Raw genomic sequence first — 72,089 nt, 5'->3', positions numbered from 1 at the left:
AGGTCTGGGTTAGGTCCGGGGTTCTGTGGTGGCGCTGGGGGCCCCTGTGGCTGTGATGAGAAGATTGTGGTGGCGCTGAGGGTTCCGGGATAGTTCCGGTGTTAGGTCCGGGGTCAAGATTTGGTTAAGTCTACGTTTGGTCTGGGTTAGGTCTAGGTTAGGTCCGGGGTCATGTGGCGCCGCTGAGGGGTCAGGTGGCGTGGCTGAGGGGTCCGGGTGAGTTCTGGGGTTCGGTCGGGGTCAGGACTGAGTTACGTCTGACTTAGATCTGCGTGAGGTCTGGGTTAGTTCTGGGTTAGGTCTGGGTTAGGTCTGGGTTTGGTCAGGGTTGTGTCTGGGTTAGGTCTGGGGTTCTGAGTTAGGACCGTGGCCCTGTGGCGGCACTGAGGGGTCCGGTGGCGTGGTTGAGGGGTCCGGGTGTGTTCCGGGGTTCGGTCGGTGTCAGGACTGGGTTACGTCTGAGTTAGATCTGCGTTATGTCTGGGTTAGTTCTGGGTTAGTTCTGGGTTAGGTCTGGGTTAGGTCTGAGGTAGGTCTGGGATAGATCTGGGTTTGGTCTGGGTTAGGTCTGAGTTAGGTCTGGGGTTCTGGGTTAGGACCGAGACCCTGTGGCGGCGCTGAGGGGTCCGGTGTTGTCGCTGAGGTCTCCGGGATACTTCCGGGGTTCGGTCAGCGGTCAGGACTGGGTTACGTCTGAGTTAGATCTGCGTTAGGTCTAGGTTAGTTCTTGGTTAGGTCTGGGTTAGGTCTGAGTTAGGTCAGGGTTAGGTCTGGGTTAGGTCCGGGGTTCTGTGGTGGCGCTGGGGGCCCCTGTGGCGGTGATGAGTGGTTTGTGGTGGCGCTGAGGGTTCAGGGTTAGCTCCGGTGTTAGGTCCGGGGTCAGGACTGGGTTAACTCTACGTATGGTCTGGGTTAGGTCTAGGTTAGGTCCGGGGACATGTGGCGCCGCTGAGGGGTCCGGTGGCGGGGCTGAGGAGTGCGGGTGAGTTCCGGGGTTCTGTCTGGGTCAGGACTGAGTTACGTCTAAGTTAGATCTGCGTTAGGTCTGGGTTAGTTCTGGGTTAGGTCTGGGTTAGGTCTGAGTTAGGTCTGGGTTAGATCTGGGTTAGGTCTGTGTTTGGTCAGGGTTAGGTCTGGGTTAGATCTGAGGTTCTGTGTTAGGACCGAGACCCTGTGGCGGCGCTGAGGGGTCCGGTGGTGTCGCTGATGTCTCCGGGATACTTCCGGGGTCCGGTCCGCGGTCAGGACTGGGTTACGTCTGAGTTAGATCTGCGTTAGGTCTGGGTTAGTTCTGGGTTAGGTCTGGGTTAGGTCTGGGTTAGGTCTGGGGTTCTGGTTTAGGACCGTGGCCCTGTGGAGGCGTTGAGGGGTCCGGTGGTGTCGCTGAGGCCTCCGGTTTACTTCCGGGGTTCGGTCCGGGGTCAGGACTGGGTTACGTCTAAGTTAGATCTGCGTTAGGTCTGGGTTAGGTCTGGGTTAGGTCTCGGTTAGGTCTGGGTTAGGTCTGGGTTAGTTCTGGTTTAGCAATGGGTTAGGTCCGGGATTCTGTGGCGGTGCTGGGGGCCCCTGTGGCGGTGATGAGGAGTTTGTGGTGGCGCTGAGGTTTCCGTGTTAGTTCCGGTGTTAGGCCCGGGGTCAGGACTGGGTTAAGCCTACGTTTGGTCTGGGTTAGGTCTAGGTTAGGTCCGAGGTCATGTGGCGCCGCTGAGGGGTCCGGTGGCGTGGCTGAGGGCTCCGGGTGATTTCCGAGTTTCGGTCGGGGTCAGGACTGGGCTACGTCTGAGTTAGATCTGCGTTAGGTCTGGGTTAGTTCTGGGTTAGGTCTGGGTTAGGTCTGAGTTAGATCTGGGTTAGATCTGGGTTAGGTCTGGGTTAGGTCTGGGTTAGGTCTGGGGTTCTGGGTTAGGACCGAGGCCCTGTGGCGGCGCTAAGGGGTCCGGTGGTGTCGCTTAGGTCTCCGGGTTACTTCCGGGGTTCGGTCCGCGGTCAGGACTAGGTTACGTCTGAGTTAGATCTGCGTTAGTTCTGGGTTAGTTCTGGGTTAGGTCTGGGTTAGGTCCGGGATTCTGTGGTGGTGCTGGGGGCCCCTGTGGCGGTGATGAGGAGTTTGTGGTGGCGCTGAGGGTTCCGTGTTAATTCCGGTATTAGGTCCGGGGTCAGGACTGGGTTAAGTCTACGTTTGGTCTGGGTTAGGTCTGGGTTAGGTCTGGGTTAGGTCTGGGTTAGGTCTGGGTTAGATCTGGGTTAGGTCTAGGTTTGGTCAGGGTTAGGTCTGGGTTAGGTCTGCGGTCTTGTGGCGGGGTTGAGGGGTCCTGTGGTGGCTCTGAGAGTCCCTGTGGCGGCGCTGAGGTGTCCTGTCGCGGCTCTGAGGGGTCCTGTGGCGATTCTGAGGGGTTAAGTCTAGGTTAGGCCCGGGGTCCTGTGGCGGCAATGAAGGCTCGTGTGGCGGCGTTGAGGAGTTTGTGGTGGCGCTGAGGGTTCCGGGTTATATCCGGTGTTAGGTCCGGGGTCAGGACTGGGTTAAGTCTACGTTTGGTCTGGGTTAGGTCTAGGTTAGGTCCGGGGTCGTGTGGCGCCGCTGAGGAGTTCGGCGGCGTCGCTGTGGGTTCCGGGGTCAGGACTGGGTTACGTCTCAGTTAGATCTGCGTTAGGTCTGGGTTAGTTCTGGGTTAGGTCTGGGTTAGTTCTGGGTTAGGTCTGGGTTAGGTCTGAGTTAGGTCTGGGTTAGTTCTGGGTTAGGTCTGGGTTCGGTCTGGGTCAGGTCTGGGGTTCTGGGTTAGGACCGAGGCCCTGTGGCGGCGCTGAGGGGTCCGGAGGTGTCACTGATGTCTCCGGGTTATTACCGGGGTTCGGTCCGCGGTAAGGGCTGGGTTACGCCTGAGTTAGATCTGCGTTAGGTCTGGGTTAGTTCTGGGTTAGTTCTGGGTTAGGTCTGGGTTAGGTCTGGGTTAGGTCCGTGGTTCTGTGGTGGCGCTGGGGGCCCCTGTGGCGGTGATGAGTGGTTTGTGGTGGCGCTGAGGGTTCAGGGTTAGCTCCGGTGTTAGGTCCGGGGTCAGGACTGGGTTAACTCTACGTATGGTTTGGGTTAGGTCTAGGTTAGGTCCGGGGACATGTGGCGCCGCTGAGGGGTCAGGTGGCGCGGCTGAGGGGACCGGGTGAGTTCTGGAGTTCGGTCGGGGTCAGGACTGAGTTACGTCTGACTTAGATCTGCGTGAGGTCTGGGTTAGTTCTGGGTTAGGTCTGGGTTAGGTCCGGAATTCTGTGGTGGTGCTGGTGGCCCCTGTGGCGTTGATGAGGAGTTTGTGGTGGCGCTGAGGTTTCCGGGTTAGTTCCGGTGTTAGGCTCGGGGTCAGGACTGGATTAAGTCTACGTTTGGTCTGGGTTAGGTCTAGGTTAGGTCCGGGGTCATGTGGCGCCGCTGAGGGTTCCGGTGGCGTGGCTGAGGTGTCCGGGTGCGTTCCGGGGTTCGGTCGGGTTCAGGACTGGGTTACGTCTGAATTAGATATGCGTTAGGTCTGGGTTAGTTCTGGGTTAGGTCTGGGTTAGGTCTGAGTTAGGTCTGGGTTAGATCTGGGTTAGGTCTGGGTTAGGTCTGGGGTTCTGGGTTAGGACCGTGGCCCTGTAGCGGCGCTGAGGGGTCTGGTGGTGTCGCTGAGGTCTCCGGGTTACTTCCGGGGTTCGGTCCGCGGTCAGGACTAGGTTACGTCTGAGTTAGATCTGCGTTAGTTCTGAGATAGTTCTGGGTTAGGTCTGGGTTAGGTCCGGGATTCTGTGGTGGTATTGGGGGCCCCTGTGGCGGTGATGAGGGGTTTGTGGCGTCGCTGAGGGGTCCGGGTTAGTTCCGGGGTCAGGACTGGGTTACGTCTGAGTTAGATCTGCGTTAGGTCTGGGTTAGTTCTGGGTTAGGTCTGGGTTAGGTCTGAGTTAGATCTGGGTTAGGTCTGAGTTAGATCTGGGTTAGTTCTGGGTTAGGTCTGGGTTTGGTCAGGGTTACGTCTGGGTTAGGTCTGCGGTCTTGTGGCGGAGATTAGGGGTCCTGTGGTGGCTCTGGGAGTCCCTGTGGCGGCGCTGAGGTGTCCTGTGGCGGTTCTGAGGGGTTAGGTCTGGGTTAGGCCCGGGGTCCTGTGGCGGCGATGAGGGCTCCTGTGGCGGCGCTGTGGGGTCCGTGTTATTTCTGGGGTTAGTTCCGGGGTCAGGACTTGTTTACGTCTGGGTTAGGTCTGGAGTCATGTGGTGGCGCGGGGGGTCCTGTGTTGGCTTTGAGAGGTCCTGTGGAGTCGCTGAAGGATTAGGGTTATTTTCGAGTTTAGAACCTAGGTCAGGACTGTGTTACGTCTGTGTTAGGTCTGGGTTAGTTCTGGGTTAGGTCTGAAGTCATTTGGCGTCGCTGAGAGTTCCTGTGGTGGTTCTGAGAGGTCCGGTGGCGGCGCTGACGCGTCCGGGGGCGGTGCTGATAGGCCCGGTGGCGGCGCTGATGGGTCCGGTGGCGGCGCTGAATCAGAAATTAATAGATAATGCGTGTTGTTCTTAGTATTATAGAAAAATTTTAATATTATTATTTACATCCAATACATAGGCGAACATCTCCTGTCTCGACATCTAGTGCGTCGCTGACGAATCATTTCCTGATAAACTTGAAGTTTTTGCCGTAGATGGGTCCACACATGCATTTCTTTTTAGTTAAATTTTCACCCCATTAAATTATATTTGAATTTTGCTTCTGCACAGAATTGGGTATCAGAAATTAATAGATGATGCGAATTGTTCTCAGTTTTATAGAAAAATTTTAATTTTATTATCTAAATCCAATACATGGGCGAACATCTCGTGTCTCGACATCTAGCGTTTCGCTGACAAATTATTTCCCGATAAACTTGAAGATTTTGCCGTAGATGGGGCAACCCATGCTTTTCTTTTTAGTTAAATTTTCGCCCAATTAAATTATATTTGAATTTTGCTTCTGCACAGAGTTGGGTATCGGAAATTAATAGATGATGCGTATTGTTCTCAGTTTTATAGAAAAATTGTAATTTTATAATCTACATCCAATACATGGGCGAACATCTCCTCTCTCGCTATCTAGCCCATCGCTAACGTATTATTTCCCGATAAACTTGAAGATTTTGCCGTAGATGGTGCCACTCATGCTTTTCTTTTTAGTTAAATTTTTACCCCATTATGTTATATTTGAATTTTGCTTCTGCACAGAGTTGGGTATCCGAAATTAATAGATGATGTGTATTGTTCTCAGTTTTATAGAAAAATTTTAATTTTATTATCTACATCCAATACATTGGCGAACATCTCCTCTCTCGCCATCTAGCACTGCGCTAACGTATTATTTCCCGATAAACTTGAAGATTTTGACGTAGATGGTGCCACCCACGCTTTTCTTTTTAATTATATTTTCACCCCATTAAATTACATTTGAATTTTGCTTCTGCACAGAGTTGGAAATCAGAAGTTCATAGAGAATGCGTATTGATCTTAGTTTTCTAGAAAAACTTTAATTTTATTATCTACATCCAATACATGGGCTAACATCTCCCGTCTCCAAATCTAACACATCGCTGACGAATCATTTCCCGATAAACTTGAAGATTTTGCCATAGATGGTGCCAACCATGCTTTTCTTTTTAATTAAACTTTTACCCCATTACATTATATTTGAATCTTGCTTCTGCACAAGTTGGAAATCAGAAGTTAATAGATAATTCTTATTGTTCTTAGTTTCATTGAAAAATTTTAGTTTTATTATCTACATCCAATACATAGACGAACATCTCCTCTCTCGACATCTAACACATCGCTGACGAATTATTTCCCGATAAACTTGAAGTCTTTGCCGTAGATGGGTCCACACATGCATTTCTTTTTAGTTAAATTTTCACCCCATTAAATTATATTTGAATTTTGCTTCTGCACAGAATTGGGTATCAGAAATTAATAGATGATGCGAATTGTTCTCAGTTTTATAGAAAAATTTTAATTTTATTATCTAAATCCAATACATGGGCGAACATCTCCTGTCTCTACATCTAGCGCTTCGCTAACGTATTATTTCCCGATAAACTTGAAGATTTTGCCGTAGATGATGCAACCCATGCTTTTCTTTTTAGTTAAATTTTCACCCCATTAAATTATATTTGAATTTTGCTTCTGCACAGAGTTGGAAGTCAGAAGTTAATAGATAATTCTTATTGTTCTTAGTTTCATTGAAAAATTTTAATTTTATTATCTACATCCAATACATGGGCGAACATCTCCTGTCTCGGCATCTAGAGTTTCGCTGACGAATTATTTCCCGATAAACTTGAAGATTTTGCCGTAAATGGTGCCACCCGTGCTTTTCTTTTTAATTAAATTTACACCCCATTAAGTTATATTTCAATTTTGCTTCTGCACAGAGTTGGGTATCACAAATTAATAGATGATGCGTATTGTTGTCAGTTTTATAGAAAAATTTTAATTTTATTATCTAAATCCAATACATGGGCGAACATCTCCTGTCTCGACATCTAACACATCGCTGACGAATCATTTCCCGATAAACTTGAAGATTTTGCCATAGATGGTGCCACCCATGCTTTTCTTTTTAATTAAACTTTTACCCCATTACATTATATTTGAATCTTGCGTCTGCACAGAGTCGGATCTCAGAAGTTTATAGATAATGCGTATTGTTCTTAGTTTTATAGAAAAATTTTAATTTTATTATCTACATCCAATACATGGGCGAATATCTCCCGTCTCGACATCTAACACATCGCTGACGAATCATTTCCCGATAAACTTGAATATTTTGGCGCAGATGGTGCCACCCATGCTATTCTTTTTAATTAAATTTTCGCCCAATTAAATTATATTTGAATTTTGCTTCTGCACAAGTTGGAAATCAGAAGTTAATAGATAATTCTTATTGTTCTTAGTTTCATTGAAAAATTTTAATTTTATTATCTACATCCAGTACATGGACGAACATCTCCCGTCTCGACATCTAACACATCGCTGACGAATCATTTCCCGATAAACTTGAAGATTTTGCCATAGATGGTGCCACCCATGCTTTTCTTTTTAATTAAACTTTTACCCCATTACATTATATTTGAATCTTGCTTCTGCACAAGTTGGAAATCAGAAGTTAATAGATAATTCTTATTGTTCTTAGTTTCATTGAAAAATTTTAGTTTTATTATCTACATCCAATACATGGACGAACATCTCCTATCTCGACATCTAGCACATCGCTGACGAATTATTTCCCGATAAACTTGAAGTTTTAGCCGTAGATGGGTCCACACATGCATTCCTTTTTAGTTAAATTTTCACCCCATTAAATTATATTTGAATTTTGCTTCTGCACAGAATTGGGTATCAGAAATTAATAGATGATGCGAATTGTTCTCAGTTTTATAGAAAAATTTTAATTTTATTATCTAAATCCAATACATGGGCGAACATCTCCTGTCTCTACATCTAGCGCTTCGCTGACGTATTATTTCCCGATAAACTTGAAGATTTTGCCGTAGATGATGCAACCCATGCTTTTCTTTTTAGTTAAATTTTCACCCCATTAAATTATATTTGAATTTTGCTTCTGCACAGAGTTGGAAGTCAGAAGTTAATAGATAATTCTTATTGTTCTTAGTTTCATTGAAAAATTTTAATTTTATTATCTACATCCAATACATGGGCGAACATCTCCTGTCTCGGCATCTAGAGTTTCGCTGACGAATTATTTCCCGATAAACTTGAAGATTTTGCCGTAAATGGTGCCACCCGTGCTTTTCTTTTTAATTAAATTTACACCCGATTAAGTTATATTTCAATTTTGCTTCTGCACAGAGTTGGGTATCACAAAATAATAGATGATGCGTATTGTTGTCAGTTTTATAGAAAAATTTTAATTTTATTATCTAAATCCAATACATGAGCGAACATCTCCTGTCTTGACATCTAGCGCTTCGCTAACGTATTATTTCCCGATAAACTTGAAGATTTTGCCGTAGATGAGGCAACCCATGCTTTTCTTTTTAATTAAAATTTTCGCCCAATTAAATTATATTTGAATCTTGCTTCTGCACAGAGTCGGAAATCAAAAGTTAATAGATAATTCTTATTGTTCTTATTTTCATAGAAAAATTTTAATTTTATTATCTACATCCAATAGATGGGCGAACATCTCCTGTCTCGGCATCTAGCGTTTCGCTGACGAATTATTTCCCGATAAACTTGAAGATTTTGCCGTAAATGGTGCCACCCGTGCTTTTCTTTTTAATTAAATTTACACCCCATTAAGTTATATTTCAATTTTGCTTCTGCACAGAGTTGGGTATCACAAATTAATAGATGATGCGTATTGTTGTCAGTTTTATAGAAAAATTTTAATTTTATTATCTAAATCCAATACATGGACGAACATCTCCTGTCTCGACATCTAACACATCGCTGACGAATTATTTCCCGATAAACTTGAAGATTTTGCCATAGATGGTGCCACCCATGCTTTTCTTTTTAATTAAATTTTCACCCCATTAAATTATATTTGAATTTTGCTTCTGCACAAGTTGGAAATCAGAAGTTAATAGATAATTCTCATTGTTCTTAGTTTCATTGAAAAATTTTAATTTTATTATCTACATCCAGTACATGGACGAACATCTCCCGTCTCGACATCTAACACATCGCTGACGAATCATTTCCCGATAAACTTGAAGATTTTGCCATAGATGGTGCCACCCATGCTTTTCTTTTTAATTAAACTTTTACCCCATTACATTATATTTGAATCTTGCGTCTGCACAGAGTCGGATCTCAGAAGTTTATAGATAATGCGTATTGTTCTTAGTTTTATAGAAAAATTTTAATTTTATTATCTACATCCAATACATGGGCGAACATCTCCCGTCTCGACATCTAACACATCGCTGACGAATCATTTCCCGATAAACTTGAATATTTTGGCGCAGATGGTGCCACCCATGCTATTCTTTTTAATTAAATTTTCGCCCAATTAAATTATATTTGAATCTTGCTTCTGCACAGAGTCGGAAATCAGAAGATAATAGATAATTCTTATTGTTCTTATTTTCATAGAAAAATTTTAGTTTTATTATCTACATCCAATACATGGACGAACATCTCCTGTCTCGACATCTAACACATCGCTGACGAATTATTTCCCGATAAACTTGAAGATTTTGCCATAGATGGTGCCACCCATGCTTTTCTTTTTAATTAAATTTTCACCCCATTAAATTATATTTGAATTTTGCTTCTGCACAAGTTGGAAATCAGAAGTTAATAGATAATTCTTATTGTTCTTAGTTTCATTGAAAAATTTTAATTTTATTATCTACATCCAGTACATGGACGAACATCTCCCGTCTCGACATCTAACACATCGCTGACGAATCATTTCCCGATAAACTTGAAGATTTTGCCATAGATGGTGCCACCCATGCTTTTCTTTTTAATTAAACTTTTACCCCATTACATTATATTTGAATCTTGCTTCTGCACAAGTTGGAAATCAGAAGTTAATAGATAATTCTTATTGTTCTTAGTTTCATTGAAAAATTTTAGTTTTATTATCTACATCCAATACATGGACGAACATCTCCTATCTCGACATCTAACACATCGCTGACGAATTATTTCCCGATAAACTTGAAGTTTTAGCCGTAGATGGGTCCACACATGCATTCCTTTTTAGTTAAATTTTCACCCCATTAAATTATATTCGAATTTTGCTTCTGCACAGAATTGGGTATCAGAAATTAATAGATGATGCGAATTGTTCTCAGTTTTATAGAAAAATTTTAATTTTATTATCTAAATCCAATACATGGGCGAACATCTCCTGTCTCTACATCTAGCGCTTCGCTAACGTATTATTTCCCGATAAACTTGAAGATTTTGCCGTAGATGATGCAACCCATGCTTTTCTTTTTAGTTAAATTTTCACCCCATTAAATTATATTTGAATTTTGCTTCTGCACAGAATTGGGTATCAGAAATTAATAGATGATGCGAATTGTTCTCAGTTTTATAGAAAAATTTTAATTTTATTATCTAAATCCAATACATGGGCGAACATCTCCTGTCTCTACATCTAGCGCTTCGCTAACGTATTATTTCCCGATAAACTTGAAGATTTTGCCGTAGATGATGCAACCCATGCTTTTCTTTTTAGTTAAATTTTCACCCCATTAAATTATATTTGAATTTTGCTTCTGCACAGAGTTGGAAGTCAGAAGTTAATAGATAATTCTTATTGTTCTTAGTTTCATTGAAAAATTTTAATTTTATTATCTACATCCAATACATGGGCGAACATCTCCTGTCTCGGCATCTAGAGTTTCGCTGACGAATTATTTCCCGATAAACTTGAAGATTTTGCCGTAAATGGTGCCACCCGTGCTTTTCTTTTTAATTAAATTTACACCCGATTAAGTTATATTTCAATTTTGCTTCTGCACAGAGTTGGGTATCACAAAATAATAGATGATGCGTATTGTTGTCAGTTTTATAGAAAAATTTTAATTTTATTATCTAAATCCAATACATGGGCGAACATCTCCTGTCTTGACATCTAGCGCTTCGCTAACGTATTATTTCCCGATAAACTTGAAGATTTTGCCGTAGATGAGGCAACCCATGCTTTTCTTTTTAATTAAAATTTTCGCTCAATTAAATTATATTTGAATCTTGCTTCTGCACAGAGTCGGAAATCAAAAGTTAATAGATAATTCTTATTGTTCTTATTTTCATAGAAAAATTTTAATTTTATTATCTACATCCAATAGATGGGCGAACATCTCCTGTCTCGGCATCTAGCGTTTCGCTGACGAATTATTTCCCGATAAACTTGAAGATTTTGCCGTAAATGGTGCCACCCGTGCTTTTCTTTTTAATTAAATTTACACCCCATTAAGTTATATTTCAATTTTGCTTCTGCACAGAGTTGGGTATCACAAATTAATAGATGATGCGTATTGTTGTCAGTTTTATAGAAAAATTTTAATTTTATTATCTAAATCCAATACATGGGCGAACATCTCCTGTCTCGACATCTAACACATCGCTGACGAATCATTTCCCGATAAACTTGAAGATTTTGCCATAGATGGTGCCACCCATGCTTTTCTTTTTAATTAAACTTTTACCCCATTACATTATATTTGAATCTTGCGTCTGCACAGAGTCGGATCTCAGAAGTTTATAGATAATGCGTATTGTTCTTAGTTTTATAGAAAAATTTTAATTTTATTATCTACATCCAATACATGGGCGAATATCTCCCGTCTCGACATCTAACACATCGCTGACGAATCATTTCCCGATAAACTTGAATATTTTGGCGCAGATGGTGCCACCCATGCTATTCTTTTTAATTAAATTTTCGCCCAATTAAATTATATTTGAATCTTGCTTCTGCACAGAGTCGGAAATCAGAAGATAATAGATAATTCTTATTGTTCTTATTTTCATAGAAAAATTTTAGTTTTATTATCTACATCCAATACATGGACGAACATCTCCTGTCTCGACATCTAACACATCGCTGACGAATTATTTCCCGATAAACTTGAAGATTTTGCCATAGATGGTGCCACCCATGCTTTTCTTTTTAATTAAATTTTCACCCCATTAAATTATATTTGAATTTTGCTTCTGCACAAGTTGGAAATCAGAAGTTAATAGATAATTCTCATTGTTCTTAGTTTCATTGAAAAATTTTAATTTTATTATCTACATCCAGTACATGGACGAACATCTCCCGTCTCGACATCTAACACATCGCTGACGAATCATTTCCCGATAAACTTGAAGATTTTGCCATAGATGGTGCCACCCATGCTTTTCTTTTTAATTAAACTTTTACCCCATTACATTATATTTGAATCTTGCTTCTGCACAAGTTGGAAATCAGAAGTTAATAGATAATTCTTATTGTTCTTAGTTTCATTGAAAAATTTTAGTTTTATTATCTACATCCAATACATGGACGAACATCTCCTATCTCGACATCTAACACATCGCTGACGAATTATTTCCCGATAAACTTGAAGTTTTAGCCGTAGATGGGTCCACACATGCATTCCTTTTTAGTTAAATTTTCACCCCATTAAATTATATTTGAATTTTGCTTCTGCACAGAATTGGGTATCAGAAATTAATAGATGATGCGAATTGTTCTCAGTTTTATAGAAAAATTTTAATTTTATTATCTAAATCCAATACATGGGCGAACATCTCCTGTCTCTACATCTAGCGCTTCGCTAACGTATTATTTCCCGATAAACTTGAAGATTTTGCCGTAGATGATGCAACCCATGCTTTTCTTTTTAGTTAAATTTTCACCCCATTAAATTATATTTGAATTTTGCTTCTGCACAGAGTTGGAAGTCAGAAGTTAATAGATAATTCTTATTGTTCTTAGTTTCATTGAAAAATTTTAATTTTATTATCTACATCCAATACATGGGCGAACATCTCCTGTCTCGGCATCTAGAGTTTCGCTGACGAATTATTTCCCGATAAACTTGAAGATTTTGCCGTAAATGGTGCCACCCGTGCTTTTCTTTTTAATTAAATTTACACCCGATTAAGTTATATTTCAATTTTGCTTCTGCACAGAGTTGGGTATCACAAAATAATGGATGATGCGTATTGTTGTCAGTTTTATAGAAAAATTTTAATTTTATTATCTAAATCCAATACATGGGCGAACATCTCCTGTCTTGACATCTAGCGCTTCGCTAACGTATTATTTCCCGATAAACTTGAAGATTTTGCCGTAGATGAGGCAACCCATGCTTTTCTTTTTAATTAAAATTTTCGCCCAATTAAATTATATTTGAATCTTGCTTCTGCACAGAGTCGGAAATCAAAAGTTAATAGATAATTCTTATTGTTCTTATTTTCATAGAAAAATTTTAATTTTATTATCTACATCCAATAAATGGGCGAACATCTCCTGTCTCGGCATCTAGCGTTTCGCTGACGAATTATTTCCCGATAAACTTGAAGATTTTGCCGTAAATGGTGCCACCCGTGCTTTTCTTTTTAATTAAATTTACACCCCATTAAGTTATATTTCAATTTTGCTTCTGCACAGAGTTGGGTATCACAAATTAATAGATGATGCGTATTGTTGTCAGTTTTATAGAAAAATTTTAATTTTATTATCTAAATCCAATACATGGGCGAACATCTCCTGTCTCGACATCTAACACATCGCTGACGAATCATTTCCCGATAAACTTGAAGATTTTGCCATAGATGGTGCCACCCATGCTTTTCTTTTTAATTAAACTTTTACCCCATTACATTATATTTGAATCTTGCGTCTGCACAGAGTCGGATCTCAGAAGTTTATAGATAATGCGTATTGTTCTTAGTTTTATAGAAAAATTTTAATTTTATTATCTACATCCAATACATGGGCGAACATCTCCTGTCGTGACATCTAACACATCGCTGACGAATCATTTCCCGATAAACTTGAATATTTTGGCGCAGATGGTGCCACCCATGCTATTCTTTTTAATTAAATTTTCGCCCAATTAAATTATATTTGAATCTTGCTTCTGCACAGAGTCGGAAATCAGAAGATAATAGATAATTCTTATTGTTCTTATTTTCATAGAAAAATTTTAGTTTTATTATCTACATCCAATACATGGACGAACATCTCCTGTCTCGACATCTAACACATCGCTGACGAATTATTTCCCGATAAACTTGAAGATTTTGCCATAGATGGTGCCACCCATGCTTTTCTTTTTAATTAAATTTTCACCCCATTAAATTATATTTGAATTTTGCTTCTGCACAAGTTGGAAATCAGAAGTTAATAGATAATTCTTATTGTTCTTAGTTTCATTGAAAAATTTTAATTTTATTATCTACATCCAGTACATGGACGAACATCTCCCGTCTCGACATCTAACACATCGCTGACGAATCATTTCCCGATAAACTTGAAGATTTTGCCATAGATGGTGCCACCCATGCTTTTCTTTTTAATTAAACTTTTACCCCATTACATTATATTTGAATCTTGCTTCTGCACAAGTTGGAAATCAGAAGTTAATAGATAATTCTTATTGTTCTTAGTTTCATTGAAAAATTTTAGTTTTATTATCTACATCCAATACATGGACGAACATCTCCTGTCTCGACATCTAACACATCGCTGACGAATTATTTCCCGATAAACTTGAAGTTTTAGCCGTAGATGGGTCCACACATGCATTCCTTTTTAGTTAAATTTTCACCCCATTAAATTATATTTGAATTTTGCTTCTGCACAGAATTGGGTATCAGAAATTAATAGATGATGCGAATTGTTCTCAGTTTTATAGAAAAATTTTAATTTTATTATCTAAATCCAATACATGGGCGAACATCTCCTGTCTCTACATCTAGCGCTTCGCTAACGTATTATTTCCCGATAAACTTGAAGATTTTGCCGTAGATGATGCAACCCATGCTTTTCTTTTTAGTTAAATTTTCACCCCATTAAATTATATTTGAATTTTGCTTCTGCACAGAGTTGGAAGTCAGAAGTTAATAGATAATTCTTATTGTTCTTAGTTTCATTGAAAAATTTTAATTTTATTATCTACATCCAATACATGGGCGAACATCTCCTGTCTCGGCATCTAGAGTTTCGCTGACGAATTATTTCCCGATAAACTTGAAGATTTTGCCGTAAATGGTGCCACCCGTGCTTTTCTTTTTAATTAAATTTACACCCGATTAAGTTATATTTCAATTTTGCTACTGCACAGAGTTGCGTATCACAAATTAATAGATGATGTGTATTGTTCTCAGTTTTATAGAAAAATTTTAATTTTATTATCTACATCCAATACATGGACGAACATCTCCCGTCTCGTAATCTAACACATCGCTGACCAATCATTACCCGATAAACTTGAAGATTTTGCCATAGATGGTGCCACACATGCTGTTCTTTTTAATTAAAATTTTCGCCCAATTAAATTATATTTGAATCTTGCTTCTGCACAGAGTCGGAAATCAAAAGTTAATAGACAATTCTTATTGTTCTTATTTTCATAGAAAAATTTTAATTTTATTATCTACATCCCATACATGGACGAACATCTCCTGTCGTGACATCTAGCCCTTCGCTAACGAATTATTTCTCGAGAAACTTGAAGATTTTGCCGTAGATGGTGCCACCCATGCTTTTCTTTTTAATTAAATTTTCAACCCATTAAATTATATTTGAATTTTGCTTCTGCACAGAGTTGGGAATCAGAAATTAATAGGCGATGCGTATTGTTCTTACTTTTATAGAAAAATTTTTATTTTATTATCTACATCCAATACTTGGGCTAACATTATCTTTCGCGGCATCTAGCGCATCGCTGACGAATTATTTCCCGATAAACTTGAAGATTTTGCCGCTAATGGTGCCACCCATGCTTTTCTTTTTAGTAAAATTTTTACCCCATTAAATTATATTTGAATTTTGCTTCTGCACAGAATTGGTTATCAGAAATTAATAGATGATACGTATTGTTCTCAGGTTTATAGAAAAATTTTAATTTTATTATCTACATCCAATAAATGGGCGAACTTCTCCTGTCTCGACATCTAGTGCATCGCTGACGAATTATTTCCCGATAAACTTGAAGTTTTTGCCGTAGATGGGTCCACACATGCATTCCTTTTTAGTTAAATTTTCACCCCATTAAATTATATTTGAATTTTGCTTCTGCACAGAGTTGGGTATCGGAAATTATTAGATGATGCGTATTGTTCTCAGTTTTACAGAAAAATTTTAATTTTATTATCTACATCCAATAGATGGGCGAACATCTCCTGTATCGGCATCTAGCGTTTCGCTGACGAATTATTGCCCGATAAACTTGAAGATTTGGCCGTAGATGGTGCCACACATGCTTTTCTTTTTAATTAAATTTTCAACCCATTAAATTATATTTGAATTTTGCTTCTGCACAGAGTTGGGAATCAGAAATTAATAGGTCATGCGTATTGTTCTTAGGTTTATAGAAAAATTTTTATTTTATCATCTACATCCAATACATGGGCTAACATCTCGTGTCTCGACATCTAGCTCTTCACTGACGAATTATTGCCCGATAAACTTGAAGATTTTGCCGTAGATGGTGCCACACATGCTTTTCTTTTTAATTAAACTTTTACCCCATTACATTATATTTGAATCTTGCGTCTGCACAGAGTCGGAACTCAGAAGTTTATAGATAATGCGTATTGTTCTTAGTTTTATAGAAAAATTTTAATTTTATTATCTACATCCAATACATGGGCGAACATCTCCTGTCTCGACATCTAGCCCTTCGCTGACGAATTATTGCCCGATAAACTTGAAGATTTGGCCGTAGATGGTGCCATCCGTGCTTTTCTTTTTTATTAAATTTTCACCCCATTAAATTATATTTGAATTTTGCTTCTGCACAGAGTTGGAAATCAGAAGTTAATAGATAATTCTTATTGTTCTTAGTTTCATAGAAAAATTTTAATTTTATTATCTACATCCAATACATGGGCGAACATCTCCTGTCTCGACATCTAGCCCTTCGCTAACGAATTATTGCCCGATAAACTTGAAGATTTGACCGTAGATGGTGCCACCCATGCTTTTCTTTTTTATTAAATTTTCACCGCATTAAATTATATTTGAATTTTGCTTCTGCACAAGTTGGAAATCAGAAGTTAATCGATAATGCGTATTGTTCTTAGTTTCATAGAAAAATTTTAATTTTATTATCTACATACGATACATGGGCGAACATCTCCTGTCTCGACATCTAGCGCTTCGCTCACGAATTATTTCCCGATAAACTTGGAGAGTTTGCCGTAGATGGTGCCACCCATGCTTTTCTGATTAATTAAATTTCAACCCATTAAATTATTTTTGAATTTGTGCTTCGGCACAGAGTTGGGCACCAGAAATGAATAGAAAATGCGTATTGTTCTTAGTTTTATAGACAAATGTTAATTTTGTTACCTGCATTCCAATACAGGGTTTTACAGCTTCTGTTTCGCCATCTAGCGTTTAGCTAACAAACTGTTTCTCGTCAAACTTGAACGTTTTGCCGTAGATGTTGCCGCTTGCACTTTTCGGTTTATTTAAATTTTGAAAAATTACATTATTCTGCTCGATCATTATTAACATTTACGAATGTTCCGAATGTTAATGTTAGAATTACCATATTATTTACATGCATATTATTCACTTATGTATGTAATTGACTCATTACAAAGAGTTAACGAGGGCGTAGAAGTTAATTTTGATCGAAATTCAATGCAGAAGATGCTTTCTAATATATTGCTTAAGTTTAATAAATTTTTAAAACATGCAAAGTAACAATTGTTTGTTAGACATTTTAAATGAGGTTTTTCTATTTCCTATCACATATACAATACCCGTACAACTTGCATTTTTTATAGAAAAGTAGAATTTCATCGCGTCAATAGTACTCCCATATTACGACAAATGAGTCTTCCGCAGGGAATCTAAGAGTTATTCCATGCCATCCTATGTATACGTCTAAACGCAGTGTTTATCTATATTTTTTATGAAAAATGTATACTTTGTCAGCTGCATTCCAATACACGGTCTAACAGCTCCTGTCTCGCCACCTAGCACTTGGCTAACGAATTATTTCTCGACAAGCTTGGACATTTTACCGCAGATGGTGCCGCTCGTGCGTTTCTGATTAATTCAATTTTTAACCAATTAAATTATTTTTGAATTTGTGCTTCTGCACAGAGTTGGGAATCAGAGATAATGCGTATTGTTCTTATTTTTAAAGAAAAATTTTAATTTTGTTACGTACATTCCAATACACGATCTAATAGCTCGTGTCTCGCCGACTAGCCTTTAGCTAATAAACTATTTCTCGACAAACGTGGACATTCAGCCGTAGATTGTGCCACTCGTACTTTTGTTTTCTCGGTAAGGAAAGACACTTGATAGACCGAAATTATCGTCATCTGGTAGCAGAAACTGGAATATAATTTCCCTACAAACTTGGACGTTTTGCTGTCTAAGGCGCTTTCGAAAGATTTCGAATTAATTCGATTCGTTCGTCGCTAGATAGCAGTACCGATGAAATGATGAGATTTTGCCATACTCGAATACTTGTTCAAACTTGTGAAAATTGTTAATTTATAAGTTCGCGATGCTTCGTTTTCTTACCGACTCGTATGGTTGCATTAAATGCAGTTTCCAGAGCCACCATTTTCAAACGCAGAATACGCTGCTGAATAAACGTTTCTTTCTCGTGGTCGATGTTCAATTCGTACAATACCCACTTCCGAGTCAGTTCGATCACGATCACGATCACCATACAAATTGAAACGTGGAATTTTAAGGAGATTGCAGCGCAATATTGTTTACAGGCGTAGTCGATTAATATAATAAAATAATTAAAATTGAACGCTTTTCGGTAGAGTGGATGGTTGGAGAAAATTTCGTAAAAGCATAATTTTGCAAATCCTCGGAGTGACTCGACTCGGTGATTTTTCCATACAGGCTCGAGTGGTTCCATTTATAAAGATATAACAGGGAGCACTTTGTGGTGAGAAAATCCGCTTAACCCGGATCGAAGGTTCTTTACGTAGTTATAGCTTTAGGTTGGGCTTTGTATTCGTTTTCTTTTTTTTTAATATTCGGATAGACGAATAAAAATGAAGCAGAAAATACGACTCAAAAGTTTCTCGACGCTTTCATTCGGAAGCAACAAAAGTTGGTTACACATCGTCTGTACGTTTCGACCGTCTCCGAGTGAATTTTGCGTCTACGAATTGACTAAGGGTGTATGCTAGGTGGTTGTGTTTGTTACCCTCTCTCCGGTCACAATGGCATTAAAATTACCAAGGAAATTCAATTCCCGGTTGGAAATGTATCGTACACGTGTAGGTCATAGTCGTATAGACGATGTTTTGGGGCCGATGTGGATGAAAGACAGGGGCGGAAAATCAACGAGCTTCTACGATCATCTACGAGCGCCTACCAGCTCGTACCGGAGCAAGAATTCATCGCCGTATCGCAATTTGTGAGATCAACGATCAAAATTAAATACGAGTTAACGCGTCGAGAAGCGTAATTTTTCTCGTGATTCGAGAGATTCGATTTGTCAAATTTTCCGAGATATCCAGAAGGTGTACCGGCAACTAGACGCTCCTGGCACAGACGATGCAGGAAGGAGTATAACGCGCGCGGACGCGGACGCGGACGCGCGCGTATGTACGCGAACCCATTGCGGATAGCTTAGGTTGGTTAGTTAGCGTGCAAGTACACGTATCAAAGGCACTCAGAATCCGAGCTTAACAAAGCCAGCTTTGGGTTTACCAACCGTGTCACGTAGTACGTGTATACCTCACCTGCTCACGGTTCGCGAAACCTAAACCTCCTGTGGCCCGTCTAACTTTGGTCTTAATGCGTCAACGGGGAAGGGATAAGTTTCGGCGGGGGCAATTAAAACTAATTATCCTCCGTCGGTGCGGTATCGGCTAACCGAGGGACCCTCGCCGCGGTACCGATCGCTCGTAATTATATGCCCGAGAGTAGAAACTTGGTTAGCCGCAAATTCGTACGCGAAACACTTGCCGATACAATTGACGTCGATTTAATTAACGTATCTGTAGTAGTTGTTAAATAAGTCGCGCTTAGAACAAATTCATTTGAGAAAGATTCGTAAAGGTACGATGCTCGTATCCCTGCAAAGAACGTGTAACGTAATAGGCGCCATAAGGCTGACCGAATTTGAAACAGATTAGCGTGACGCGTCCAGGTAGTGCGCTTGTATCGCACAGCGGAGATAGCATCGCGAATTCGGCTCGTGCGCGTCTCTGTGACGAGGGGATATCGAAAATTTCAAGCCAAATGCGCAACTAAGTAGCTACTTAGGTCCCATTTGTCGCAGGGGGTCGAGATCGCATTTGAATGGGAGATTTAGCCGACGGATTTTCGTCCCGAATTGAGCCATTGTGCCATTTAAACTGGCCACCTGACGACTCTTGACACGCCACCGTTTGCCTTTCCGCATTTTGAATACGCTTCACCCCACGACTGTGTGTTCTCCGTGATCGCGATTCCACGTTCTTTCGAGTTCAGTTTCGAACGACGAGTCCTAGAGTGCAACGCGGCGATCTATTGTATAACAATAGACGGTGCCACGCCCGAAAAATTAGCCCGAACGAATAAATACGAGCACGCAGAACCGTAAAAGTATCGACGTCTCCCTCTGGACGAAGAAGGCGATGCGTTTCGTGAGAAAAATCCTAGTACGTTATCTTTTTCCACGTTTCGCGGTCGAAAGTCGAAGGCGTTCGTGATCGCGTCGCTCGTAACGTTTCCTAAACGATGTGATAAGTAATTGTCGATAGTATACCGATTCGACGAATCGACGATATATTTCGTCGAGAAACGGTGAATGTTTTGGCACCCCAACGTGCAGAAATGGTCACCCCTCTTGTATTACGCGGCACCCCATCTATCGAATTATTTTGATTCTACGATAATTCACCCCACCTAATACGGCAATCCCCGCTTCTTTCAGCCTGGCTTAGCGGCGGTAGGGGTTAGGTGAGAGGGGGCCAAGGTGGATGGGGAAGGGGTTGCGGTAAATAGGTGATTCGAAGATTTTTATGGAAATTCAAAGACACGATACGCGGAAGACGCGTTGAAAGTTAACGAGACAGAGAGACTGCCATGGAATGTGTTACCACGCATTCTTTTCGGTGAACGAGTGATCCGGATAGCGGTTGAAAAAATATTGCAACGCGTTCGGCTTAAAATTTGACGTTCGAACGGCTCGAACGAAAGAATGATTCGAGATCGCCGGTAACGGTGTGCTGATCGGCTTAACGCGTTGCCAACACGTGCGGCCTCTGCTCGGAAATAGCGCCATTAACGCGATCCCGGAGAATCGTTGAATCCTCGACGCGCGTCGAATCGCGACGGATTCGTGAAGCCGATTTCGATGTAATTTTCGAAAAGTACACGCAGCCCGTGGAGACGATAATCCGCCGCGGCCGGTATTGTCCGCGCGAAATTGAATTTCGTCGATTAGATTTTCGGCATTTACGGTTGGTTAGGCCGTGTACCAGGCCGCACAATGGACGCGTACGTTTTCAGCGGACAGCTGTGTCGAGTGTCCGCCTCGATACGTACTCTTTCGGCTCGAAGCCACCCTCGTATCTCGCATTATTATAATGTGGCCCCGGGCTTAATTTTACCGGATCACGAGGCCGAGTCTAATTCATTGTCCGTCTTCGCTTCGGTCGAGAGAACGGTCACTCGATTCGGTTAATCGTTGGCGTGCCTCTCCAGACACGATCGATCGTGAATGTAGAAATTTTATTCGCAAAAAGTGATCATCCCCAGTGGTAATATCGTGATTCCGGAGTTACCGCAACTGTAATCCGTTAACTAAATTCGAGACAACGTGCATAATTTTACGAAAAAGAATCCCAGATTTTCCCGTTGGTTCGAAGAAGAAGCGGTTCAACTACCTCGAAGATCTCCGGGCTTTGAATATTCCGCCGGGCTAATTCGCCCCTGACAAAAGATGTTATTCCCGGGCTCTCTTCGTCTCTCTTCCAACAACCGCGGCGTTCCGGGGCAGAGCAAAGTTTTGGCCCGCGACGGGCGTCTTGGTTAATTACTACAATTGATATTCCGCCGATATCACCGCATCCGAGTAACGGAGCAACGCGGTAACGAAGTAACGCGATTAAAGGGAGCCTCTTATTGGCCCGCTCGCTCGCTCGTTCTCTTGAATCGAGTTATATGATTACCCATGGGAAGCGACGGATAGAGAACGAGGAAGAAAACACTTGTTTCGCGACGATCGTTCGGTGACGGTGCAAACATCAAAGAAACCGGCCGAGAGTTTACCGGTAGAGACAAGATCGATTCCAATGGTCAAATTTCGTTCGATGAAAGCTCTCGTCGAGTACTTACGGTGTTCGAAAATCTAGATACAAACGTTTCGACGCGCAACAGGACTCCGTTCGGTAGAAATGTATCGGCGACATCCGGGCGAACGAAGCCAACTCTGCGGAGAACGTTGTCCGCGAACAGCCGCGTACACACCGGGAATCGTTGAAGCCAAATCTAGAAACCGCATCACGCAAGGACGTTCGCGGTACGGGCCGCTGATTTCCGACATTAATCACATATTTGCGACAATGATGTTCCGTGTAAACGAGTATATTATATAATGACGGAATAGACGGTTGCAGGGTAACAGAGACAACGAGCGTATTCGGTCGACGTCCATGGCATTCCCCGGCTTTGGTTGTGCATACTATATGCACGAATCGGTGGTTACGTGCCGGTCGTCGTGCTTCCCCGTGTGCGACTGCCTCCGCGCCGCGTGCACACGCACACGCGTTGCCGTTTTTTGTCGGCGTATGGGTGGAAGATACTCACGGTCGCAGGAAACAGCACATCATGGTAATAACCGTCATCAAACGACGACCACTTAGAACCAGGCTAGGTTCCACGTGGAAAATTCGTTCTTTTACCACTGTCCGCGGAAACCGCGGCTCCTCTGACGCAATAACATCGCTTCGGCGCGTTGTAAACTCCTCGTTTCGAATACGATGCTCACACCTACGATCGCGTCGCTTCCCTTACCGGAAAAATCGATCGACCGAATTCGTGTACAATGAAATTATATTCGATCGAAAGCCTTTGCGCGATATAAATTGATGTTGCTTCTCTTCCTTGAGAAACAATGGCTCGCGTCAGTTCGAAAGAAAACGTATCTTCTCGAATCTCTCCCCGCAATTTTCCAACATGTTTTCCAAATTTTCGACATTTATGTGGGGGTTCTGTGCAACGATACGCACAATTGTCTTCCGAAGAAACAAAATTATGTACGCATGTATGCACCTATGTTTGCATCTATGTATGTAGGAAGATAGGTAGGTAAGTAGATAAGTATATCTTCTTCTCGACGAGTAGCGCACTCTCTCAAAATCTTCCAATGCTTGTTGGACTCTTTTCTCGAAATATAGTATAGTACTTATGAACGGTAGCGTACACGAATATCGACGAAATCGATAAACTTTGCGTTCGACGCTGGATCCGTTAGAAATAACTCATTGATTATTTTAATTCGCATTTTTCTTCCCTACAGCACATTGATCATCGATCATAGCGTCACCAAGATTTAATACGAAAAGAAAATCATCATCATCATCATCATCATCATCTTCATCATCATTATTTTCTTCTTCTTCTTCTTCTTCTTTGTCTTCTTCTTCTCCTTCAACTTCATTCTCATCATCATCGTCATCGTCATCGTCATCGTCATCTTCATCGTCATCGTCATCGTCATCGTCAACGTCAACGTCAACGTCATCGTCATCGTCTTTATTATTATTATTGTTGTTGTTGTTATTTTCATTATCATTATCATTATCATTATCATTATCATTATCATTATCATTATCATTATCATTATCATTATCATTATCATTATCATTATCACTATCATTATCATTATCATTATCATTATCATTATCATCATCATCATCATCATTATCATTATCATTATCATTATCATCATCATTATCATTATCATTATCATTATCATTATCATTATCATTATCATTATCATTATCATTATCATTATCATTATCATTATCATTATCATTATCATTATCATTATCATTATCATTATCATTATCATCATCATTATCATTATCATTATCATTATCATTATCATTATCATTATCATTATCATTATCATTATCATTATCATTATCATTATCATTATCATTATCATTATCATTATCATTATCATTATCATGATCGTTATCGTCGTCGTCGTCGTTGTTATACTTGTTGTTACTGTTACTACGAATATAGTATTATCTTTTGCGCGAGTTTCTGATAATTCCATATTTATTCTTTCTATGACTGCTTCCCAGTCTCGCGAAATTAAAGGCGGAACAAAGCGTTCGTTCAAAGCCTTCGAGTATAAGGAAGTGTTCACGGTTTAGTCCAAGGAATGCTTTGCTTAATTTTATACCAGACGCACTTGATTATTCATAGTCGCAGGAAACAGCGTGTCATGGTAACAACCGTCATCGAAAACGGCCGCTTAATAAGGAGACAGATTTGTTGTAGAAAAATCGTAACGCGAATAAGTACGTTACGAAATTCGACGACGTAAACTATCGAAAGATCGTTTCGTCCGTGAACGAATCTCGTGATACTTTTAATGCTTCGACGAGAGTTCTCTCTGACGTACAAGTTTCGAAAAATCATCGAGTATCTAGACAACTCCGACAACTGACCCCGTAAATACTTACGTATGTACCCGATTCTAGAAATCCGAGATTCGCTTCGTACGGTAGCACGTAACGTCGAGAGTTCCGGGGCTATTTTCGATTACATTTAACTATCGTCCGCTAACGAGCACTCGTGACGGCGACATGGTATTAAACTGTCTGCGATATCCGCCATTTCGAAACGAGCCGTGTGGGAAATGGGCAACGAAAAAGGACGCGACAGAGAAGGAGAGTGGAAAACAGTCGGGGCAGGAGGAACACGTAGAAAGATAGAATATAGAGAGAACGGGTAAAGAGTGGGAGGGAGTGAGACGCGAATGGACGAACAGAGAATTACAGCCACATGCTGCGTTCAGGAAACGGCGCATTCTATTGTGCTTTTGTCATAGTTAAACTGTCGGACCAATTTCGCGACGAGCCAATTTATACTCGCGTGTGTCCCGATGCGCACTGGCTTCGAAAAAACTTGTCCATATTGCCACAAATGCACGGGAGTCATCGCCAATCAGCATGCGCATCCAACAGCATTCTAACCCACGTCGCACGATCGCACAAAGTTCGTCAATCGGAGATAAGGAAAGAGTGCAGGGAACTCCTAATGATTAAAGATAAGAGCATTAAGAACGATACACCTTTTCTGATCCAAGATGCGATCCGAAATTTGTCACTTACACGAAAAGACACACTTTTCTTGCTCTTGTTCGCGCAATTGGGAGTGTACTATTCGTTCGTTCTCGCATACCAGAATAAGGATCTTTGTCGGTAATTGTTACGATAATTCGCAGTTCGGTTTCGACGTGATCGCGTTTTCGGTCACGTACCGAAATGAAACGAATCGCCAAGATGCTAAGAAGAGTTTGCATCGAGTTTACTCTCGAGCGGGTCGGGGCTCGCAAAGGGGTAGAGCCTCCGAGGGCAATTAGCGTAATTAAATAATAATTGAAGGCAGAGAGCGGTTGGTCGAGAGAGTCGGTAACCGAACCACGCCCCGAACATTCGTGATACGCCGACCAATCGGCCGGGACGATCGTTTCCTCCCGACTCGTCTTAATCACGCGACTCTATAACTATCCTTTAATCGAAAGGTCCGCCTCGCAAAGGTGCCCGCGAACCACGAACGATCTCGCGGAAATATCGTTTCTGCTCGTGCAACGAACCGATCGGCCTCCCCGCGCCAGCCTGCTGCCAGCTCGGATGCGCAGCTTGAACGCGCCCGCGTCGATTCTTCGACTCGCGTTGCTCGCTGGCTCTAATGTTCGTCTAGCTTCTGGAAATCGGTAAAAGAAAAGCTGATCGAATATTATCGAGAGCAACGATTCGTCGCAACGCGCGTGAAATTTCAAATTTCCGTCGTGTATTGTGCACGAAACGAAAGTGAAACGAAGTACGAGCGAGGAAGTGCTCTCCCGTTCGCAGAGACTCCCGAAAAATCGATCGGACGGTAAGGTTACACGGAAACCGATATAAGGGTGATCGTCACGGAGGAACTTTATTCTCGGCAAGAATCGGAAGGTGTCGCGTTTCAAGTCCAGACGACTGTACAAGTCTGGAACTGTTTCGAGTGTTTCGCGTTCGGTTTGCTCCATCGCTCGCGAGAGGGCCCGAGAAAATGGCAGCGAAAGCGAACAACGATTCACGATCGAAGCGTTGTTCCATGGTTTGCGGAAAATGTGAATAAAATATCGTGCACAAGCGACGTTACGGGCATACGCGAAAACGAACCTAATAACCGAAAAATGATGCTTCGTTCCCGTACGAGACGTTGTCGCCGCGACGTATAATTACATACTGGATGAATTCAACGAGTCTCGACAGTGGCGACCGAAACTTGGAGAACTGACGAAAATTTTGAACGCGCGTCGAAACGAATTTTCGACGGTCGTTACGGAGGGTGGCCCCGACACCTAGAGACCCCTGTTTCTAAATAATTTCGTTACGGAATTGGCTCGCTTTCGATTGTACTCGATAACGTCGTCGAGATTCACTCGCGCAACGAAACATTCGATCGTTCGTCGTTACATTAAGGGCTGCGCACGAATATTAATAGCATTACACGTGTTGCGTCTGTACAAGACCGTTTAAAGATGTACATCGAAATGTGATCGAAACGGTTGCTCGTAGCACGTGTTCTCCCATTCGTTCAACGTTCAACGAGACGAAGAAAAAACGAAGCGACACGACCATTTTGGTGGCGTTTCGGTGTTGGGAATGGGGTGGTTGTAAAGTATATGCGCGGTTCTGGTGTCTCGATGACTGCCTAGAAACTCGTCTCGGGAACGAGGAAGCGAACAGGAGTGGATGACTGCTGGCTCGAGCGGGTGCGATGCTCGTGTTCTTCGTGTGCCAACACGATCTTCCAATGAAATTTCAGTGGATATACATACTATATACCGTCGGGTGGAAACAAGCCGGCGCAGACGCGCCACGGAAATAAGCAGGAGGGTGCGTATTTCCACCCTCAACTTGGGCTGGCAATGCCGTGGCCGGGGTGTGAAAATCAGGAGCGAGCCACGGCGGAGGCGGAGGCGGAGGCAGCGGCGGTGGCGGCGGTGGCGGCGGTGGCGGTGTTGGCGGTGTTGGCGGCGGTGGCGGAGAAGTCGGAAGGGTGACGAAAGCAGAGAGGGTGGGAGAAAGAGGAAAAGGAGGAGGTGGAAGAGTAGGAGTAGGAGAGGAGGAGGAGGAGGAGGAGGAGGAGGAGGAGGAGGAGGAGGAGGAGGAGGTGGAGGAGGAGGAGGAGGAGGAGGAGGAGGAGGAGGAGGAGGAGGAGGAGGAGGAGGAGGAGGAGGAGGCGGAAGAGGAGGCGGAAGAGGAGGAGAAGGAGGAGAAGAAGGAGAAGGAGAAAAAAGAGGAGAAGGAGGAGGAAGGGGAGTGAGTTCGAAGAGGGGGAACGGTCGGAAGAGGGTGAGAAGCTGCAACACCCCTGGGTCCAGCGAGCTAGGGAGAATTAGAAGAGACAGAGGGGAGAGAAATAGAGAGGAGCGGATGGTCGAATGAGAGGGAGAGATTGCCGCCATTTTACAGTGGCGCGGATCTGCATAACGATCAGAGACTGTCGTGTTTATCAAAGCTTTTCTCCGCCATCTGCATAATTTTCTGCCGCGGCAGGATAGAGAGGTCGGGGAGGGTGAGAGTGGCCATGGTGTGAGTGGTGCGAACGGGTAGCAGGATATACCCTTGCCCTCCACTCTCGAGTGCATTTTATGTGCACGACTTATGAAACTTTAACGCCCTTACGAATAAATTACTCGAGTAAGCGCCAGTCGCTCCAGCCTTCCGTACGCGTGATCGGGCCATTTGCATTTCAAGCGAGGCGAATTAATAAAAAAATATTTGTCCAAGTTCTCCAATACGAAACTCTCTCTCTCTCTCTCTCTCTCTCTCTCTCTCTCTCTTCTTATATCCTCTTATCTTTTGAAACTTGAGACATTGTTAAAGACACGAGTGTTAAAACAGCCCGGTCACGAAAAAAGAGACATCGATTACCCAAACTGTGGCAAGGAGGAAATTTTTCTCGGCGAAACTGACGAGATGAAATTCGCAAGACGGATCGATATTTCCTCGAAATAAATTCCCCGTTCCCCGTTCTACCACGACATGCGTATATTTGTACCCGTGTATCAAAGGAACGCCGCGGTCGAATTCCCAGAGCAACCGTTCGGGAAGAAAAATATTTAGTGACAGTCCCTGCGTATCGATGGGGTGGCACCCGTTATTAGGGCTCTTATTAACCCAGCATATGGACTAGAAGGGCGACTTTCGATAACGATCGCGGTTATGTCTCTCTCAAGTGACGGTGATCGCGAGTACAGATACCCCAGTTTGCAGTCACGGGCCATATTTCAAGGGATCGAAGATAGCCTCGACGCTTTATCGGTGGTCCTCTGTTTTTCGATCTATCGGGTGGAATGCAAATACCCGATCCTCTGCGGCCCTTCCCTAGTTTCGAGTAAGTAGCGTGAGGCTACGGTTTCGCTGTACGCCGGTGCATATCCCCGGCGTGGTGGTCTATGGTGCGCTCGACGGTGCGGTGGCGGTGCACGTTAATAGACGAGAACCGGTTACGTTTACGCGTGTTTAAAATTTTACACGATACTTTCGTCGGGGCGACGAAAAAGAATTCATTAACTCGTCGCGTCGGGATCCAAGGGTAGAACGGTTAGCGCGTTAGTTCACCTGATTTGGAGGCCTAATGAGCCCGTTGACACTTTGATGCAGAGTGTCCCGCGTGTCGCCGGGGAATTGCCAGTTCAATAATTCAGAGGCTGGCCGTAATGGAACTTGTCCGAGGGACTCGATCTATCATAGGAAATTGCACGGAGCCCTTTTACCAGCGCTCGTAAGAAACATACATATTAGAAGAATAACAGCGGGCCCGCTCGCTCGTAACCTCGTGTCAGTCGTTCCGTTCCGTTCCGAGAATTGATTGGAGTCCGGAAATAAATCGTGTATGCGTGTGCGAGCGCATTCGTCCGCGCATTCGTGAGCGTTCGAAAAAGAATCCGCGACGTTCCGTGAACGACACGGTGTTCGTAAAAAGTGAAAATATCGTCGGATTATGTAGAACGATGAGAGGAATCACGAGATGCCGGTCGCTGGTAGATGCTGTCCGAGTACTTGGTAAAACCGAGGAGAGCTTCCCTCCGCTTGCGCGAACGAACCGCCGAACCGCGCGCGTAGGTAGGTATTTACTTGGGTTTCGATTTCACCCCGTGTGAATGTTTCGTGTAGGTATTTCGGAAATTCATCGAATTTTCTCCGTCGCGTCGGTGCGTTTGTCGCTTTGACCGACGCGATACGATCGTTTCGAACTTAATGAGCAGTTAATTAATGTCCGCGATTAAGAGAATTTTAAATTCTGTCTGCAATCACGGGTAAAGGACGACGGGCGTAAATTAACGCGTTCACGGTCCGCTGTTACCAACGAGTGCAGATACGACTCGGTGTCGCCGCGTGTTTCGTAGACCTTGTCGTAGGAAGATGGATATCTACGTCGATAAGTATGTAAGCGTACAAGAATGGAAAATAATTTTTATTTTTCGGGAAGGAACAACGACAAACGGTCCGGAAAACGTGAATATAAAGCGCGCGTGCGTACACATAGCCGTAGCGTTAATACTATATGTAGCGTTTAGAAGGAAAGGCAACCAACGTTATTCGAGTAGCCGCGAGGACGTGTACGTGGATATACGTATTTACGGACATTCTTCGGGAACGGAATCGATTATGTTCGGAATAATCCTCAATTCCGTTTGTGCGAATTTTTCCGGCAACTCCGAGACCGTTTCATCCGTCCGAAACTATAGTCGCCTCGCGGATCCGGCAACGAGCAAACGTCCTCCCGTCGTCCGTCGACAGCGAGAAACGCTCGACGTCAAAAGCAAAGCTCAGAGGCAATCATGAGCTTTCGAATGCAAAACAGCAGCTTTCGCCTAGCAGCACTCGGCACTTTTACATTTAAATGTAAACTCGCTGAGTGCGCGCCGCAGAGCCGCCCTCGCCATATCCTCCCCCATCTGGCAACGGACCCCTTCTCAGCCCCCTTTGCGTCGCACCCCTATCTGCGTACCGTTTCCATCCGCCACCTCCTCCTCTTTCGAGGACGTAGGCGATATGGCGGAGGCGCCTGAATTTAATATTTTACACCTCAAATGTTGTGTGCGCGCGTGCGCGCGCGAGCGCACGAGCGCACGAGCGAACCAGCGAGCGAGCGAGCGCGAACCAGGTATGCAAATCAGCTCGTCGAGTAACCCTCGACCTCCCCGGCAATGTCTATAACGATTGCTCTCCCCTTTCGACTCAGATTGGATTTAAAACACGCTAATTTGTCGAGCACGACACGACCCACGCTTTCTACACGGATTCCGTTGCCCCCTCTCTCTCCTTGCGTGTCTTCAGTCGTCCGTGTGACCATACTTCTTCCGTAGTCGAAGCTGCGAAGTAGTCGAAGCTCTGTACCAACAGGGGTGCCCGTGTGGGCACGGTGGGCCGCATCTAAATTTAAAATCTGCTTTGCATAATGCCCGACCTCGTCGGTGCTCGTCGACCCCGGGACCGCCTAATTGCGGCCTCGTTCGAGCCCCGTTCCCCTTCGACACCTACGGCAGCCATTCTCGAAAAACCGGCTCATTCCGCCCACCACCGCCTCTCGTCGCTTGCTTCCGTCACTTTGAATCGACCGACCAGATAACCGGACTCCTTTCCCCTGACTCGGACCCCTCGCGAACGATATTTCCCCGATCGGGAATCGATCTCATCCGGCTTCTGGATACTCTCTTCCGATTACGAATTTCGAAACTCGGGAATTAGTTCACCGCGAACGAGAGATTTTCGCAATTCGAAAAGTTTACGTACCATCGCTTCGATAGAGTCGATAGGCACAGTCGTGATAGCGCTTCGTAGCCGGGCCACAACGGTCGATCAATTTCCAACAATTACCAATTATCAATTATCAATTACCTGCAGTGTGGCACTGTAACGAGACAGCTCTTGATTGCTCTGCGCGGTCGGCGCATGCCAGGGAACGTGAAAAGCTTGTCTATATGCCGGAAGTCGATCGAAAGGAACCCTTTTCGCACTCGTTCTTTCCTTCCAAGAATAATGATCGACGTAATCTATTTAGCTTAACGCGGCAATACAAAGCGAAATGAAATATCGCGTAACGGGTCGTAATGGCACGTGCTTACGTAGAGTAGAAACTCTGCTCCGACTAGTGTAGCTACTGCCTTCACGGCGATGAGATTGTTTTCGAGTTTCGTCCGACGAGACTCTGGCAAACCTCTTTAATTTGATCTTGGAGGAGACTTTTTTTTTCTTTTTCTTCTTTTTCTTCTTTTTTCTTTTTTCTCGTTTCTTCTTGGACGAAATTGTAACGCAACGTGACAGGTTCATGCGCGTGCGTGCAAAGTTTCGTCCCCCGCTTCCTAATACACCGTCGTTGGATCGCATTGTCGAGAAAAGTTTGTCGATATCGCTCCGCATCGTGTTTAATGTAGTGTTAAACGCAGCTAACCCAGACACCGCAGGCTATCGCGTTCACAAATTTACTTCCTCGGTTCCCGCTCTGTCCATCCGCCGTTTCTCCTTCGAAAGAGGGTAATAGAGCACGAGCACGTGCCATCCCCCGGTTCCGATGGAGAGATTCGAAAGTAATGCGATTCCTCCCGTTTGTATCCGTCTCTCGGCCGGAAACGGTCACCGGTCAGCTCCTATTCGCGCGGGAATGGCGAAAAAATATCGCGTGTAGCTACGCGGTGAACGAAATCCTGGAGATGTAGGTTTACGTTCCCGTATTCGTGCGCTAACACGATTCGCCGAGATTCGTCCACGATTCTGAGCAAATGAACTTAACTTTTCGGTCGAAATAAACGTGAAATTTCCTCCTCTATCTGTCTCCGACGTGCGATCGAATGTCTACGTCGTCTACGAGAAACCACGAAACGATTGAGCCGCCAGCCTGTGTTTCGGCGGGCAACGGTGAAGACGCCAATTTTTACGTGGAATCGGGGGATACTACTATATACCTACATGTACGAATCGAGCGTGTTTGGAATAGCACGCGCCTCTTACGGTCGTTACTGGCAGTTTCCTGCGATAACCCCGGTATTGTACTCGTGGCCCCCGGAATAACAGGGGAAGAGAATTCACAATGGGTCACAATGACGGAGCCAACATTACGAATTAGGCTCGGTTACGCGTTTATTGCCGATTCCGGTCCAGAACAGCGGCGTCGAAACGAATTTTTCGTTCAGCGCCGATCAACCGACAACCCGAAGAGTACGCGCTCGCAAATGGACGCCACTGCGGAGATGCGAAGTATTAGCATTGGTTAGCTTTATGGGGCGTTCAGTTCCGCCGGGAGAGAGCGAACACGATAGATCGATAAAATCTGTCTGTCTGGAAAAGTAATGCCAAATCGACTGTTCGTTTTTAGCTGCGACCGAATAAATGTCACAAAAGAGTGGAGCGGCTGCGCGTCCCGACTCGCTTTTTAAGCTTCAATTTCCTACTCGCCCGAAAGAGTCGAAACTATTGCTAGACATTGCAGGGAATCTACTTCGTAAAGTGTTCTATCGCGGTGGAGTAGGATCGTTGTTTGGAAGAGCAGCGTTCGCTTTACCGGTTACCGCATTTTATTCGATGAAACGGTTTCGGTTAGAAAATCTGGAGAACGCGTTGAAATTATTTGAAGAAATTCTACGACACATCGAATACCGATCGCGACGAAAGTTTCCACGAGAGATCCAAGAATCTGACATCGGAGAGAACATTTCTTTTTTCACGGTTACGTGACTGGCAAGACCGAGCGACAAAGGGAGCGAAATTGGGACGCAATAATTATTAATCAATTTCGTATTAATTGTTTTCTGGGCGTCGGGGCTTAAGTGGGATGTTGTGTTCTGGCTCCTGGCAAGCTCTGCCCTGTAACCAGCCAAAGTGTCATACAAGAAGATTAATTACATCGCGCCACCTTTTATGTACCCCATACGTGTGACCACCCTTCTCCGTAGTCGCCGGGTACACGTAAAAGTATTCCAACTCGTGCAAACTTATCGAAGAGAATTACCTATAACGAAGAGAAAATCTATTTTGTAGAAAATATTGGAAACCATAACGACCGGCAGCCTCTTTCCGAGTTCACATATTCGTTTATTCAAGAGCACAAGGTTTCTTAAAACTTGGGCGAAATAATTGAAAAAAGTAACAGCCGCGAATACAATTTTCGGTAAGTTTAAACTCGATTTGAAAACTTTCTCATTTCACCGAACGAGGATGACTCCCTTTCAGCTCCGTATATCTATCTTCTGTGGAGCTCTTTTTCGTGATTGGACCCGGGCGGGTGGAACAAAAAAAGGGGTACGCGAAAATAAAAGAGACCCAGGGGAATAAGATTTCGTCGGTACTCCGTTCCCGAGACACGAAAGAGCCAAGTTAGTTTTATTTTACAATCCATCGGCTTCCACGACACGGAGGGGTGAGTTTCGTCGTCGTCGTCGTCGTCGTCGTCGTCGTCGTCGTCGTCGTCGTCGTCGTCGCCGTCGTCTTCTTCTTCGTCGTCTTCTTCGTCTTAGAGTGATGCTAGAGTCGCAGGACGAGAGAGACGTTCGATGGCGGTTGGAGTCCTTCAGGATGGTCGGGTGAGCGTCGAGCGGTTGCCGGGCTGCGACAGGGGTGGGGCATGGCTGTCAACTAGTGTTTTAAAAGTTTGCGACAGCCTACAAATTGGCTCGCTCAGTTCTTTTTAAAAGCACCTTCAACCAACCACGTCGCGCTCGTAGTTCTCCCTGCTTCTGTCGTGCGTGTTCAGAACCGTATCGTTGAACGGAAAGTTTACGGAAGTTTTCGCGATTGTTCATTTCTAGGTGAGAGCAACGTCCACATAGTCGCGTCGATAATCGTAGATGAGCGACATTTTAAGCGCGGAAGAATTTCAACGCTTTGTCAACCGATCGAAGAGATCTACTCGTTTCAGGATGCATCGCTGGGAAGTTCGTGATTTGTGCGGGATGAACACCGTTCGATCGGATTTACCAAGTAGCGAGATGATCGTTTCGTATACGGATTTGCACGAATCCCAACTAGGTACGATACATCGTTGCGGGGGTCGCGTGTCGCCAAGTTGCTTACGGTTGCGCATTTTTCTTCGAATGCAAATGATCACCGAGCTACGCGGTGAAACGCCCCAAATAAATTGCGACGAGTGGCTTTTTCTATCGACCATTGTGCGCTCGATCATTATTCCCGGAAGTTTCGCGAAAAGTTCCGACCATTTTCGGACAAATCGACCTCCATCTAGGAGACGACGGTCCCCGTATAGGAAATATGCTTGCGCGCGATTCAAATTCTCCAAGTTTAAAAGTATTTCGACGTTAAAACGGAGCCATTTCTCATATTTTCTATGCAGCCACGCTTCGCCGTGGGCGCATTTGATACACTCTATTAGTCGCATCCCCGGGCTGATTTATCGAATCGCCCCGTCCTTATTATATTATATGTATGTATGTATGTATGTATGTACTTACATTCTCCCTGTTACGAAACCGAGATTCATCGGGTTCTAGTAGTTCGCTCGTATCCCGCGCATGTTCCATTGGTCGAGAGTGATCAACAATATTATTGCGCGGATTTAAGATTCGAAACTTTTCCAGAGACGAAACAGATTTGCGAAGGAGGCGAGAACGGCCAACGAAAACGAGTCCACTTACACGAGTCATGGGTTGCCGTGAGTTGAAAACCTAGGTACTTTCGTGTACGCGCAACGCGAGGCAACGCGACGCGACATATACCAACGTTCGATCGGTTGATTTTTCATTAACGCTTAAAAGAAGGGGCCGGTCGGGACTGGAAATAAATACGCTAACATTAAACGCAACTAAATCACGCGTTCGCAGTTTATCCAGATAATTATTAGTTACGATTCGCCCCTTGATCCTTGGCCTTCTTCTCGCCGAACGAAAACAGGTACTGGTGCGAAGCACAACCGAGTCCGCGAGTTTATCTTCGAATTTGCGAGTTTTGCTCGACTACTTGGGCAAAATCGTGGGCGGTCTCGGCGACTCGAACATCGAGAAGTTTTGCGAGAGGAAGGAGGGCGTCTTCGGTTCGTTGTCGTTGTTCGGATGGGTCGTGGATGTGGTTTCCCTCGAGGCGAGATCGTGACGATTCAGTTGTTCCGTATTTGTCCATTCCTTTCGGGCGCTTTGCACCACCATCCAAATATACACGCACAACACTGGATCGAGAGAAATACGTAAAACGGTGCTCGTTATTTCATTCTACGCGTACTGCGAACCAACTGCACATTGCGAAATCTCGATCGACGAGCGACGCAGTCCGATCGCGTAGCAACCGAGACGCGTGGACTGATAGGTAATTCCAATGTACTTACGTAGATAGATGCTGGACACTGGAATGTACCATATTGATTTATCGTAAACATCGTATTGCGGCCCGTGCGTCAGATGGATGAACAGCGCCACAGACTGATCTATTATGCTAATCATTTGCAAATACATCCAAGGCACGGCACACTTGGGCCTCCTCTGTGAACGTACGCGGAAGTTAGCGAGATCGTTAGCGAGTTTCAGCGGGGCTGTTACGTGCCGAAAATAGGTACGTTTTTCGAATAAAGAAGCCTTCGATAGGTTCATTTACGCTACATAACGGACGAGGTTTTTGCTTTTGCAATCACCGCGAATGTTAAACCGTTTCGAACGTATTTCGAGTCGGTCGAACGTGTCGGGGAATTAATCGGGATAGATTTAACATACTCACGGAGATTGATCCCAAAGTGAGATACGCGCTGGCCAATAAGAACAAAATCGCGTACAAGAGGAGAAACACCACGGCCGTTTCCCCTAAGAATTTCATTTGTTTCCATCAGTACCGTAATATTCGTTCGAGTAATGTTTATACAGAGTGTCGCAATATGCGTGATACGAATTTAAAGTACGAACCATCGTCCCTCGAGAAAATTGTATTTACCATCTTGTACGATTCCATTATTATTATACTGTATTTAAAGGAACGAGGTAAGATTATCTTTTCCTCGGTCACCTACGCGAACAAAAGTTTGCGCGTCTACCGATGCTTACGAGTTTCTTAATCGAGTTTATAATTTTTGGAGGAATTGCCACCTCTAGGGTTATACCACGCATCCTGGGACAGCCTGTATACACGCGTTCGTTCGAAAACCCACCTTTCCTTTCTATTTGCGAATTCCTTAAGACCTGCATCCAATTCAAACCAAGCAGAGCCCAATTTTCAACGGAATCGAAGAATTCGTTGTCCGTTATTCTCGAAAAATAGTTGCTCATTGGCACGTTTATCATGAGTATCGAGAGCGACTGAAAGAACGAAAGAACGAAAGAACGAAAGAACGAAATACATGGGACGTGAAATTACATTAACGCTGATCGCCGCCGGGAACGAATGCGAATTACGAGCGATAATCTCAAGAGATATTCCGCGTAACTCTGCCACGTGCAAGAAACCGGTTCAATATTGTAATTATGCCTTGAGTTCGTCACTCACCATCGTGTATGTGCCGATGATCCTCGCGGCCGATGACAATCCGATACAGCACAGTTTGTACATGACGAATCGTGAGCGTCTCGATACGATGAATCACGAATACGAAATGCCGGAACGTTCCGGTGATCGCGATTTTCGTTACTGTGTCGGCAGACACTCGACCGATGTTCCGTAAAAAATGTAAATACGAATGTCCGCGAGCAAACACCAGGTTTAAATCCCCTACCGTAGATGGTACGGGCTCGCGTGGCGAATTCTCGACGAACTTTGATTCTCGAATACCGCGATAGATTTTCGCACGGTGTACGGATGATTGCACTAATCGATCGCGATCGAACTCGTAACGAGATCGTCGTAGCGTTGTAACAATTTGCTCGATTGTCTGTATGCGATACCGTGGTAACTGTCAACGGTGGTACCCATCGCAATGAGAGACACAATCTTTTACGACTCGGTCGTAACGATAATGTAAATTCTTAAATTATGCATTTTCATCGTATTTGTAATCGTTAATTGAGAATCGAATAAAACATGATAGCCTCGAAACCAGTCGCGCGCCACAATCCGCACATGCGCTATAGTTTTTTAAGTTGGTGGAACGCAACTTAAAGCAAGTGTATCTTTGACATGTGCTTTTAGGTTAAGGTTCCTCCTTTTCGATATCGTGGTTTCGTTTTCACCGTGTTTTAACGTGTTTGAGTGGTGTTTACATTTTAAAGTGAAAATTGAAAAGACCACGTTCAACAATGACTGTGCAAGACACAAACATTTGTTTAAATATATCTGTAGGATCTGTTGCCAAGAAGGTAAGTGAAAGGTTAAGAAGTGTTTCGAAATTGTTTCTTAAACAAAGTTAACCTTCTTTTATGTAGAAAACCGGGGACGAAGATGATTTGATACTTAGTTTAATGAAAAAACAAAAGCATAAAATCGAAAAGAGTGAGGTTAGAAGTAGCAATAAATCTGCGCGCGAAGCGGTCCACGGAACCGTAGGTACCAAAAAGAGACTCAAGTCGAAGAGAATTAGAACGCTCGATCGACCTTCGCTTCTACAGAAGAATGTCAAGTTTAAAACGCAGCCCGTAGATATCGAAAGGAAGAAGTTGGTCCGATCAAAATTGGACCGAGTATCTTTGAAAACGGAAGAAAAGGGTATAGAAACGGACAAGTCGTTGGCAACTGCAGGTAACGAGGATTCCGACGATCCCGTTATATCGTTTACCGAAGTCACGCGTGAGAACTTTGGTAAAACATTATTAGCGAGGAAGAGAAATATCAAGGACACCGACTCTGAGAAAACGCTCTCCGATATATACTCTGATCGAACAAAATTTAAACAGGCGGAAATTAATTTATTGAGATCGCTTAAAAGTGTAGATACGGACACAGATATTGTACCAAGAAAGAAACCTAAACTCGAGGAATCTAAAAAATCTTCTTCTTTAACGAAGAAAGATCTTGGTAGCGAAAAGAATAAGAACCGTCTAGAGGAATCGACGATTCAAAGCGGTTCTAACGTACGAAAGGATAAATGTACGTATCCTCTTCGTACGTCCGGTGGAAAGATATCTTCCTTGTTCGGTCATAATCCTCGAATACCAAATATTGGTCAACGATTCGTAAGACCGATAAGCGAACCAGTGTTTACAGGAACAACTTTTACCGACCTCGATGTACATCCGTTCACAGTGAGTATCGTTATCCGGACTATATTTTCAACCTTGTAACGCAATTGTTTTAATTGTAAAACAATTTTATCAGATATCTAATTTGGATCAAAATATGCAAATCACTAGAATGACAATAGTTCAGCAAAAAGCAATTCCTTGGATACTTTCGGGCAAAGATATTCTGATTAGATCTCAAACTGGATCTGGGAAGACGTTGGCGTATGCTTTACCTGTAGTTGAATTGTTACACAAGATTAGACCAAAATTGAACAGAAATAGCGGATTAAAAGCTCTTATAGTTGTACCTACTAGGGAACTGGCTCTACAAACATACGAGTGTTTCTTAAAATTAATCAAAGTGAGAGCTTTATTAGTAATAGACGGTAATGGACGGTAATCTAGTCGATCGTGTACGTGTACATTAATTAGCTTTCGTACGATTTTAGCCATTTACATGGATCGTGCCAGGATATTTGGCAGGGGGTGAAAAAAGGAAAGCAGAAAAAGCTAGGTTGAGGAAAGGTTGTAATATTTTAGTCTGTACGCCAGGTAGATTGTTAGACCATATAAAACGAACAGCGGCTTTAAAACTTGGAGATGTTAAATACTTTATTTTGGACGAGGCTGATAGAATGTTTGATATGGGATACGAGAAAGATATATCAGAGTACGTGTTTGTTCGAGAAATTAGAAAACAAACGATGCATCGACTATTTGATCAAGTATTTTTCTGTAACGTAATTTTAGTATAGTAAGCGCTTTAAAATTGTCGACGCCGGATGAAAATTCAGAATACGACGCGATGAAGATACTCGGACAAAATTTGAGGAAAGCTTCTTCCGATGGAACAGTCGAGAATATCGAAGACGCTGCTGGCACGAAAAGGGGAACACGGAACAATGATCCGAGAAATTCGGAATCGGAAGACGATACGAACAAAGATGACGTTAAACAAAGGCAAGTATATCACTCCAGCAGCGATGACGATTCAAAGGAAGACGAACCTTTCGTCAAATTGAAAAAATTGGATAGACAGAAGGTGGATATTTCCAAATCCACCGAAAAGAAAGTATCCAGTTCGCTTCGGAATGATACGCGACGGAAAGAAGATGACGAAAGTAAGTCCAAAAGACAGACGATCTTACTTTCCGCGACTTTGACGCAAGCTGTAGAAAAGTTAGCGGGTCTTACGATGGAGCATCCTGTATTTGTGGACGCTGCGAAAGAAAATTTGGCAACAATTGGCGACGACACGAGCGATCTGAACGAAGATTTGATAGTCCCTGAAAGCGTGGTGCAGAGTTATATCGTTACGCCGCCAAAATTAAGGATGGTGACCTTAAGTGCTTATATCGCGGGAAAATGTCAGGTAGGATTCACTATTTCGGATATATTATTCATTAGTGTCTTTTGTCCGAAACTTCGTAAATGTCTTTCGGAATTTAATATTACAAACAGAGTCACGGTCAGCAGAAAATTTTAATATTTATGGCCACCCAAGACATGGTTGACTATCACAAGGAAATACTGTCCTCTGTGCTCACCAAACCGGTCGACGAAGACGACGAGGACTCCGATCCTCTGGTCGATGTAGGGTTCTTCAAATTGCACGGTAACATGACTCAAAGAGAACGGACGGATGTCTTCAACACGTTCAGGCAGGCAAAAAGCGGAGTTCTCCTCTGTACGGTAAGTTTTTATCGCGTAATGCTTAAACCCGGGGACTTTTCAATTGTTGTTTCTCAAGGGGGTTACGTGTACGGTATAACAGAATCGTGTAACGTTGTATGAAAGCGATGACACTGTTTCTGTGAGAGCAAGAATTAGTATAAAACGACGGTAAAGAAGAAGGCGGAGAAAGAGAAGGATAAGACAGAAGAAAAGCCGGGGATAGCCGACGGCACTCCCTGAGCAGTAAATTACCCCGTGGCTTATTCTTTCAGGGCGGAATTTAATATCTCTGGACCCACGCTGTGTCCGGAGGTTAAAAATTATGTGCGCACATGAGGCCTTCGTAACGAGTATAATTATGATTGTTTGTTCGTTATGCGTCGGACGCTTTTTTAATTGTTGTTTTTTTCTTACTTTTGAGACAGCAAGTGTTTAATAGTAACGATATTTGTCGTAGCGAAGAAATTTTTTCGAAAAACGCGTCGACTTGGCGCGATAATGGTCACAATAATTATCAATTTCGGAATGCAATATCGTTGATTCGAAAGATAACGCGTATGTATTTCCTACACGATAGTTTGAAGAAGAACGGCACAACAACGTTTTCCGACCGATAGACCACTTCCTTTCGTTTACTAATTACGTTCAAATTAATCGAACGATAGATCAACTTTCAGATCTATCGTGACTCGATGATAACTGCCTAACCATTATAATTACCGGTGAAAGTAATCGATCCCAATGCCAGATAAAATTTGATAAAGATTCGAGGGCGATGACGACGACGACGATGCTAGTAATTTCATTATTATTAATCCGATTGCTTTCTACTTTGTTGGTTAACGGGAATTTAGTTTCTTATTTTTATGGGGATTACAAATAAAAACACACACGTTTATATGTTAAACGTTTGGATTCGAAAATTCATAATCTGCGACACACAACGAGTGACACTTTGCCCGCTACAAGAATTAAATCGCCGTCTATTCTTGTTAGAAGAGGTTTAGATGATCGTTGGTTAAAAAGCCTTACGATTTTATGTTTTTTACGTTTTCTACTCTCGCAAACGTGACCGTAGATCTTGGTAGCTACTTTAGCGGCGACGATCGATCTCTTTTTCCGTTTTCGCAGTGATTTTAGCGGCCCGTGTTTGAAAAAGTACAAGCACATCGTTGAACCCGAAACCCGAACCGTAATAGAACCTGGCCACATTTTACGGCGTCACTTGCACGGAGATTCGTTATTAATTTCCACGTTGAAAACTCACGAGAGCCCCCGCGGACGGAATGTTACGCGGGTCTCTGCGGTGGTGAATCCAGATCCAAGGGGTGATCTATGGCTCGAGTGAGATGTTTTGAGCGGACGATCCGTCCTCGATCCTCCGGGCCGCGATTGCTGCCTCCCTTTCCTAAACGATCGTCCGTCTTAATCGCTGCCATCGATCGCTCCTCGTCCCTGTTTTCATTACACTGTATCGCACCGGTGGCAACTACTATATGCTGCTTGTTCCGTTCGAAGACACGTAGGCGTTCCCATTGGTTTCGTTTCATCGAAGCATCTTTCGGTGAATCCTAATCGGACTTATTTATTTCCGCAGTTCGATAATCGTGCTTGGAAAAAAATTCTATATCGAAGGAACGTTATTTTATCCATGGCTTGGATAGTTGACGGATAGAAGATAACGCGTTTACTTGTTGAAGGTGAATTCAGCCCACTGAAATAATTAGCACTAGATTTGCCAACCAGTCGAAATGAATGGTTCCAATTGCTTGTACAAAGAAATTACTTCGAATTCATTCTATAGATATCGATTTCATAAGTTCATCTTTTTCCTCGATCATTGATTCGAGGAACGCTTTAATATATCGGAATCTATCGATAGTTCTAGCGTTGAAACGCACGATATCTGTATACGACTCTCGGAGTCATATGTATGTATGTATGTTACGCTACAATAAGCGTTAGGAAAAGAAGAAATAAATCGCCCTGGTCTGCTGGCGTCGATAGTTCGGCGTTGAATTAATTCGATAAAAAAACGTTACGATAGAAAAAAAATTAAATAAAAATAAAAGAATGAAGAAAGAAAGTAGAAAATAAATAAATAAATAAATAAAAAAATGAGAAGTAGTGAGGTGTAGGGGGAGGGGGAGGGGGGAGAAGCACAGACGCATCCGTATCGTGCCGCGAAAGAATTTTCGGGGCCACGACGGCGCCCCCCCACTGGTGGTCCGGGATTAGTCTCCAGGGCCGTCAAGCAGGGTCAGGGTCTCGACGCGCTCCGTTCGGTAAATCATTGGTTAACCGAACGCAAGGAAATCAGGGCCGTGCTCAAACGTTCGCCGTTGGGGTTCCACAGCAGGCGCCCGCTGCCAGCCGCGCGCATTCACCTTTGTACAAAACGAGAAATCGGCGCGGTTTGTAAGACATTTGTACCGGCAGATCGCGCGGTCTTCTCGGCTGCCGAGTCTAGCCGAGAACAAGTTGTTCGGGATACAGCAACGTACGAACGGACGCGCGACTCGTTCCTAAGATCAACGACGTCGACGTCGACGTCGACGTCGTTTCTCTTTTTTTAGGATGTCGCGGCTCGCGGACTGGACATGCCGAAAGTGGATTGCGTCGTTCAGTATACCGGGCCGACTTCAGCCAGAGATTATGTGCATCGAATCGGTAGAACGGCGCGAGCCGGATCCTCCGGAACGGCGACGATCTTTCTAACGCCGCCGGAAATCGAGTTTGTTCGAATGCTCGAGTCCAGACGTATCAGAATCCGACAGGAAAACATGGACGATGTTCTGGATAACTTGCTGACTCCTCTGTGCAAGCATTCTTCCGCTTACAGCGCAGCGATCGCGCTGCAAAACGAGTTCGAGAATCTGGTGCTCGAAGGATCGAAGCTACGAGCGAAGGCATGCAAAGGTGAGACGAATTTCCAAGTAGGTATGTATTATATATCGTACCGTGGTTTCGCATACTAAAATGCGAAACGAAGAGCGTTTGATGCACACGCGGCGAAAGTAGCAGCTTCTTTGAACAGAAAGTTGGATCGATTTTACGGTTTCTCGCTTAACGCGTTTCCGACCTCTGCCACCCCCCCCCCCCCCCCCCATCCCCCTTGCTGAAACACAAAGTACTCATGACGAGGGAGCACCCATTTCGATTCAGTTGGATCGGAACGCAAGCGAGCTGACTTCAGGGTAGACTAAGCCAATTCCAGCGGGCACCCTACTCGCATATAAAGTAACCCCATACGGTCGTGTTAGAGAGCCTTCGCTCTGTCTCGGTTTTCGTTCGCCACTCGGCTATTTACATACTCTCTGGACGAGGAAGGATGATCTTGTTTGCCATGCCACGGTCGTTCTATTACGGCTGTTAGGGTAAGGAATTTATTTGCTGCAATAATAAATCCATTAGGTCGCGATGATTCGAGTTTCATTCGAGGGGAGTGTAATATTCACCCTTAGGCTCGAGGATTTCTCCACTTTCGCAAACTGTGTATTTAATTTTCCTAGCATTCCGAAGCGAAGAAGGAGACCGTAACGATGGACGCGCAGCGTTCGGCGGTAGTGGGTGTTTGATTCCATAATGAAAAATAAAGACCATAAATCTTTCTAAGAGGTTTTTGAGTTTCGCAGTTGTCTCGCGTCAAGCGTGGCTTTACACGAAGGTTAGCTACGGTTTTTGAGCGCTTAGCCGTTTCAGATTTGAGTGACGGTACACAGTTAACCACTTGACCGTTCCTCTACGTGTTCCGAGTGATTGATAGATTAATTGTCGTCGACGATTCGACGTTGCACTTTCCACCGGGGAGAGGGTGAAGGCAAGAGTAGGGTGGGGTGGGGTGGGGTGGGGTGGGGTGGGGTGGAATGGAATCGAGTGGAGTGGAGTGGAGTGGAGAGGAGTGGAACGAGGCTGAACAATATTATGAACAAATCGTGGAAGATCGTAGATTTGTTTGCCAAGCAACAAAGTATGTTCGAACGAAAAAGAAAGAAAATCAGTAGCAAAGATAAACGAAAGTATCGAGCAATACCCACCCTACTACATTCTGTCCACGTCTTTGGCTAAAAATATATATTTCATTCGCGATAGATGTAAGTTGGCTGGACGGCGTGCGTAGAAGTGGAAATCTCGCTAATTCGTAACATTATCACCCCAATAAAGCCGAACAGCCCTCAATAGCGAATACAACTCCATAGAACAACCCCCTAGTCTCGAACCCCTACTCTTAACCTCGGAGATTCATCTACTCCGTGTCGTATACATGCATACACGAATACGTGTACGTGTACTCGGTCCTTTGTACCAGCTCTCAACTATATATATAATATATCCTTTTCGTCGTAACTTGTCACGATCGCCCCTAAGTAACACGAATGTACAGTATATATCTACTCTCGTATCCGAACGTTTATATATTTTCACGCTCACTTATGTTTAACTTTGGACCGGTCGAACCACCGTTTCGAGAAAAAATAAATTTCTCGGGTTGAGGAACGAACGAATTATAGAATTTAATCGTCCGCGAACTTTCACGGAAAGTCTGTTTTTTGTTTTGTTATTTGTCCTTGTTGTTGGAAACGAATGGTTAAAACGTACGCAGCGAGTTAGATCGAATCTAGGGTATACTGTTCGTACGCCTTTCGCAGGGGGGTGGCCGACACAATCCAACCACTGAATGTGGCTTCCGCCAAAACCACTTACGCTTTGTGGCGAGAGACTCTTAACAATGCGATACAGGATACAAATACAATAAGACGCAGTTACATCACTTAGGAACAATGCCGCTCCATCCCCACGCGGCCCACTCTCTTCAATCCCCTACCATCGTTTCTCTGCCTTCTCAGCTAGATACCGCCTTCTCAACCCCGCGGGTGATTTATGTGCTAAATGGGGAAAAACATTTTTCTCCCTTTTCAACGCGCCGACACCGGTCCACGGCGGAAAGACCTCGAGTTTCTTATGAACGGAAGAGGCGAGTCTTGGTATAGAAGGCAGACGGAAATCAAGCCGGAAAATGTCAGGACATAAGGTCTACCGAGGGAATTGTCGAAATTAAGGGCATCGAAATGTCTTCGGCCTGTATATCGGGTTCCTTTTCGTTTTCACGTCGGTTTACGGATCGAATGTCGCACGTCGCGAAATTGGCACTTCTCGAGAGAAATATTTATCGCGTTCACTCGTACCGATGTACGTGCCGCATTTGTAGATAATCCGTGCTTTCTACTCGAAAGTATGAGATTTCGAGGAGTCGATGGAACAAGTTCGAGTACCTTCGTTCGCGAAAAGAGTAGTTTTTCGCACGGAATGACAGTGACATTGGCACATGTCGAGTTCCCTCAGGATCGGTGAACCCTCGAGTTTCTCACCCGCACGCGGAAGCTAGAGAAGTTAAGAGGGGATAACGGGCCGACTATTAGCCACAGCACTTGACTCGGCCCCTGTTAATGCCTCTTAATAGCTCACAGCGGGGCACACACCCCATAGAATCGCGGTACGCGAACCCCCGTAGAACTTAATGGAACCTCGATTAATAAGGGCGCGCTACACACGCAGCCAATGATCACATCCGAGTTACGATGCACGTGGCCTCGTTTACACGTAGGCGGGACGCGCGTATTTTCCAGGCGCACTCTGGACGATTCTCGTGATTTGGTTCGCACCGTTTGCCGGATCGACGGAAATCGTTCAACTTACATCGTCTGTTATTTAATTGTTAAAACTTGTCCGATTGTCGGTAATTTCGAGTAATCGAATGGGAATGATTTTCAGCGTACATTTCCTGGGTACGCTTCTACGCGAGCTATCCGCGGGACATGCGCGACATTTTCAGCCGGAAGGAGCTTCATTTGGGCCATTTCGCCAAGAGTTTCGCGTTAAGAGAAACTCCGCAGCGAATCGGTGGAACGGGGAAGAAAATGTACGAGAAGGATATCTCGAAGCAGCAACAGCAGCGCAACAACAGGCTTGCGAACGAACGGTGGGTATACTAGTATGTGTGTAACGTAACGCTTCGTACGCGTTAAGGTATACGACGAGGTAGCGTATGGACGATGAATTAACGGGCTTTGTCGAATTACGCGATCTGAAACGGGCCGACGATAGTTGTAACGAAGACCGAAGACTCGATCGGAGTGTCGCCCGAACACTTGATTCGCTCGCTAGATACATAATCGCGAAGACGAGCGAACTCACGGTATTAATCACGGATTCGTGCGTGGCCTGGCTCGTTAATCGCGATGCACTCCGATTTCTCTCTCTTTCTCTCTCTCTCTCTCTCTCTCTCTCTCTCTCTCTCCCCGTGGCTATCCCTTTACGGTTCCTAACAAACGCAACCACGTGTATTAACAGATAATACGCGTACGCGTAACGAGAGGACAGCTCGTGGCTTCTGGAGAGGTTAGATACGTCAAAACTGTCGCTTTGTGTCATTCGTCATGTACGACGAACGAGCGGACGTGGTGTACGGTGGCTAGCAGCCATAAGCCATACGGGTCTCGTCGTGCTCGTCCTCGTTTGTTCACCGTCTCCCTCGGTTTCCCTTCGTTTCTCCCTCTATCTGACGTCAGTGGTTTCGTTCTCTCCAACCGCGTCTCCGTCTATCTCGCCCGGTATGCATTTCACATGGCATTCGGCTGGCTTCTACCCTTCTCCAGGCTTCTCCTGTTCTCTCTCCGATACTCGGCTCTCCGTCTCTCGTTCTATCTCTCCATTGTTCATAATTATACAATACGGCTATTAAACAGACTGATGCGACCGCTACTTCCGGCCCTGGCTGCGCCATTTACGGAAACCACAGGACGAGCACGAGCGTCCCTTCGCTCTCTACCTCTCTCTTATCGTCAACCCCCTTTGTAGAAATCTCTCTCGTACCGCTAACTCTGATTTTCCGTTTATCGTTCGTTATCGTTCGACGGTTGTCCATCCGTGTGTTTCCCTCTTGACCTTCTCTTTAATCGAGATCTTTATTTTAACGTTTACTCGATCGACAACGATTCGACAAAGGTCCGCTTCCGTCTGTCGTGCGAAACGACAGCACTGTACGTTTACCTCGCGTACATTTCTTTTCTTCTTTCTTCTCGAAGAAATTTGACGTTTTTCCACGGCACGAAGAAACGTTGCATCGTTGAACGGTTCCCTTCTTCCGAAACGTACCTCGGGAGAACAATGTTCCATCGATCGCGATATCATCGATCGCGGTACGGAGGCTGCGATTTAAACGTTAACTTGTTCCAAGCGATTCGAATGGGCGTGCTTCTTTCGATATACGGAACGGGTAAGCGACGGGTACCCTCCACCCGTAGAGAGAGAACAAGTCCGTTTTAATGGGTGAAAGGCGGGCACCGCGCTGACGATCCAATGGATCGAGAGACCCATGGTGTACGCCTTTGTGGGTGCGATTACTGGCTGCTTCTGTGTGTGTGTGGGTGTACGTGTCATCGTGTTCGCCCTTGAACGCGTCCGTAGACACGCGCGATCTTTCCCGTGACGGATCGTGAAAGTTTTTCAACACTATCGACACGGAAAATTCTTTGCGAGATCGAATGCGGAACATTTGGGCCGCGATCGAGATCGACGAGGAAGAACGACCGTAGCAACGAACGAATGCCGAAATTCGGCACGACGACGATTGTCCGAATCGTTGATCGCGCGAACGAACCAGGGGAGGTGGTGTATCGCCGGTTTTCGAAGCGTCTCGAGTTTTTAACTTTTTTGTCGATTTTCGATTACCGCGCTCTGTTCTCGCCACATGTCGTTTACGTCGAATTACCGAAAATTGCGGGTTAGCCCTAATGCGACGATTAAGGCCAGGTCTCTGGGTTTTCAGGCCCGACGGGGTGCCGGCAAAGAAACCGAAGCATCCAGATGACGAGCCGAGGACGGGGTTGCTGAAGAAAGTCAGGATGCTCAACACCTCCGAGTACGGCAGCGGCCTCGAGCCCTCGAAGAAGCCAAAGAAATCCTGAGCGTCGCGTTAACACCTCGACTACCTAGTAAACAGAATGCGATTTCGTTACCGTGATTCCCACCTCTCGTGTAAATACACGCACCCTCCTTTTAACCGTACGGTTAACCGGAAAATCAGGTTAGCCGTCTTTCCGCGGATCCACCGGCATCGCTTATCTTTTTCGAGCACCCCCGGCGATGTATCGGCCCACGGGTATTGCACGAGATTGCACGATTTCGCACGATTTCGCAACGCGCAAGGATCTACGAATATTTATCACGGAACAAACTTGTAACGCAATGTATCGTAACAATCGATAGAGAATAAAATACCAACGCAACGCCTTGTTTCTTCGAAAGCGATCGTAGCAGAAGTTTCACGGAACACATCGAGCGGCCTACCGAATTGCGCTACCAAGTCGGCTGTGTGCCCGCGCGCGCTTTTTTCATCGTAAATATACGAGGACGAGGCGTGAGTATGTCGGTGCGCGGACGAACACAGACCAAGGAAGGGCAAAGGCGAAGGAGGAAGAGGAATAAGGGCGGAAGGATATGATTAATACGGCAGCATTATTTTCAGATTTTTTGCATCACGATCCGCGAGCGCAAATTGCTTGCAAATAAAGGCGGCGTCGACTGCTGTCGCCGCTGGTAGGACAGCAAGGGAACGCCGCGCGGTGGGTGGGGAACGGGGTGGGGCGATGAATAAGGGAAGGAGGGAAGGAGGGAAGGTGGGAAGGTGGGAAGGTGGGAAGGAGGGAGGGGAGGAGGCCAAGAGCTCAGCCGGGCTTAATTTAATTTAATTATGCCTTCTTTCTTCGCTACCAACGCGCCGGAAGATAGATGGCGAGCTCGGAACCGCTTGAATCGCTTCTCTCGCCGCCATCGGTCGGTATTACGAATTTGCGTGATGGATTTCGAGTTTCCATTAATCGGTCAACGTACTCGATCGATCGTTTAAAGTACCGTCGTCCGAGGGTTTTTCACGCGGTGCGGACGTATCGTTCGATGGACCTTGCTCGTCGCAATTTTAATACCGTACAAAGATAAATAATCGTGCGCGTTTCGCAGCAGTCGTTCATCTCCATTCGACATCGTCCCGAACATCCAAACAAATGTTTGTTCCTCGCGCGAAATACGTACGTAGACACGTAGAGACATTGATTTCCGCGCGACGACGAACGATCGACAATCCGAGAGCGCAATTCGATTCGACTATCGTTTGTTCATCTTTTTCGAGTCGTTCATTTGTTCCGGAACGATCGATCGTACAATCGAGGAACGCGTCTCTCTCCTCGAGGAGACGATAAACGTTGCGTGACACGAAATATTCAATTAAACGCAATGTCCCTCCGTTTACGACCGATGCATTTTCGATACTCTCGCCTGACGGCAGTCCGCGAGAGGGCACATTAGACGGAACGGAGCAAAGAGTGCGATATTTAGTCGTAATGTGCATCGCAATTCGTCGTGGCTTGGCATCGGTCATAGTCATCGCACGCAGCCTGCACACGCTCATAATGAACCGAACGATTAGGATATACATATCCCGTTTGTTCGTTCGTTCGTTCGACGAGTGGGTCTCGTAGACGCAGAAATAATCATAGATTGCTTCGAACGAATCGAAAAGAAAAAGGAAATCGATGAAAGGGTACGATTCTCCGTACAGGGAGAGAAGCGCAGCTTGAGTCCGATTAATACAACGGAAACGGGCGAGAAAAGAAGCGGGCGAACAGAAAAAGCGCCGACCGTACGAGGACCGAGCGTGCATCCTTCGGTTTTACGTAGAAAAAATGTGAATCCGCGACTAATGCGCCGCCGAAAGGAACGTAAGCGAGCGGATACAAAATGAATTGATTATTCCGGGCGATTACCGATTTCCGGTCGGTTAACGAGCTTTTCGAGTCGACTGGAACGCGAGTCCCCGCCGTTCCTCGGTGTATTAGCGATCATCGTTGGAAATATCGCACCGCTGGCTCTTGGATTTTACGAGTTAAATCGTCATTAATCGAAGATCGAAGTCGAAAGACGCTGACGCGCGACGAATTGCCTTCTTGAATAGAATTTGTCCCGAAACGTTCGACTTTGACTCCCCGATTGTAATTTCACTCGATGGCTCGAGATTATCCGACACGCGTAGACACAATTGGTGTTCGATTTACGCTGCTTTCGAAATGTTGCAGGTGTTTCACCACGGGAACACCATATGTCTTACACGAGCGTATCGAACGCGCGGTAAAGCCGCGAGTATATTTGCCGATGAAAAGTCCGTTTCGTGATTTCACGCTCGGAATTAAGGATAATTTATCGTGGAAATTATCGTCGACGTTCGAACCAGGGAACGTGTACCGCTTCTTTTTCGTAACGAGCACCTACCCTCGTATCGAAACGATCGAGAAGCATCGTGCCGACTCTCGATCGACCTAGCAAACATTTTAGCGGGCGGCTACGTCCCGACGAGAGCTGCCCGAATTTTCATCGAAATTCTAACCAGCCAAAATCGTGACTCGAAATGAAATTTCAATATCTTGTTCGCGACCGAACAACAGTATTGCCGCGGAATAAAAGTATTTACGTTACACCGTTGATCGCGTCGGATCGATCGTCCGGAACGAGCAATAATTGTTCCGAAGATTATTTCTCGAAACGATTGCGCATGAAAATCGAAATAACCGTGAAACAAAATGACCTGTAATTCGAAGCGATACTTGGCTAGCACGAAAACGCGATTATTGCTCTAATTATCCCGATAACGGGATAATTGGAGTCTCTCTCGTCTGTTCGACGCGATTTATGCCGGCCGCGTCGTGCATTCTCTCTCCTCGACACAATGAAGTGAATTCTTTCCTCGCGGCAGGAAGAGGGAACACCGTTTCCTGAAGAGAGTTTTCTCATGTCTCGGTTGAAAAAAATCGATTTCTCTTTTTTGCGTTTTCTTAAATCGTAGGGTCTCCGCAGGGTACGATCGAAAGAGAAAGTCAAAATTCAAAGGAACGACTACGATACGAGCCTCCGTATACCTTACCGGTCGTAAGTACGTACACTGCCGCTCGAAAGTGTTCGAACACTTGATAATTTTGCACAAACTACGAAATATAATGTGTATCGTTATTGTTAAACGATTACCGCTAAATTCTATTGCGAACGCACGTGTAGGTAATGTACCTTGGTAACTTGAAATTGAACGATCAAAGTGTGTAAATCCTTTAAATAAATAAAATTTTACGCAAATATATGTAACGTTGCGTTATTCTCTGCTCCGTGTGGATGGTTTGTCGCCTTCTTTCGTTGTACGATGACCGCGCTACTCTAGCGCGTTCTCCGCTCTGCCTTAGGCCGATGCGAAATATTTTAAATATTTTAAAACACGTTTCGTCCTTCTTTCCAACTCGGTTCAATTTCAATGCTCGCGACTGCAAAATGGCTACCGAAAGAAACGAATCGAGTGTAGAAATGCGTTCTACGATCTTCGTATTGCTCGAATAAGTATTATATATTCTGTAAGGGAAATTGCAAGAAAAGTGGGTGCATATGTAAATCTTGTGTTGGCTACAGTACCAAAAGTTACGGTATTAACGAGATCTTTGTGGTTGCGCCGCAGCGAAGAAACCTTTATTAAAAGTCCAAAACGAACAAAAAAGGCTGAGAACCACAAAACTTGGACATTGGAAGATTGGGAAAGGGTATTATGGACGGATGAATTTAAATTCGAAGCGTTTGGGTTGAAACGCGGTGGCCGTTCGATCGTGGTACGAGGTTCTTTCGGCAACAATACGACGGGAGATTTATCGAAAACGAGCGATATTTTAAAAAGAAGAGGCTTATATGAAATTATGTACAGCAATTGGAGGAAAATTGGAATAGGATCGTGCGAAGGAGGCCCAGCCTCGATCGGCGGCGAGGGCAATGGTTACGCGTTTGCGTTGCGATCGCAAACTCTTCGCTCGTTATTTTCTCATCCATACGGTATGGATATTGCATCGTGTACTCGAATTCCCAGAGTTAAACCGAACGGTTACTCAACGTCTCCGTATTCGGCGTACTCGGCGTACTCGGCGTACTCGGCGTATTCGGCGGTTTAGCCCATCGTCGTCGATTCGTTGCGGAAACACCGACTCTTGCGTGGAACGAATTCTTCGTATCGCGCGATCCGCGGAGAAGATAGCGACGATGGCTCTAATTTGTCGAATCGCAATTTCGTATTTCACGGCGCGAGCGCAAAATATAGGAATTGGTTCATCGTTCGCGGATCGCCGAATAATAAAAAGGAAAAGGGACGCGTAAAAGCGGAAAAAATCGCGTAAGCGAAAAATTGCGAAAAATACATTACGAGGCAACGATTGTACCGTTTCGAACATCGTTATGTTCAATTCATGGTAGATTTGCCGGTCGATAGGATTTCTCGTGCATTACCGCATTAGTGCGTTCCATCGCGATAAGTAACAAGCTGTAAACTGCTTTCCCCGATGTGATGCGGGACTGCGCGATTTTGTTGCTCGGTACAAACGATAATAGCGGCCGTATAGCGGCGGTTACTTAACGTTCATTATAATTAACACGCTCGATGCCTTAACTTTCCCAGGAGGAAAGCGAGAATAATGTGCGTTTGTAATCGTCGACGCGTACGCGTTTAATTTTATCATTTCCTCGGGTCGCTAATGACGAAGGAATTCATAAAATTCAACGCCATTTCCGAGCAATCTGAATCGATCCGGACGGCTCTAACCGGCCGCCACGAACCCGCGTGGATTCCGTTAGCTTTTAATTAAAACAAATTGCACGATCGAGCCCGACGATAAAGAGAGTCTGGGTTAGGGCGTCGGGCGTCGGGAAAATGAAAAGAAAACGCAGAATCGATTCGTAATTCCAGTGTAGCTGCGTACCGTGGCATTTTTAACGAAACAACGCGCCGCCCGGGGTTATATAAATCGTTCCCCGAGAAGTCCTCTCGCGTACACACGGAGTTTAATGAACGATCGCACGGAGCGGAAGCACGGAACTCGGTGAAAGCAACGCAATCCCATTTCCCGAATTCCGGGTGTCTTTGAGCGGAGGGATCCGCCGCGGTGTTGGCGCTCCGCGTTCCGCAACAATTAACCGATGGCAATTAAGACGTCTAAATTAATTCGTTATAAACAAGCCAGATATTCCGTAGCGAGCGGAGACCACGTAATTGCCCGGATTCTCACAAGAGAGAGAGAACCCTCCAGCCCCGCGTCTCCGCGCATTATACCTAGCAGGACGCTTGTGAGCGTACACCCGCGATCTACCAACACCGGTGCCTCCTCGGCCTGTAATAGCAACAATTACTTTATTTTACCATCTTTCCGGTTCTCAAACCAGCGCGAAGAACACCCAGCCGATTTCATTTCCTCGCATTCTAAATATCCGCATTTTGAAGAAGAAACCCGCGGACTTTCTTTTCTCGCCGCGCGGATCGACTCGCGCTCTTATGCGCATTTACGAGTACGTGTCTGCTCGCGGAACAATACGCCGATCGGACGATCGCGATCGTCGGTACGGTATTTGGCTCTGGCCGCGATCAGACCCGACCCAACCAACCACGGCCTTCATTTCGCGATCGAGATCCGCGGAAAATTATAAGTTGCCGTTTCCTGGAACAGCTTCCCGTTGCCGTGCGCGCGCGTACAAACTCGTTTTTTACACCAGCGCGCTACGATACCAAACGATGCGCAAACCGCTTCCCCGTCGCGTCGTCGGGCTTAAAGTTCTTTCCCCCGACCTTTTCCATAGCTCGTGCATCAACGGATTTCGCGGCTAGAAACTCGGTGTTGCAAGCATACGGTTTGCGAAATTTTATGCAACAATTTCGTCGGTGGGCAACGCGCGCGGTAGTTTCCTGACGGCTGCGATAAACCCGCAACGCCCACTAATTGTCGTTTTTCACGTCCGTTTCCTCGTTTTAAACCGTCCTACCTATCCGCCGCGCCGGAGCGACATTTTAGCGCTAACGAGTAGTAGTTTAACGACACTCCTGGGATTTAATTGGCTTACCGGTGGTTTGATCACGCCGGCGATTACGCGCGCAACTTTTTCTTTTCCTCGGGCGCATCGATGTTGCGCCTAACTTTGCGATTCTTTTCCACAGGCCGCGCGACCAACGCGTCGCGCGAACGATTCAACGCAACGACACAACCCTGCGAGAAACTAAACTCGAACAGACATTGCTCGCGATTCTTAGTCCGAAGCCGACGAAAATTTCGTGTTTCGAGTCTCGGAGGATCTTCCTACTTCCAAATATAATATTTACCATTGGCTACGTTTCGTTCTTCCGTTACCTATCTATTTCCCGGGACACCCATCGCGGAGTATCGGAGTTTGGGCATCTGTCGGACGACTACGAAAGTGTAAACCGAAAAACGAACTTTGCTTGCGATTGCGAACACGAGATTGCGTTTAAAAGTACTCGGACGAGGAGCGATAACGTTTAGCGAATCGATGGCGTTGCTCGTCGACGCCTCGCGATAAAAACAACTATTTAAAAAAAGTTGGAAGAAGAAGGCTATGACACGAAGCGACGAGTGGGGAGCGGTGAGACCGGGGAAGAGAGAGAGAGAGAGAGTGAGTGCGAGAACGAGGGAACGGGGGAAGAGGCCGTGTGGCAGAGGTTGGGAGGGAGGAAGAGTAGGATGCTCGAAAATTATTCCGATATGAAACTCATCGCGCGGCGTATCGCGTCAAAGAAGCCAATTTAAAACAGCCCTTTCCAAGATTATCAGCGCGTCGTTGCGGTGGGATTAATATATAAAAAAGACGAGTACGGTAAAGGAGGGGGAACGGTGAGAGACGAGAGGAAAGAGAAGAGCGGCGGGGAAGCAGAAGTCCGCGGGATTGGTAAACTTGCCGGTAATTTGTTCGTCAGTCGCTTTGAACCTCTTTTAAGCGACCACTGTTCCCCTCCACGTTTTTTTTTTTTCGCTTTCTTTCTATGGCCCTCTCGGTTTCGCCCCGCTCGTTGCTTCTGGTTCTAAAAAGGAAATTATTGCAAACTCGACGAAAAGGGGAGAAAGAAGAGCGAAGGAAGCGAACGCGGCGAGGAAAAACTTGGTGATTATAGGTGTTTCGGCTTGCTAAATTATTCCGTGTCCTCTAATAAGAGAGTGCCCGCTCGGGATGGCATTAAAGATCGTATCGCGAAAAGTTCCGGAGGTTGTTTTCTTCGCGTACATCGATCGGTCTAATAAATTTACCGCCCTCCTTCCGTCCCGGCCCTCCCCGCCCGACGACGCGACGCAACGCGACGCAACGCGACGATTCGAGTAAATCCTTTTCACAAATTTCAATCGCGTTAAATATTCCAGAGCCGCGAACACCGAACGAGCAGCCTTTCCGTGCTTTGAATAATTGCACGCAATGAGCAGGTTTCGAGTATGAGAAAATTATAACGACCGATTGTTGCCTCGAATCCTTAATTGTTCCATTCTTGTACATCCCGAGCCTCGATATTAACGACACGCGAGGTTGCTGGAAGTGTAACAAACGTCCTCGGCATACCGACGATAAAACGTTAATTCGGAGCATCGCGTCCATAATTAAAGCAACTGGACGCGCACGATAAACAGATTATACGATACTCGTCGACCATGGAACAACGCGTTTCTGGTGCCTCGAAAATGGTACGGGGCACCGTTTTCGTTGCGTTTCGCTCGCGCTTTTGCTCGCGTTTTGCTCGCGTTTCCGAGCTCGCGGCGCATTTAAATACCAGCTACCGGCCGTTTCGGATGCCCTTTCACGTTCGAACGATAAAAACGATGCAAGAAAAGAAGGGAGGGCCACTCTGTGTGTTAACTTGCTTCGAATATACGCGCATCTACGTACGTGGGTTAGCTCTCGGCCAACTAGTATCAACGTTGTCGAAGGTAGCCGCTGAACGATTCACTCGGAGCACAAAACGATATTGTCGCTTTTCTTTTTCTTTTTATTCTCGCACGACCGATACCGGTTCACTCTCGGGACCATTGAAACGTTCAATTTACGAGTAGGTAAGTAGGTATGTAGAAAACCGGCGATGAGTTTGTCGATTATTCGCAACATCGTGGGATATTCGTGTCAACGGTATGGAAACTCCGTTGACAACCGCAACGACTTCCGGTTGTTCGAAAATCGATTCGAGGAACGTACCCGATCGGTCCGCCATACCTTCGGCGTAGCGAAAATAAAAAGCGAAACGATCGGGATTGGACGCACCTGTAACTGCACGGCCATTATGCGATGCAGTCGTGTCGGTTTCGAAATTCGATCGCCTCGGATCACCTAAGGTTTCACGACCGTTACTCGTTGTCACCGGCACTGCCAGATTGCATTTGGATTTGCGCACGATCGACGCGAATCATGAGACCGCCGCGTTTCGATCCCACTAATACGCGTTCCCGTTTCCGTGCCGCGCCGTACGGACCGAACGATCCGCCGCGTTCGTTACAGAGACAGAAACGAGATGTACGAGAAGTTTGATCTCGGTTAGAAACGTGTCACGGCGTCTGAGAAGGTTGCGGGGTAAATAAAAATTTGACCAACGAAAAGGACGACGGGTACGTACGTTGTACGTTCTCGACGAATCGAAACACTCTTTACCGGTCACCGGGAGATACCGTTGATGTTTATCGTAATTGGATAACGTAAATCATTTTAATTGAAAAAAGAGCAAGAAAGAAAAAAGAAATGCACTCTGACGATAAGTCGATGTAGATACGCGTGTATATGCCTGGTAAAGAAATTATACGTAGAATTGTTCGTACGCACGTTACACTGATTAGGCTTTCTTTTACACGCTACTTCCGCTTTCACTGCGCCGGAAGTGTTTTCATAATTAATTTGTAGGAAAGATTCGTATCTGGCTTAAACGAGCGGTAAAGCAGAGGAAGTTTCTTTCTCGATTTCAGCGTTCGCATCGTTTCACCGTTATTTTCTACGCAAGGAAGAAACGAATTACAGGTACCTACGCACGACGCGCGCAACGATAGAACGCATCGATGCGTCCAAGGATTCAAAGGGCCAGAAAGTTGCGTGAAAGTTGCGTGAAAGTTGCCTGAAAAAATTGTCGCAAAGTTGTTCGCCCCATCGACACCTGGAACCGAAGTGGTTTGCACCGTGTTAATCGTATCACGCTCGCGCAAGGAAACCTACGTACACGCGTACGTTCGTGGAAGAAACTGTCGCAGCTTCGTTCCAACACTGCGACAACTTGTTCGAATTGCACGACGTACTATACGTGTAAAACGTGTTAAGATCGATCGTTCGAAACGATCGTTTAAAAGTATTCGTTCGAAATCGCGCACGATCGACGATCGGTGTCGGTCGCATAAATCGTCTTTCGATTTCCATGTCGTTCGAGTCGAACGTGAATTACGTAAATTTAAATTTTCCGAAATAGTTGTTTCGCGTAAAATTTAACGGGCTTCATCAACGTACAGGGGATACCAGTACGTGCTCGAAGTAATGTAGGTAAATGTTACGGGAATTGAATAGTTTGCGAAAAAATGATATTAACAGTACCGGAGGGTTAAGAGTTCACGCGCGTTGGCAAACTTATTTATTTTCCATTCGTGCAATATTTCCCCTACAGGAGGAAGAACGTTTCGCGTATTACTCGGTAGGGTGTGTGTGCGGCACACAGAGAACGACGTTAGACGGTTTGATTAATAGCGTCAGCGCTCATTGGTCACGCTACTAATAAAGGAGCGTTCACACGTATTAAAAGTTCGCGCCTCCGCGTCCTGGACGGTGCACTCCGGCGTCTTCGGTCGTTGTAACTCGAGAATAGCGCGATATAACGAGGGAATGGCGTGCCTTGCTCATAATTGAAGCAAGCACCTACAATCCAATCGTTCTTAATCATTCGAATTCATCTCTCCTGCGAGAGTTCCGTTTGCCATTACTGACCGTTCCCTCGGCACACCGCGAAACTTATCCGAACCTCTTTGGTCCTTTATCGTCGATAAAAGGGTACGGATGAAAATGTTTATCGATAATCGATCGACGTCGCGTACACTCGTTCAACGCGCGAAACGGTTCGTTAACGAGACTGGCCACCGTTTCCAACGATCGCAGCTACCTGTATACTATAGTATACACTGCGCGTAGAACGTACGATACGTAGGTAAACGCACACGCAAATACGATCGAGTCGAACGATTGTCGGGAGAGTAGGGACGGCCGGTACTCGTAACGCCCCGTTCTTTCGAAACGTTTCGGATAACTGACCGAGCTCGTAAATTAATTTAGCCATCTCCTTTTGCGGGAGAAGGGCCAGGAGATTCGCGAAGAGCGAAAATGGCGGAGATTACGCGAAATTATGCAAATGCGCGGCATTGTAAAGTGTGGCTCTGTTTTTCGTTTTATCGGGCCGGGGCTTTGCGGTATCCTCGGTCGTATAACCGAAACAAAAGCTTACCTAACGCTGAAACAAAGGGTGTAGGGGCGAGTAGAAATCTCTTGAGGGCACACATGCAACGAATTTAACTGCTTCCCGAGTAACAGGCATTACTCTTGCCGAGTTTCTTTTATTCCCGCGTATTCTCAAACCACTCCCCGTACCCTTCCCTCCCCTTCCCTTCCCTTCCCTTCCTCCCTATCGGTCTTCGTATCCTTTTCCCTCGCTTTTCTCTTTGCGCGGACAAAATTGTCCAATTACGTTTCAATCGTATTCGAATTAGTCACTTTCTAAGAGCGATCGTACGTACGCTTTCAAGTACGATCCGAGAAAGATTTTTTCGCGCGTCGTATCGACGGTGACTCGAAGCTCGGCCTTCTTCGAACGGATACTATATTTGTTATTTCCTCCAAAGTCCAGAGTCTCCGTAACAGCTTTTAAAAGGTGACAATAATCCCCTTAGAGTGCCGTTTCGCCGAGGGTGGGCCAAGTTACGATTAATTAATTGACTTTGAGCCCCTGTAATTCATGCGGTAAGTCAAACTTAATTAATTACCCTTCCCGGTCAGAGAGGACTTGCCACCTTCCGATTCCACGAGGGGTGCTCGTGGTAGTTTCTCTTACGAACCGTTCGCTCGATGAAATCGTATTTTCTCGTCCACCTTGCGCCGATATATAGTACGACTATTATTTATTCCACCGACGTCGGCTCGAAAAATCGAGCTCGAAAAGTGTCGTTTGCGAGTGAATTTCAAGTAGGCGATCGATCTCGATTTCCAAACGAAATTTCTACTTTCGTTTTCCTTTTCGACAAAAATACGACCGATAGCGATCGATATGATCCACGGTCGATGGTAACCGTCTCTCGTTGAAAAAGTGCGATTGACCACGTCGGCAAACAAACGACTACGCGCTCCGGAAATGATATTACATCGAAACGACAAACCTCCTCTGCTACTCGTATCGCAACGCCGCCGAGTGTTCTTCCATTGTCCTTCTAAAGGGGTATTTACGAGCGACAACGAACAGCGATCTTAAGGGCGCGTACAATTATCGGTGTTTGTTGTTTTCTTTACGTCCCTTTTACGCCCCTTTTATGTCCCGGAATTATCCGGGGAAAAAATGATTTCCCGCTGTTGGAATCAACGTTCGCCCTCCCACTGCATCCGGAACGTAGGGGTACGTTCTCTTTTCGTGGAACGTTCGAAGCAACGACCGTCGTACCGACACTGTATCGCGTCTCTTCGTTGCTAATGGAAGGCTCGATGATCGTCGAGGATCACCGAACGTGTCCGTCTACCTGACGCGCGGACGCTCTCTAGATCGCGATTAATCAATATTACCATCGACAATGGACCCCGAGACAAAGGCCATTGTTGCAATTTACTCCGTTCTCGTTTCTTTTGCGCGCGATGCGATCGAGCTGCAATTGCGATTTCAATTGTACCGTTTTAACCGGAAGGTGAATCGAATTCTTTGCGTATTATATATTTTTATAGGCTGAACAGTCGAACGAGATCGTTTGGCCGATCGCTAGATAGGTACTGTACGCGCGCGTATATTGGTAACCGGATAACTGCTCGTTTCGTACGTATACTAATTTTGGGGAGCGTGGTCTGTGCGCAAACCGATTTCGTCCCTCCCGATTGGAAATGCGAAAAGAAATCTTTATCGAACGATAACGTTGCAAGAGTAGCCAATTTTTTTTAAAGAAAAAGAATTGGGTAGAGAAGAAGTTGAAAGAAATCGTAGTCGGAGAGCGGGGCATGGTGAGTAATTTCTGATGATCGTAGAGGATCGTTCTGGTGGCTTCGGGCGTACCAGGATCATTGTCCGTTCCGCTAGGTTCATTACGGTGTTCCAGTAGAGAATTAGACGATGGTCGAGCCGAAATGAAGTAAAAAAAGAAAAAGGGTGAAAGAAAAGTAAGAAAAGTATCGAGGTCGGAGGAGACCGAACGGCTACCGTGAATGGTGTACTGGCTGACCCAAGAGCTGCCGGGCATCAAAGGGCCTCAAAAGGACCGCTTCGAACCTCGGCTGTCCGGAACTCATTTGTTTTCACCGCCGCGCGTGGAAAGATCGATCGACCGATGTCTTAACCCCGGACTCTCATAGAATCGTCTGCTTTCGATAAGAAAACTTGCGAGACGTTAATTAGATCGGCCGGTAATAGAGTCGTGCCGAACGAACGAACGAACGAACGAACGAACGAACGAACGAATGAACGAAAACCGACGTGCCGATGAAAATCGTGATAATTGATCCGCATTCGTCGAGCACGATCGATTCGAGGATTGTCGGTAGATGTCGAGTCCGCGAGTCCGAGTAACGTACAGGGGGCAAAAGGAGAATTCGTAAATTCTTTCTGTCGGGGAATGAAATTATCGTATCGACGTTCTCGCGGCAAAAACGCGATGCATTATCTTAGGTGATTGGAAGGAACCGAGGTTCCACGAAGCGAGGCGGCGGCAGCAAACAGGATACGGGGTTCTAGAGTTTGGAAAAATCGGACGAGGAAGAGGTTAGAGGCATCCTAGGATTGCATTTACAAGGACGGTCGGTGGTACGGTAGTCGAGAAACGAAGTGAAATTATCGATGCGATTGCCACCGAAGCATCTCTCGACGAAGGGCCACCGACAAAGGGTCGATCAGCGATTCTCTCCATCTCGCTTCGTCCCGTTTCTTTTTCGAAAGATAACCCCACCGGTGGCCACCTTTTTGTTTGCACAGCAAGATTGCCTGCCTCTTGCTCGGAAATTGACCGAAGATTGCGGCCGACCGACGTTTGCTCTGCGGCCACGGCCTTAACTTTGCGCTACCACAAAAATATCATTGGTTTCCTCCTTGTCCGTTTCAGCGCCCAACACCTTGTCCTCGTCCGATACCGTCCCTTCTCTTCTTCTTCTTCTTCTTCTTCTTCTTCTTCTTCTTCTTCTTCTTCTTCTTCTTCTTCTTCTTCTTCTTCTTCTTCTTCTTCTTCTTCTTCTTCTTCTTCTTCTTCTTCTTCTTCTTCTTCTTCTTCTTCTTCTTCTCCTTCTTCTTCTTCTTCTTCTTCTTCTTCTTCTTCTGCTTCTTGTTCTTCTCCTGCCAGGCATATCTTCTCCGCGTACCAGTTTCTCTGCATTTTACGCATCTTGTGAAAAACCAATCGCTCTTTTAGATTTTTCTCCACGGAAGGATAACACGGCGGTGAAAAGAAATCAGCCGGTTTCGGCCGTATCGCCGAAGGCTAATCGAATTCTCCGACGAATCGTGCTACCGAGTAATTTCTTTTCCAAAGAATCGTCGAGTAGCTACATACCTGTGTACGTAGGCATTTCCCGTCGCACGGGCTTCGCAAACGAATAGAAACGTTGTTCATCGGAATTGTATCGTAAACATTATAGCGCGAGCTAACCGCAAACGTTCTCTCTCGTCTCCGGGTTTTCTCTTCTCCCTGTTCGAGGAGATGATGTCTAAGCTTATTATCGAGTCCCTCGAGACTTGTCTTTCTCTTCGTCTCGCTCGTAGGATTTGATCGAAGTTGATGGAGCGAGCACGGAGCTAACCGCCCAGAGTATTATGTGTCGAAAAATATTCAAGAAAACCTCTTCGGCCAGTCCCTCGAGGAGCAATGACTTTTGTCCGCCGCGATACTGTCAGAAGTGATTATTCGTAATGGATCCTGTTCTTAATGCTTCTCGTGCGACAGAGAGTTACGGAGCGCGGCTTCGATATCTGCGCGTTCAGGAACGGCGACGCGCACCCGCTCCGTTTGCCGTTTAACGGGAGAACAAAGTCCACGATTCGTAGCTACGATCGAAATTAGTCGGAAAAAGTAGTCGATTCTACGCGTGCTGGCTACGAGCGAAAGGAAAGATTTATAGCAGTGGTAACCACGTCGTAAATCATTGATATCGTAAACACCCAATAAGCAGAGATCAAAGAGACAGTAAACACGAGGAGGAAGGGCTGGAGCGAGGAACCGGTTAATCGTTGTAGGTGCGATTGTTGATAAAAAGACGAACGAACGGATTACCTTCGCCTAGAGAGGCTAATTACGAGAGGCATTGATTAAGCAGTAACGAGGAGGGATTATTAACGAACAAATCGGCTTCCCTTCGAAGGGGACACGAGGAGCTGCGATTTGGCCGGGGCAACTGCGACGACCGACCGATCCGTCTATCGTCGATCGATCGATCGATCGATCGATCGATCGATAGATCGATCGGATTACCAACCAGCGTGCACGATCCGACGACGCAGGATCGATTGCAGAACGAAACACTGTGAAGTAATCCAGAAGACAGCGGGGAGGCTGACTGGGAGATACAGACTCACGGGAACGACGCTATTGAATTACCATAAAACGCCATGATTAACGTAAAGTAAACGAATATAAGGCCGCAAAGACCACAGCCTGTTCTGTAACAGTTAAAGCGTGTCCCCGGCACGGTTTCCTCTATAGTAAATCTATCTCTTCGTGCCGTACTGTCTCTTTATTATGTATACGTTTGTACGTGTCGGCGACTGTTCGTTCTCTTTTACACGAATAACGTTCACGAATCCACGAACTCGCTCTCAAGGACCTTCGAGTACACGCACGTGTGCGGGTGCGGGTGCGCGAGTGCGCGGGCATGCTAGAGTTTAGCTTCTCGCGAAGAGCGGAGCCATGTTTCACGGGTTTCGTGAAATTGTACGGTACCCGTTCGTTTCCTTCGACGCTCGAACCCAATCGATTTCGATGTAGATTCCGATGTCGATTCCGATTCCGATTCCGATTCCGATTCCGATTCCGATTCCGGCATGTACTTTTTTCCTCGCGAAAGGAGTTAAGTGGACGACGTGCGTGCACAAGTGCGTGAGAATTGACACGCGTGCGTGCGTGCGTGCGCGTGACGGTGTACGGTAGGACAGAACATATGATACATATGGGAACGTTAGGCTCTGTGGTTTGAAGCCCGTAACGTGTTGCCAGGGCCGTACGAGTTGCACGGTGCTCGAAGAAGCGAAGGGGGGCCACCGGGCCGCGCGCGAACGAGACCGGCGCGTTACGCGCAGAGTCGACGTTCGGGACCTTTCGTAAATTTCGACTCCCGATCGATTTCGTGGGTTTCTCGGGACAGCGTCGAAGAAAGCCGGAGGGTAGCTCGGTCGATGTATCGCGTCCCATTCTTCGATGCATTGCGCAAGCTTGCGAGAGTGCCGATTGACCGATCGGTTACAAAGTCTCCGTTGCGGCAAGACCGCATTCCGTCTTCGACCGGTCCCTTCGCGTCGACTCGTCGGCTCGATCTCATCGATGAATTCGTCGATCCGGCAATGCCCACGATTTTTACGATCCCCCGACCGAGATCGGGCTTCGTCGCTTCCTCCGCACGGCATGGCCAACGACCATGGTCGTTTCGTCGTAAAAAATCCTCGTTCTACGAGCTTACGATAGAAATCGATACCGTGACGGTAGTCTTTCGAGCAAATTGCACGACATCCGTAGCGCAGGATCCACAACTGCGTCACGAGTTGCGACGCATATACCCAACTGGGTATATTTCGGTACGCCGAAAGATTTCGCTACTTGGATTTCGGTAAAGCTGCCGCACCGAACGTCCGATTGATAAACTAGCAACGATCCGTTGCGCGTTCCCGTGGCCCGCGCGCGTCTACGCGTACACACTCGTACGTAGGTAGGTAGGTAGGTAGATAGGTAGGTAGGTAAGGTACCTACTAGCTACGATACACGCGGACCGAACGTTGCCGCTGCCGCTGCCGCTGCCGCTGCCGCTGCCGCGCGCATCTTTTTCTCTTGTTACCCGGTGGTTCTTGCTAATGACGTAATCGACTAACAAGAATTCCAGCTACCTACTTCGTGCTCGATCGTTTCCTATCCCCGTTAGCGTACGCGCTCGGTCCATCTCGTTCCTCGATCTCGGTAATCGTTTTAATCTTTCGACGGATGGTTACACTCCGGCTAAATTGAGATTTCGCAGCCAAGTTGGTCCGCAGACTGGGGCCAGTTCCATCGGTCCGTTCCTCCTCTCCCCCGTGGGAAACTCGTAGGTAGGCAGTTTTCTTATTTCGCACGGTTCGAACTATCGGCGTTCCTCCAACGTACCTACGGTTTTCACCTGGAAGGTAGGAAAGATATCCGTCATAATTTCTGCTCGCACGAAATTGGCGTCGCGCGGCGTTTAAATCGGCAGGCTGGACGTAACGCGTAATTTATCGGATTAGAACGGGCGCGTTTCGTTGCAGGGAGTAACGAGTGCATCGACGCGGGATACACCTTAGGCGGGAATAAAATCGCCGCGAGTGACGAAGGGTCGCCGCAAAAACGCGCTCCCGAACAGCTAATTTTTCATTCGTCCGCGCGGTCTATCTGGCCCCTCCACACCCTTGCATGCTACCACTTACGTGTAGATCGGCCGAAGCATCCATCAACCGCGCGGCGGTGGTGACTTCGAGATGCAGAAAAACTTAATTACCTTCATTAAGCGAGGCTGCCTGCGTGATCGCGGCTGATCAGCTTCTCTCTCTCTCTCTCTCTCTCTCTCTCTCTCTCTCTCTCTCTCTCTCTCTCTATACACCCTGCACCACCCCCACTCCCTTCTCCTCTTTCTTCCTCGCCCGCGCTACCGCTCCCGATTTCGTTCGCGTTGCGTTCCTGGATCATTTTCGAACGATTCGTCTTGAATCGCCTGTCAAATCAACATTCTCGTCCCTGGACGTGAGATAAGAAAATTACCATCGAAGGGGAACGTGGATGTGTCCGACTCGGTTCGGCCAATTTCACGTTCGAAAGAGACTTTATTCGAAACGATCGGTTTCCTCGACGATAAAAGAATCAGGGTGATTTCGGATGCTCGAGAAATGTAATTGTTCGAAAAATGGTAGCGGTCGTTCGCTCGCTCGCTCGCTCGCTTTTTCTTCGATTGGAAAGAAACACGAGCGATTTGTTACTCGGCTCGTGCCGTTGCAACTGCACCGAAAAGCAAACATAGAGGGAGAGGAGCAAAGGCAAGGTGCGGGTGCGGTGCGTGTGCGTGTGCGTGTGCGTGTGCGTGTGCGTGTGCGTGTGCGTGTGCGTGTGCGTGTGCGTGTGCGTGTGCGTGTGCGTGTGCGTGTGCGCGCGTGTACGTGTGCACATGCATCGTTTCGGTCTCGCGGTAACGCACGAGATATTATACAATGCCTTCCCCTTCTTTTCTCCCCTCCCCCGTCCGCTTAATGACTCGCCGCCGTAGTGCCGCCAAAGGGGCGAGCTTCGTGCCGTTTTATTTTTACTTCCGCAGGCACCCTATAGGCACCCGCTATTAATTGCCGTCGTTCCGCACCGACTTTGCCGCGAATCCATCTACAACCACCATCACGGCAAATCCTTCTGCGTGCCCGCGGGGTTTCCGCGCTCAGACTCGTGACCAAAGACCGTGCTAATTCCTCGCTCGTACTCCGTGGTCAGAAAATTCAATCTGAAACGTATCTTTTAACGCCGAGAAATTTCGTTCTCGGAAGCTGCACAGAGCGCGTCGCGGACGGGCTCGCGTCCTCGACGATTTTACAAGAGATGAAACAGAAGGAGACGTTTCGTCCGGGAATCTCCTTCTCGCTTTTCCCGGCGAATCTCGATTGTACGCGCGTATCCGTGCGCGTACACGATAATCGCGATAGAGATTGTTCGTTGTTAAGGAGATTACTGTACGCTTGAGCGTACCAGCGCGCACGACCAACGTCTACCGTCGCATTTGTCGTTTCGTTGCGAAAGCGAAAGATCCAACCCCGTTGTAAGGTTACCTCGATAGGTGTACTCGTTGGTGCGCAGCTAACGAACCATGCGCGTTCGATGGTAGATGGTTACCGGCGTCTTTACACCCTCGACCGTACTCTAAATTTTCATCCGGAATATAGTAAATACGTTATCCGATACATCGTCCGTGTACTTACGTAGAAACGTTGCTCGAATTGTTCGCGTTTCCGTTAGGAATCGAAGGAAGCGCGGTTTCTTAATCGCGAAATGGACGGTGGTTCCGGATTCGTTCGGTTCCGTGTGCCATCGATACGAAATCTCCCGTAAACTCGCGACACGCGCGTTCGCGAACGGCGGGCAATTAAGAACGGATAACTGTATCGGTTACTGTATCGTGCATTAGCCGTATTGTCAGCAACGTCTTCGCGATACCTCGAGCGCTCGTCTACCGCCGGGAATGCGTTCCCTCGAAGGGGGCAGGTGTGGAGAGGAACACGCCGATTAAAGAGGTGTCTATGGGAATTTATGCTCGCGTTAATTCACGGCAGCGCTACGCTCGTAGCCACCGCCACCGCCACCGCTACCGCCACCATCGTCACCGTCGCCATCGCCGCCGCTTCGTTATAGTCCTTTGGTCTCGTTTAACGGCTGGCAATAACCCCCGTACCGTCTCTGTCCAGAGACGCGATAATAAAGCAGCAACGATAATGACAGCAAGAAGGGAACCGCGTCGCGTCGTTACTCTTATCGTCATCTTCGAAAGCGCGTTCCCATTGTCGCGTAGTGGAAAATTGCCTCCGGTGAAATGTCGGTGAAACACGAAAGGGGAAAACGCTGCGATAGGTACGCGTATGGGTTGGGGGATCGTGGGCCGTTGGTACATCCGGTGGGCGATTCGGTTACGCGACCGATCTACCGAGCGTTGAAATTCGTTTCGTTCGCAAAGAATAGCGATCGCGGCGCTTTAGTTTTATTTAGGGCCGCGCGAGACTCGGCGAAGCTGTGCAAACAGTAACCTCCCGAGACTCCTTTCCGGATGAGCATCGAGAAGCGTTCGGACGTTTCGACCTTTGTCGGCGGGAATATTTCAGTAGCAATCATATCGGTAATTCGACGGCTGATTGTCCCTGACCGCAGCTCGATCCACGAATGGGCATCGCTCCTTATTTTATTCCGTCCTTATTTGGTGAAATGTAAACTCTAACGGACCCACGGTTGGCCACATCGCGGTAGGATTTCTGCGGGGTAGGGAGCGGGGTAGGGAGGGAAGAAGGATGAGATCAAAGGATCAGCATAAACGATCCAATCGGTCGAGTAATTCGCCGTGATTGCGTGGCATTCGCGCTGACGGATCGTTCTGCTACCGTGCTGAATATCGCGCGGCTCCGCGTTTCGAAATAATCGTCGAATTCTTCGCTCGAGGATCGATTCCCACGCGATCGACCTCTTCCTCCTTCCGTTTTCTTTTCGATCTACGCACACCCGTGCGATGCTCTTTGCTCGCCGATTTCTAACACCGAGAACGAACCACGTTCGACATTTTTCCAGGGTAAAGGTTACACCTTCGGCTTGCGCGGCTTATTAAATTAGGAAGATACGCTGTCCCGCGTCTCGTACAATTACGATCCGGCGGATGTTTTTAAAGATCATCGTCGAGACCGACACGGTCAATTAGCGATCGGGATCGTCACCCGGGACCCACGTATCGTATTCCCATCGTGGGAGGTCCGCGGTATCTCTTCCGAAAGGATGAACTCGTGGAACTCGGTAAGAGGCTTCCATGGAAGGTATGCTCTCCGCCGCGTTCGGAAATCCTTGGATTACGTGGAATCCGGGGAGAAAATTCTCGTAACGCGCGAACCCTTCGAATTTTGTTCGTTTTGCGTCCGACAGCACAGTGCGCCTCGCGCCTCGCGCCTCGAGAAACGTTCTCGATCCGTACATTTGGACGAGAACGATTCACCGATCGATGTCTTTTTCTATGCAACGTCGATCACCGATCACCGATCACCGATCACCGATTACCGATTACCGATCAACGATGGCGAAAACGGCGACAACTGACGCACGGTGGGCGCGTGCAGTTAACGAGAATCGTTAATGTAGGTACGCGCACGTACACCGTACGACCGTGGTCGAGCGTCGATCAAGAGGGAGGTGTCCGCATGCCCGCGACGGACGAATTCGGGTGCGATCATGCAAGAAATCTGGCCGAACGAACTGGAAGGGACGGGGATCCCGTAACACGATCGGGCCAGCACGATCGCTTCGGTGATCCCTGACGAGGTGCACGTATGTAAAACGTGAAATCGTGATACGAGATCGTCGCCGGAGAAACCGGCACACTCGTTCGTGCCCCTTCTTTACGAGAAACGAGATAAGTGTCGAGCTGTCTCGAACGATTAGCACGTTACCATAATACGGGACAACGGAAACCAGTATTCTCCGAAGATTAAAGCTTCGCGTTCGATTCTCGGGATCGAGATCGAGAATAACCGTTTCGCGTACGCGCGGTAAACCGTACCTTGGTGGCTGCGTATCTTCCTTTTTCCGTTTGCGCATCGTTTCTTTCAACGTTTCCTCGAAACGATCGAGTAATCGTAACTACGTCGGAAACGTCTAAAACGTTGATTCGTTGCCCGCCGCAAAATAATTTTACGACGACTCGCCGTGGACTCGCCGTGTACTCGTCGCGAAGAGCACCGGGTGTCTAACGAAGGGTGTCGCCCGACAAAAGGAGGGAACCGGGTGTGTCCCTCCGCCTTGTCGACTAAATAAAGGATCGGCAATTTTTGATTCGAACAACGGACGAATGGGTCTGCGCGTTTGTCCGACAAACGGTCCCCAATTTGTCACACGGCTTGTAACCGGGCTCCGGGATTCGCTGGACGATGTTCCGGCTGCGAACGTACGGTATAAACGCTCGTTTACCGCGGTAAGTGGACGCAAACCGTAAGGTTGGTCGCAGCCCGACGAAACTGTGTTAGAACGGCACACGGTCGAGCGGTTTGCGCCTCGCGCCGATTCGAATTCGGTGCTTACGGTAACCGAGGGCGGGACAGAGCGTCCGAGGACTCGTACCCCGATCGGGCTAGCGTGCTACAAGGACCACTCGGGAATTCAAAGATACGCGCGAAAACGTCGACTATCGATCGTAGGTATCGAGGGTCGAACGCGAGACAAATATTTCTCGATTTTCGATTCGTTCGGGAAAGCTTCGCATTCGTCCAAGGAAAACTCGTTCCGCTGGTACGCGGATACGTGCGCGTACTTGTTATTTACCGAGCGTTACAGCGACCGAGTACATATAGTAGTATCGATGCGCGGTTGTAAATTGTTCCTCGAGGGAGACGAACACCTGCGCGGATCCATGCATAAACGTAGGCGCCGATAAGATCGAAGGTTCGCGTACGGCAACGTGCCGAGCGATTCAGCTGTTTCTTCCTTTGTGATTTCAGTTATTCTTCGTTTCCTTTTAATCTCCATAAATTACGAGGAAGAGTCGTGAACCGAGGCCGTTCTACACGATCGTCCCGATGAAAATTCCGAGCGGGGTGCGTATTTACGTATTTACGTATTTACGTATTTACGTATTTACGTATTTACGTATTTACGTATTTCGCGACAAACTCCGAGATAACGAACGTCTTCGCCGAACGGTCGAGGCGGGGTGGTTTCACCGATAGAAATGGGAATACCTTGTTTCGTCCCCGTGAACGATGCAATGGTATTGTATATAGCTGTAGGTGCACGGAACGATGGTAAGATGAAAAGTTGGCGTCGACGAGAATATACGCGCGTTGCGCCGGGTCGTCTGTAATAGATTGAAAGATTACGTTCGCGATTGGCAAAGGGGAATAACATTTTCTCCTCGCGGCGAGCGAGATTAGCGCTGAAAATTGCAGATGCCAGACGCAGAGACGTGCCCGGTGATTGCAAGGCTGCCTTTACGTCGAACGCTTCTTCGAAGTAGACGCGCGTACGAAAACGCGTAAATTTCTAAACTACTCGCACACCGATGAGTACTTTGTTCGCGCGCCTCTCTATATTCTTTCGTTATTTCTTGGAAAAACTGTGTTCCCAAGGTCGCCGGTGGACACACGTTTGCAAAAACGTACGCGCGTTGCTACGGAGGTTAAGGTGGATGGAATCGGTCGGGGTCTCGCGGCCGAGAATTTTCAACAGTTTCGGGATCGACCGAAACGAAACACGATTCGTTGACTCGGCTTCGTAGCTTCGGGCTGGTTGCACGCGGGACACGCCGATGCCCCGCAGGACGCGTATCCTTTTCTCAGCCTCTACCGCTGCGAGCATAATTGGGCGTTCGAGCTGCGCGCAGCTGTTGCAACGGGACCGAAATTGGAATCGAACTCGCTAATTACCGTATCCCGAGGTTTTCGCTCGCCGAATAGTTCTCTCCTCCGTTTTCCGTCGTTCTTTCGAATTTACTCGTTTCGTTCAACGGGAGAATCGTACGGTCCGGTGATGGTCCGTTTCTTTTTTTTAAATTATCGGCAAAGGTAATAAGCGCGGGCGCAAGATGGGGGTGTGTTTACGCCGAGGTAAAACGATTCACCCCACGATACTCGTCGTGTCCCGACCGACCATTGCGGAGCGGGGTAAAGCCCATTAAAGCCGGTTTGTCCCGAGACCGTTGTTTACGCGGCGGAAGTGGGCTATAATCAGACCGTGGTGCACAAAACCACAAGGCAACGATATTACTGTCATTTGAACGGAGTTCTCCCTCGGCCGGCGAATCCTCCCTCGCACCGTGAAAGGAGGACCTAAGAGGCTTGGAAATTAAATGGCTCGGATTGTTCCGTCGTTATTAAGGGCAAAGGAGAACGCGTAATTACCACCGATCGCGTTTGACTCGTGGAAAAAGCTGCTCGTGATCGCGAACGGTCGTGTCGCCGGACCTCGGTCCACCGGAACGATCGTGGCCAATCATCGTGGCCGGCCCTTATTATCGATCTCGAACGAGCTTCGGAGCGGTTCGATACACGACTACGGGTCCAGGGGACCGGCCGAATCGGCGAAAATTAAGCGTCTCTCCGGAGATCGTTCTTCGCGATTACGGGGTAATACCGTTTTGTCCAATGATAATCATACATTCCGAGAGAAATGGTTGCCGTTCGCAGCCACTACTTTCCGCACTTGGAGAAAAAGCGTTTCGTTTCGTTTCGTTTCGTTTCGTTTCGTTTCGTTGCTTCGGACGCTGAACGTTTTCGCGATAGATGTTTGCGGCGAGCTCGTCGATCTCAGCATCACGAGCGAACGGGTACGTAAATATCTAGAAAGTACGGGACGAGACGGGGGAAATTGCGTACACCGGGCACGAATTCGTCCAACCCTTCGATGGAAAACGAAACGCCGCGAGAATCGTTCCGCGGTTATAAAATACTTGAGTTTCGTAGGGCGGTTCCGTGGAGGGTAACGGAAATTGGGAAAAATTGTCCGATTCGAGCGCGACGTGTACCTCGCGGTATCGTCCCTCCCATTGCTACGGAGAAGGAAACGCCGGGAACGAGTTTTGCGGTAAACGACGGCAACTTTGAACTCGGTTCGCGATCTCATCCGACGCTTTCGATGTTCGGCTGTCACGAGCGCGGTTTCTCTTCTCTTTCTTTCTTCTCCTCGACTTTCGTGTCTCCTTGTCCGTTATTGAATCGAACGGTGGACGCGATCGGTGATAATTGGCGGTGAAATTTACAGGAGGGGGGGTTCGCGACTGCGAGAGAGTGGCGATCGCCGCCGGTGAAACGAGTCGTATTTCACCCCGTAAATCTCCGTGAACTAGCCAACGTGTCTCGTCGAGTGACATCTTCCTCATCGATCGGCAATAATGCGCGGTGCGCCGTGAACGATGCCTTTACGGTCGTTCTTGCTCTCGGTGCGGCTTAATTTATCGTTTTATGGTCCTTGCGGGGGCTGCGAGTCGACCGTAGCGCTGCTGAAGAACCCCGTCGGAGAGTCGGATGGGCCGAGCCAGCCAGTTCGGCCAGCCAGCCAGCCAGCAAGCCAACCAGCCAGCCAGCCAGCTAGCCAGCCAGCCAGCCAGCCAGCCGGAAAAGAGAGAAAAGAGTTGCGATGCAAAACGAGCGAGAAAGAGTAAGAAGAGGAAGAAAGACAAATGTACCGCGAAACAAAAGGGCATCGGAGCAATAGATGGAGTGGGGGTTTGGCCTGTCGACCAGGAGGGCAAGAAAGAAGGGATGAGGGACAGCTAGGAGGCGTGGCGCAAGCGGTATTAAGCAACCGCGCCACCGCATTGTAAAGGGCAAAGTGTTATTGTTGCGACCGCCGACCGTCTCGAGGC

The 72,089-nt window shown here is 46.1% G+C and overlaps 2 protein-coding genes across 3 annotated transcripts; one reads left to right on the top strand and one right to left on the bottom strand.

Moving 5' to 3' along the window:
* Nucleotides 1-32,967: 32,967 nt before the first annotated feature.
* Nucleotides 32,968-36,815, bottom strand: LOC143143098 (uncharacterized). Of its 2 annotated transcripts, XR_012991023.1 has the most exons (6): nt 36,370-36,815; nt 36,035-36,182; nt 35,611-35,693; nt 35,225-35,378; nt 34,359-35,068; nt 32,968-33,496 (listed from the first exon to the last, which is right to left on the bottom strand). XR_012991023.1 is itself a non-coding variant. In XM_076303985.1 (5 exons), exons 1-5 carry the CDS (start codon nt 36,430-36,432, stop codon nt 34,860-34,862), a joined length of 657 nt encoding a protein of 218 aa, XP_076160100.1. In that variant the 5' UTR covers nt 36,433-36,815; the 3' UTR covers nt 34,334-34,859. The 2 variants fall into 2 exon arrangements, 1 of the variants encoding a protein (XP_076160100.1); XM_076303985.1 differs by lacking the exon at nt 32,968-33,496 and having other exon boundaries at nt 34,334-35,068.
* LOC143143097 (ATP-dependent DNA helicase DDX31) lies at nt 35,365-48,001 on the top strand. The gene is made up of 9 exons (XM_076303984.1): nt 35,365-37,175; nt 37,242-38,057; nt 38,131-38,397; nt 38,486-38,706; nt 38,787-39,408; nt 39,498-39,728; nt 42,287-42,629; nt 45,483-45,690; nt 47,539-48,001. Exons 1-9 carry the CDS (start codon nt 37,116-37,118, stop codon nt 47,675-47,677), a joined length of 2,907 nt encoding a protein of 968 aa, XP_076160099.1. The 5' UTR covers nt 35,365-37,115; the 3' UTR covers nt 47,678-48,001.
* The last annotated feature ends 24,088 nt before the right edge of the window (nt 48,002-72,089 follow it).

Source organism: Ptiloglossa arizonensis, chromosome 2 (assembly GCF_051014685.1).
Source record: "Ptiloglossa arizonensis isolate GNS036 chromosome 2, iyPtiAriz1_principal, whole genome shotgun sequence".
NCBI lineage: Eukaryota > Metazoa > Arthropoda > Insecta > Hymenoptera > Colletidae > Ptiloglossa > Ptiloglossa arizonensis.
This window is presented reverse-complemented; position numbering and strand designations above follow the sequence as displayed.

What these genes read in the sequence shown, in the direction of transcription:
- LOC143143098 (XM_076303985.1), bottom strand. Translation starts at nt 36,432, where the DNA reads ATGTACAAACTGTGCTGTATCGGATTGTCATCGGCCGCGAGGATCATC. An exon ending in TCATCGGCACATACACGATG is followed by an intron (nt 36,183 to 36,369) that starts GTGAGTGACGAA and finishes TCGTTCTTTCAG; the next exon opens with TCGCTCTCGATACTCATGAT. An exon ending in TTCGCAAATAGAAAGGAAAG is followed by an intron (nt 35,694 to 36,034) that starts GTGGGTTTTCGA and finishes TGAAATTCTTAG; the next exon opens with GGGAAACGGCCGTGGTGTTT.
- LOC143143097 (XM_076303984.1), top strand. Translation starts at nt 37,116, where the DNA reads ATGACTGTGCAAGACACAAACATTTGTTTAAATATATCTGTAGGATCT. An exon ending in TAGGATCTGTTGCCAAGAAG is followed by an intron (nt 37,176 to 37,241) that starts GTAAGTGAAAGG and finishes TCTTTTATGTAG; the next exon opens with AAAACCGGGGACGAAGATGA. An exon ending in TACGAGAAAGATATATCAGA is followed by an intron (nt 38,707 to 38,786) that starts GTACGTGTTTGT and finishes ACGTAATTTTAG; the next exon opens with TATAGTAAGCGCTTTAAAAT.